General features: G+C 44.5%; 5 protein-coding genes across 8 annotated transcripts; 3 read left to right on the top strand and 2 right to left on the bottom strand.

Moving 5' to 3' along the window:
* Nucleotides 1-10681: 10681 nt before the first annotated feature.
* Nucleotides 10682-22268, top strand: LSM14B (LSM family member 14B). 4 transcript variants are annotated; one of them, XM_058814575.1, is made up of 10 exons: nucleotides 10682-10907; nucleotides 14945-15108; nucleotides 15451-15586; nucleotides 16042-16158; nucleotides 17923-18093; nucleotides 18216-18293; nucleotides 19281-19442; nucleotides 19614-19767; nucleotides 20450-20629; nucleotides 20975-22268. In XM_058814575.1, exons 1-9 carry the CDS (start codon nucleotides 10787-10789, stop codon nucleotides 20619-20621), a joined length of 1275 nt encoding a protein of 424 aa, XP_058670558.1. In that variant the 5' UTR covers nucleotides 10682-10786; the 3' UTR covers nucleotides 20622-20629; nucleotides 20975-22268. The 4 variants fall into 4 exon arrangements, with proteins under 4 accessions (XP_058670558.1, XP_058670557.1, XP_058670560.1 ...); XM_058814574.1 differs by having other exon boundaries at nucleotides 18213-18293; XM_058814577.1 differs by lacking the exon at nucleotides 16042-16158.
* A 1780-nt stretch (nucleotides 22269-24048) lies between these two features.
* On the bottom strand, nucleotides 24049-29549 carry PSMA7 (proteasome 20S subunit alpha 7). The gene is made up of 7 exons (XM_058814608.1): nucleotides 29319-29549; nucleotides 27995-28121; nucleotides 27068-27192; nucleotides 25723-25845; nucleotides 25265-25384; nucleotides 24652-24714; nucleotides 24049-24395 (listed from the first exon to the last, which is right to left on the bottom strand). Exons 1-7 carry the CDS (start codon nucleotides 29412-29414, stop codon nucleotides 24303-24305), a joined length of 747 nt encoding a protein of 248 aa, XP_058670591.1. The 5' UTR covers nucleotides 29415-29549; the 3' UTR covers nucleotides 24049-24302.
* Nucleotides 29550-30259: 710 nt separating this feature from the next.
* On the top strand, nucleotides 30260-44160 carry SS18L1 (SS18L1 subunit of BAF chromatin remodeling complex). Its single transcript, XM_058814680.1, has 11 exons — nucleotides 30260-30474; nucleotides 32999-33075; nucleotides 33732-33816; nucleotides 34660-34804; nucleotides 37383-37580; nucleotides 38553-38717; nucleotides 39596-39697; nucleotides 40107-40199; nucleotides 40821-40940; nucleotides 41678-41805; nucleotides 42020-44160. The coding sequence occupies exons 1-11, from the start codon at nucleotides 30406-30408 to the stop codon at nucleotides 42044-42046; spliced, it is 1209 nt and encodes a 402-aa protein (XP_058670663.1). The 5' UTR covers nucleotides 30260-30405; the 3' UTR covers nucleotides 42047-44160.
* Nucleotides 44161-44995: 835 nt separating this feature from the next.
* MTG2 (mitochondrial ribosome associated GTPase 2) lies at nucleotides 44996-50009 on the top strand. Its single transcript, XM_058814558.1, has 6 exons — nucleotides 44996-45181; nucleotides 46285-46432; nucleotides 47032-47147; nucleotides 47413-47631; nucleotides 48273-48411; nucleotides 48796-50009. The coding sequence occupies exons 1-6, from the start codon at nucleotides 44996-44998 to the stop codon at nucleotides 49188-49190; spliced, it is 1203 nt and encodes a 400-aa protein (XP_058670541.1). The 3' UTR covers nucleotides 49191-50009.
* A 12114-nt stretch (nucleotides 50010-62123) lies between these two features.
* On the bottom strand, nucleotides 62124-64912 carry HRH3 (histamine receptor H3). The gene is made up of 3 exons (XM_058814850.1): nucleotides 64699-64912; nucleotides 63855-64021; nucleotides 62124-63002 (listed from the first exon to the last, which is right to left on the bottom strand). Exons 1-3 carry the CDS (start codon nucleotides 64910-64912, stop codon nucleotides 62124-62126), a joined length of 1260 nt encoding a protein of 419 aa, XP_058670833.1.
* Between the last annotated feature and the right edge of the window lie 2629 nt (nucleotides 64913-67541).

The raw sequence follows: 67541 nt of genomic DNA, 5'->3' as shown, positions 1-67541 counted from the left end.
AGACACCACTGTAGGTCATGTTACCCTTTTCTTACAAGGCAGAAATGCTGCTTTGAGCAGGGCAGTCCCAACCTCTCTGCTGCTGCCTCAGTCAAGCACATTGCTAGTTTTAGCTATGGTGAAATTCTATAAGCAACATACCAAAGAACTCTCTGGAATAGAAGCCTGGGCACATTCCCTACCCAGCAGAAGAGTTAATCAGCTGCTCAAATGATTTATTAAGGGTGAAAAAGCTTGACTTAAACTAAGCCAGCCTAAAGGTGCAGAGTGGCTGAAAGACTTTCTTTGGTGGCATCTAGCCAGGGCACAGCCCCACGCTGGGCCACAGTGCCCGAGGAACAGGGCAGGAAGAGATGGAGGATGTTATCAGGTGGCAGCAGCAGTCAGCATGGAGGGGCAGAGCAGCCTGCATTCCTGCTCTGCTCTCATTCTAGGACAGCTTGAATGTAGTTTACAGATGCCTACAAAACTAGAAATAAAAACCTCGAAATCTTCACGTCCTCATTCTAACACTCTCTTTCGTGTACCATATGGCACATCTACCATATTAGGTAAACAACTTTACAAAATTACAAGAGCAACTGAGATTCATTACAACTTGTGCATTATAAGTGTGTAGGATTCATTACTGAATAATTTATCTTTTCATACACTCTGTCTCTTGTTTGACGTTGGAAGTAAGTTTCTAGACTGAATTCTTCAGCCCAGGGATTCCAGCTCCTCTCTGCTGTACTACTCCATTTTAAATGAGACAAAAAGAGTAACTTGCACAGGAATTCTAGGAATGGAGTGCAGGTAATTATTAGTGCTGGTGTAGAAATAGTCAAACTCAATATACACTGAATGCTGTGGATTTCACCCATCAGTTACATCAAAAGATCTAGAACATTACAGGCACATATGGGTTCTCTCCTCAAAGAGCAGAAGCTAGCAGGAGCTATCCAGAAGAAATGGAGAATTGTCAGTTCCTTTAACCCCTTCCTTTATATTATTATATGTTATTATTCCTTTTATATTATTATATATTATTATTTAAAATACTTATTTCGACTCCTAGATCTACAATGTAGATCATGACACAGAGACTGTCTCAGGTTAAGGTAATGCCATTCTCCTTCTGTTTGTTTTTCTAAAAATTAAGGTAGTTTAGAACTCATTACAGAAACATCTGACAGAGGTATGGATTGGGGTGACAAGGGACAGAACAGAGAAGCCTATGGATGGTTTTAGTCTTAACTGACCCATCAGAAGACTAAAGGCCCATAAATAAATAGATTAAAGACATTGTTTTGATGGGTGATTTCTTACTCTTCTTTCCTGCCCCTCACCCAGGATCATTTGAAACACTGAAAGTTGGCATTTAACCAGTAACACCTTGATTTCAAAAGTTCAAACAAGATGGCAAAATTCACACTTGTGTCAGTTTCCACTAGAAATTGTTCAGCAAAACCAAAATTTTGGGTTCATTCATAAAGCTGCACTAACCTTGTAGCCAGTATCCATCCCTACCTTTCTGCCTTGTACACAATTTTCTTCCTTTTTTTTTTTTTTCTTTTGTAAGAGCAGAGGAGTTCAATGGATAATTTGGTAAGTAGAGTGTGTTAGGAGCAAAGGAATGAAGTCTTGGCTGGAGATGATGCAGTTCTGTGCAGAAGTTCCCTGTTGGTAACCTTGAAAGTCTGTGTGCTGATTCTTCTGCAAACGGGTGTCAGTCTCCACTAGCAAGTGATCAGCAAAAGCAGCAAGACTTCATTTGGATCCAGAATACAAATCTATAGGAAAAATATTCCTGGTTTAAGTATTTTTCTTTAAGAGCAAATGCAGTTTTACTCCAGACATGCACAAGTAAGTAAATAAAGCAACTTCAGTGCCCCTTGAAGTCTATGCTCTTGATTGTCTTCTCCCTGAAATCTCAAAATATTGTTAAAGTCTTGGCCTTCAACTCATCCCATGTACTTCAGTTGTCCTTAGGTGAATCCCTGAAGAAGTCTAATGCTCCTAATAGGGATTAATATTCATAATTAGGGTATCTCCTAATAAGGATTAATATTAATAATTAAGTATGGTATGCTGCAGGAAAATGTCTTAACCCTTGCACTGTAAAATAAAAAGAGGTGAACAATAGATTTGGACAGCAACAGTACAGTCCCCTTTTCTCTTATGATAATTATACCTACCCATATTTCCACTGAAGGACAGTGTCTGTCCTCATGGTACTGGACTGTTTCTGCCAGCCACAGAAGCTCCAGCCCTGTGCTGCAATTCAGTGTTCTGGACAGAAGCCTCACATGATGCTGCAAGGGAAGAGAAATGGCAAAAGCACCCCCCTAAATAAGTGTTTGTATCTGCATAACAACTACTGGAACTCCAGAAGTAGAGCAGAAAATTATTAAATAAACACACTATGTGACAATTTAAGGGATATCCTCTCTTTAAAACCAAGGTATTTAACAATACCTAGTTATTAATTAGGAAAGACAAAAAAATGTCAGTTACAGGGGCACTACTTGTGAGCTTGGTTTTCAAACCAAAATGTTAGCTGAGCACACAACTGCCTTGGCAATCTCCTAAGCATTTCTGGGACAGAAGACTGCCTCTAGAACATGCTCCATGCAATTCCCACAGGACTTATTTATGTGTGCCTCTCCTGAGGCATTCCAAAGTCCACGCAGCTCCACATCCGGCGCCCCGAGGAAAACGCCCGGAGAATACACTGTGGGATAAAGGATTATTGTTTCAAACCCTGCAAGGCTTTGCAGCATCAAAGAGCTGGGGAAAACTTTTTCCTTCCCAGCTGCTCTTCATCTGGCTTGTCATGCTTGTTACTGCCAAGATAGGAATTATCAATACCCAGACTCATCTGTAAGGGAATTCTTAAGGAACTTTACTAACAGGAGAAAATGAAAGTTTCTAAGCACACACCCCAGCAGCTAACAGAGATTTCTAAAGCAAATCTTCTGAAGGGGATTACTAGCAAATGTCCAGAATTCTGTGTGTGGAAGAGACAAGCAGCAGAGATGTCAACTAAGATTTGTGTTTTATCTGTTCTGAAAAATTTCTTGTGTGAGCCTACACAATTCATGGGAAAAAGAAAAATACTATTAGAAGATTAGAGGTCCTTCTGGTCACTACAACCAGCTTCAGTTATTTCACATATTTTGAATTTAGCAAATTATTAGAACTGACTGGGCAAAATGAAAATGCTTTCCTCTCTAAGTAAATTAAAGGACTTTTGGAAAATTGAATCACTATTTCCAAGACAGAATATGTCAAGAAAATGTGCCTACTGATGGGCCTCATTACTGGAAATCCAATTTGCACATTCTACAGTCAGGATTTGTTAGAATATGTTTGAAATATTTCTTTTCAGAGAAAGGTGACTTTGGCAGGTTTGCTTCAATTTTTCTGTGAGTCTTTGTGAGCTAAGTATGATCCTTCTAGGGATGTTTTATCAACAGTTTATCCTCAGACAACATAATGGCTCCTGATACCATGGATATTCCAGTAATGGATTCCTGCCCTCTCTGGATTCAGAGCTGGACACATTTAACAATTGACCAGTTATGGTAATCAGTATTCTGATTACCATACTGATTACTGGCCTTCAAAAATACATAAATAAAAATAAGTGAAAGAACCAAAGATGAATCTTCATCCTGTTTGTTCTTGGTCAGTGCCAAGAGCAGGTACAGCCAATGCCACATCAGCTGTGAAACAGCAGTTGCTGCAGATGAAAACATTTGTCCTATGGAATTTCATATCACAGTGTCTAGGGAATGTAACTTACTTCATCTAAATCATTCAGTAGCCCCATGGTTCTTCTGTTTTAAGATAGAGGAGTATTTCAAAAAAAGATTTTGTGTGTGCCTCAATGCACACTTTTTAGGTCAACAATAATATCAAATGAAATTAACAGGCTGTAAAGTTGGTAAAACTTTCAGCACATGTTCAATATATAGGGCAAAATCCAGATTCTTTACATTTGAACTGGAAGAATAATCACATGTGCAAGCAGTTCTGAAAGTCATCTTAAGATGACAAAAATGGCTAAATTATTTGCCTTACTCCATTTCTAGTTCACAGTCTGTCAAATGCTCTTACCAAGCCTTAGGAGACAACAGAATTCCTGAGCAACCTTAGTGAGATTATAAAGAAAACAGATACAAGAGACACTGGACTGGAAAACCAGTGTAGACAGAAAAGGTATAAAAACATCATCATTTACAGAAAGAAAAAAAAATTAAACCAGTCCAGTACAGGAAGTTTGTTTTGGTTGTAATAAAATGAGATTTTATCTAAACTTTTTGTGGATTTGGAATGCATAAAGTATGTAAGGAAGATTTTGCCGAGTTTTTGTTTTGTTTTTTTCTTTAATGACTCCTCTGTAATAACTGATTAAAATAAATCATGCCATAGCTTCCTTATTGAGCTGTCTCAGACTTAATGAAAACACAGCTAAAAAGGTTATTAAATGAGTTTATTTTTTTCTGGATTCTCCAGCAGTCTAAATAGTTAAGGATATAATTCCAGACTCTAGGTTACTTTTTTACACTACCTAAAATATATTCTCATTATTAGAGTGAGTTCTGGAATTGCCCCTATTCCTTTAACAAGCCCATTTTGGAAACTGCAAACAAATCAAAGAAGTCAGTTAAATATGGGATGTGTTCCCATAGTTGCCTGAAGAAACCAGTGCATGTTTTGAAGCAAGGCAGACAAAGATTTTATCTCTTAAAAGACAAGATGGGCAAAACTTCCAGCCCAAAGGAAATGACACACCTGGATGTAGGGCCAAGGGAACCATGTTAAATTGTTCTTTACTGTTACCTACCTTTGTTTGTTTGGGCTACCTTGCAGTATTCCTCCAATACCACACAAGTACAACAAAGCTGCTGTCACTTTCTTCAGACCAGTTCATGCTCCAAGTTAAACTTGCACAAACCTTTTGTCTCCAAAATGTCCTACTAGCAACTGTATGTCCCAAACAGCCTTTGGAAGTGTGGCACAGGTAATGTCATAGGCAGAGTAAATGCTGAGTAAAATCTAGAGTCCAATATAAAGATGTGAGGTCTTCTGAAAAAAAAATTAAACATATTAATCAGAATGAAATGAAAAAATTGAAAAGCCAAATCTCTTTTTTAGTTACTTTACAGGGAAAAAACCGGTGGTTTAAAAGTGCACTAAATATCAAACAAACACCTTGTCATGCATGAAGTGATGGAGAAATGAGGTATGAGGCACAAATGATGCAAAGGCTTTGGAACAGTAAATGTCAGAATTGTCACGTGTTTGTGAAAAGTGTGTACACAAATACTACAATGATAAGGAGAAGTGTGAGTTAGAAGGAGATTAAATCCCAGTTTATTGTTGTACAAAAATTAATGACTTCCTGAAACTGCACTAAAATCCTATTGCTATGAATTACTGTACCATTCTTGGTAGCTTTAGCCTCAACCTGAATTAAAACCTATAAACTTTCAACTCCAAAGCCTCTTCAGTCTTATTTTGAAAAGGAAAATAACCAAGAAAAATGAAGAACACCCTAGAAGATAAAACAATGACTAATAATTCATATCCTCAAAGGCATTTCTGAAACATGACTTTTAAAACAAGTCCAGGAACAATTCAAGCCATGAAAGCTGCAGCAGATGTTGTGCAGGGAAAGAGCAGCACACTGCCAAGGCTGGTAAAATGATCCCTTACCTCACTGAACAGAAAGAAGCTGAATCTACAACCCATTTGTAAACCAGGTAAGGAGGGGGAGATTCTTTGGCTGAGAAGAATGAATGCAAATGAGGTCTCTGAACTGAAACAACTCTCTCCTCTGTGTTCTCAGCCCAGTGATGTACATTATTGCCCTATGGTTTGATTTGCACAGCAAGAGCTGTGCAGCTGGGTCTTGCTTCAGCCCCACTGAAGCCTCAGTGCCAAGGAAATAGAGCTCAGTACTGATGGCTGGAATGTGTTCAAGAGTTTGGAGAGAGAAAAGTCCAGAGAGGGAAGGAGGAGCCCTTAAAGAAACATTGCTGTCAACCTTTCTGGAATTTTAGCCAAACCCAGATTTCTGTCCAGGGAATAGTGACATTTTCTGGTGTGCAACATCCAGGGGTCTGCAGTGTGTTTTGTACTCTCAAAACCATTTTATTTTGTTCAGAAAAGACTGGTCCTAGAGTGATGTATCAGGCTGTACTCCCATCTGCTCCCTGGTTTCTCCTCTGAGACACTGTCAGGTGTCTCTGCTGTACTAAGTAGGTCAGTTGTGACAGTCTGGTTGTAGCTTGGGCTCTCTTCAGCCCAGAAGTGAATTTAATCATTGGTTATCACTGCAGATCTTGAGCCTCTCAGAAAGTTGGGCATGAAGATCAATACACAGATTCTTATTCTCCCAATTAATGCATAAATGTGAACCTTTACAAAATCTTCTCCTCCTCTGCAGCATTTCATCCCTATAAGCCAATTTTTGCTTCCTTTCTCCATGTATTACTTCCTTTTTTGTTTTTTCTTTCTTTCAGTGTGTTTTCAGTCCACATTTTGCTCACTTCATGCCTGGAAGAACTTCACGAAATCCCACTTTTATCCCATGCCCTCATCAGTGCATCTGTGAGGATACACAGAGGTTTGCCATTCACTTCAGTGCAACGCATTCCAAAGAAAAGCAGCCTATGCAGCAAAAAACCCAGTCAGAAACTTCTCCTAATGGAGCTCAGTATCTTAGGCACTGTTCAGTTCTCCTCCCTCTCCCAGACAGACAACTCTATCTCTTTATGCCCTAATTATTCTAAACTTAGGTCTGAATCCTCTTACTCTTTTCAATGGGAGATAGATGCATAAATGCCTTCTTTAGAATGTGTCTGACTTAAAAGTCTTCATCCTTCAACTTTTGTCACCCAACTGCAAACTTCAGCTTTGTCAACCTTTCTTGTATCACATACACTATCCATTTAACTGTCTTCATGAAAGGATCTCTTATAATTATACCCAGCTTCCACATCTGTGAATAAATCACTACTTACTTAGCCAGGATAACTTCATCTTGCCATTCAAGATCCAGAAAGCCTTGGTGTAAAAGGTACTTGCACTTCCTTAACTGCTTCATTCTCCAAAATTTCAATGACAAAGTGAACTGCAAGAGCAAGCAGGATTTTGGGCTGAGTTCTCAGTCTTGTGTCTAGTACTGAGTGTGAGTTTTAGTCTCATTTATATAAAGCAGACACCTTTTCCTGAGATGTAAAGCAAACTAATATCATGAAACACTATTTTCTCCATACATCATTGTATCTCTTTTTCTTAGATTGTGGGAAATTGAGAAGCTAATTTGACAAAGCCCACATTATCTAAATACAGGTTACCAATTATTCTATTTTTTCTACTTATTAATATTTCCAATGTTTGTTCTCCTTATTCCATTCTCCACCCCTCACTCTTCCCATCATTTTAGTTTCCTTCAGTTCAATTTACATGCTTGTTTTTTTATTCTACTTCATCAGCTTTTCTTTGTGTAATATAGATCCACTCACAAAAGTGGATCCTTTTTTCCTTCTCATCGTCTCTGTTTCTCCATCCTGTTCCAGTCCCTCCTTCATTCCTGGTCTCTTTTCTGCTGCCCATTCCCCACACCTCTACAGAACAGTGTCCTGTCCTTGGTGACCTTCCCCTCCTTCCCTGCAGCTACCAAAATCTTATTTTGAAATTACTGCTCTAACATCTCTTCCTCTAGGGCTCAAGCATTTCTCTCTTTCTTTGTACCATTTGTTTTGTTTGCCACACCCAAATTCAGATCTCTGTTCCATTTTCCATGCTTATTTAATTTCTTTCCTCCATTTTTTTTTAATTTTTGCCACCAACTGTAAAGGCATCCCATTGTCCCCAGGTGCAGGAGGTGATGCTTCAGCAGGCAGTGCCTGGCTCCCTTCCTCCAGCAGCTGGAGCTTGTTACAGGGTTTCTGCCAACTGCTGCTCTGTGCTAAACTCTGCCACAACTCACCTGAGTCAGTTCAGCTCACATTTCCAGGGATGTGGCCATCATCCACCACAAAAGCTCTCTCTCACCATCACAGACCCTTACAAATTCTCATCACTGCAGGAAGTCAGAGGTTTCTGGTTTACCTGCTATGAAATGTGCTTAGATACAAGGCTGCTTGCCCTCTCAAATGCCTCCAGCTGCCATGGGAGTCTCCTGAGTTCTGCCAACACAGGTATTCCTGTAAATAAATCAGCTTTGCAGTTCCATGGTGAGACTGTGCCCTACCTGCACTCTCCAAGGACCACAGGTACCTGCAGTCTAAGTGGCTGTTGTGTGAATCCTGTGTCTGCTGTGATCATGAGGTGCCTCTCTGCCAGATTTCTTCCTACAGCCACAATGAACTGCAGTCAGCATCTTCACACAGAGCCAAATGTTCCCTCTTTATATGAGGGATGCCTGGGATAGAACACTTGTCATGAATTTACACAGTGAGAGATGCTCTTTGCTTCCTCCTTTCAACACTTAGTGGATGAGGAACTGTATTTTTTAGCAGAATAAATAATACTAACAGGCCACTTAAAATGTCAGGTGTCATATTTCTTCTTGCTGATGGCTTGTTATCTCTGACTGTTGTCAAACACAAGATATTGAGGAAATTCATTACAATAAGAGTATCTTCCAGAAGCAGGCTGATTTATGGCCATGGTGATTATAACTAAAATTCTGTATGTTTGCATATCTCTCCTTACCAGTGTACAGGTCATGCCAACTTGGTGTAGTTTTCTTTTTCCACACTGCTTTAATTAGCCTTCCTGGAGGATCCACATCACTCTGTTGGTACATGTGACTGTCTCTTTCTTCCCTGGTATTAAAAAGGGAAAAAAAAGTGAAGGAATAAAACAATCATAATAATACCTTGTGTTGAATAAGGAACAAAGTACTGGAAGTTACAGGTCTTTATGAACCAGTGACATTTTGGTTTGCATAAAGAAAACAATAAACTGAGCTGCAAAACCTGGAGCCCCATTTATTATTACAAAAGAAAATTTTAAGAATGGAAATAAGAATTGTCAATTTAAACATACTGTGGAGTTGGAAGATGATGACCAAAAAAGGGAGTTCTGTTTCTCTACCTTTGGCTGCACTATTGACATAAGTTTTTCATTATAAATATTTTTTGTGGCTGTCCCAAACAGTAACAGTTTTTCTATTTTTTTTCTATTATTTCTTTCCCTATTATTTCTCCATTTAATCTTTTCTACATTCAAAACTAGACAGTCCTCATACAGAGGAACTAGAGGTGTTTTTTCATTAGGGAAGTTTCTAACCATCAATTTGCCCACTAAAGGGCACTGTTTACTGCAGCAAAAAAGGAATCTCTGCTTTCCCTCTCTAAGTTATACTTAAGGCTGAGCTCAAAATCTAAAAAGGTTGACTTTAAGGGCTGAGTTTCTTATTCAAAATAACTGCTTTTCCAATTCATATATATTATTTTTTTACTTTATATTTTTTAGGAACTCTATGCTAGAACAATTTAACAAGAAGACTGCACGAGTTGAAAGGAAGCATCTGCCCTGTTCAGGCAGGGGAGATCTGCTCTTCAGGCTGTATAGACAGCATGAAGAGTAGCACATATATAAAATACATAAGGTCACAGGGCAGACAGTTTGGGAGAACAGCCCTGCGAGCCGTGGTGGGCAAGGACGCGGGGATGAACCTGTGGGCTGCGTTCTCGCGTGTCGCTGTTGTATCGCTGATGGAAGGATGTAACCAAGGCACGGGCGCCCGCGGCTCCAGCAAACCTCCCTGCTCTCAGACAATGGCTCCCGCTGCATTGTCCCCGGCTGCTGCCTTTGAATCTTATCGAGTCACACAAATTAGCGAGATCCGCGCACTCTGACCCGCTGCCCGAAACGCAACTGCCCTGCCTGATCCCCTCAGCCTCCGGCCGCCGAGTGATCTCCCCTCCGTGGCCATGGCTGCCAGATGCTGCCGCTTGTCTCTCATTGACCCGCAGATGGCCGGGGAGCCGGAGAGTTCCCGGGGGACACCGCACGGAGCGGCCCCATCCTCCAGCTGCAGCCTGGCACGGGGTGACCGCCCCGGGGCGAGCCGAGCCGGGCCGGGTCACAGAACAAAGGCGCGGGGCGACCCGCACGGGGCAGGGCCCGCCGGGCACCCGCGGCTCTGCTGGAGGGAGAAGGGGCTTGGGCAGAGGCGGCCATGGTTGATCCGTGAGGGGAAGGCGATGGTCTCCTTCTCCCCGCGTTGCGCTGTGTGACAGCAGCTCTAGGACAGCGGAAAGGGGCAATGACACTCGGTAGAGAGGCAGTACCACACACGGGGTGAGGAGCCACACGAGGGGCAGTGGCACGGCCTCAGTGTCACAGAGCCGCCCTCAGTGCCACAAGGGGGGACACTGAGGGCCCTCAGCCGCCCCCCGCCCCTCCCCGCGCGCTCCCCTCAGCCGCGGCAGCGCGGGAAGCCAAGTGCGCGCGCGCTCCCGCCCCGCCCCGCCTGGCCCCGCCCCGCCCCGCGGCGCACGTGGCACCCTCGCCCGCGTTGGTCACGTGACGCGGGCCCCGGGTGTTCCCCCTCCGCCCCTCCCCGTCTGACCCCGTCTCTCCCGTCTGGTCAATAGCGCGCGGCGCATGCGCGGTACCGCATCACGCCCCCCGCCGCCTCCCCCCGGCCCGTCTCCCTCCGCCCTATATAAGGCGCGCGCGGCGGGGTCCCGGCTCCGCAGTGCGCGTGGGCGGCGCGGCGGCTCCGCGCGGCTCTGGGACCCCCCTCCCCTTCCCCTCCCCCGGCTCCGCCGCCGCCATGAGCTCGGGGACCCCCTACATCGGCAGCAAGATCAGCCTGATCTCCAAGGCGCAGATCCGCTATGAGGGCATCCTCTACACCATCGACACCGAGAACTCCACCGTGGCGCTGGCCAAGGGTGAGGCGGGGCCCTGTGGGGGGCGCGGGCGGGCCTAGGCCGGCGCTGGCTGAGGGGACGCGGCGGGGGCCGCCGTGCCGCGAACAATGAGCGCGCCCGGGGCCCGCCCGCCCCGCGGGGCTGCGGCGGGGCTGAAGCCCCGGGTCCGGAGCGCTGCTGCTCTCCGTGAGTCAGCACTGACAGGGGCCGCGGCGGAGGGGCGGGCAGGGCCCGGGATGCTGAGCAGCCCTCGGCTCGCCCCGGGAGCTCCCGGGCAGAAGCGCTGCCGGCAGCGCTGGCTCCCTTTGCTATTGTCAGACGCGGGGAGGTGACGCTCGGTATCGCTGTGCGTGGTTCGGTTCCCCTCGCCCGGCTGTGCCCGGCTGTGTGTCGGTGCTCGGCTCGGGCCCCAGGCCGGCGCTGAGGAAAACAGTTGCTGTTGTTGTGTCTTTGTTCCTTGCGTGCTCGATAACTGGACTCTGCTCAGGTGAGCAGGGTGGGAGCTGCTGCCCAGAGCGCTGGGGGCCTCTTGCACGTGGGTCTGGCTCGCCGACCTTGCTGCTCCTCAGCGAGGCTTTGCATTGTTTCCCTGTAGAAATACTGATCATTATCTTGGAAACAGTGTCATTTGGGTTCAGTTGTCACCTGTGCTAGGAACTCCTGTATTTCACCTCAGTACAACCTGTCCTGTCTTGTTTAGTCCCTCAAACATGAACTTACTCCTGTGCTGCTTTTCAAGTCCAGCTTGGCTACTTCAGCTAATGTGCATCGGCGTTTTCTTGCCCTGAGTTTTGTCCTTCCTTGTTTTGAGAAGTTCACACGTTCTTCATTGCCTGCAGCCAGCCATCGGGGTTGTCCACAAAACAAACACTTTTTGTTTTGAAAGGCTGCCTTGCTGGCAGGAGGCACTGACTTGCCAGATTCACAACTACCCGCAAGGCAACGTGTGCCCCAGTGTTTACCCAGCATAATGATGTTTATATGATGCTGGACATTATTTAACACCCATTAGAGTGCTTTCTGAAGTTAAAAATGCGAGTTTTCTCAAATTCACTTTTTCTCTAGGAATGTAGCCATTTATTTAAATGCACAAATGGAGCTATTTGTGTTAGTGCTTGGCTCAAAGTACTGGAGAGGTTGCTGTAAGGATGCAGTTCCTTTCCTGAAGGTGCAGGAAGGTCTTCACCTTGACCCAGCAGCGAGTAGAAATGGTTCCTTACATAGTCCTGCCTTACACATTGCACTTGCTTCTTCAGAGCTGGTGTGTTTCAAAGGCATGTGTGATTAAAGTGCTTTATGATGTGAGTCATTATATGCTCTGGATAAGATTTCTGGCAGTTCCTGTATTTATTGGTTTCTCAGTGTTCAGTTTTGATGAAGTGGTTGTTGTAGTAGGTGGGGAATACATTTTTTCCTACCTAAAGAGCTGTTCCATAACTTTATATCACAAACCCTGCTTTTTGTAGTAGCTCAGAGGGGTTTTTCAAATTTAGAGACTTTGTAATTCTGACCTAATTTTGCTTTGCTATAAATGTAGCAACAATGTTGAAGTTAGTTAAGGCAGTATCAACTGCCTCTGTGGTGTCAGTGGTTTAATACACTTGATCTCTGAGGCCCTAGAAGGGCTATGAATGACTGACGTGCTGTTGAAGTTGTCCAGACTGCAGGTAAATTGTTGTTAAACCCTGGATGCCACTGTTTAAACACTTCCATGCGCAGTACAAGTGCCATTCTCTTTAGTTCTATCATAAAGAAAAATTTAAGTTGAAAGAAACCTCAGGAAGAAATCTAGTTCAGCCTCTAACTTGAAGCTAGGCTGACTTCAGTTGATTTATATTTGTTAAACCTCAATACATGCAGAGAATCTTAAATGCTGGAGATTCCATGGGCTTAATTAATCACTACAAGAAAGTTGTCTGTTTTGTTAGAGGCTAAACTTAAATTGTAAACAAAGGAAGTTTAAACCCACTGCTGTCCTGTCAGGAACCTGCTCCCCCTTAAGTAGAAGTCTGAAGAAATTGGAGTTTTTGAACAAAAAATATCCATGTAAGCTCTGCTTTCCAGTAGGTCTTGCTGTGCTTCCTGCCCCTTCAGAGCTTAAGCTCGACAGCCCTACACGAGTAGGAACTGTGTTGTAATCCAGGAGCTGCAGTGCTGTGGGATTGATTTTCTGTTCATCTGCAACAATTGTCAGTAACCTCATGGTAGACAGCCCTTCCCACCTCCACAGGAACTTTAGCTGCACTCTGTGCTGTGCCACAAACAGTTAAACACCTGAGGTGCAGGGACAGGCAAGCTCAACCCCTCCAGCCCTGTTTTGTCTACAGCAAGGACTTGGCTTTCCACCTTCCCTGTTAAAAACCTTGGGACCAACTGCAAGGGCAGCTTTGGGCTTTGCAGATCCTGTGTTTGTCCATATGGAGGTTGATGGGCTGATCATGGTGCTTTCCAAGCTAGCTGTGGAATCCTGCAGGAGCCCTGGATACCTTTAGTACATCTTGCCATGAGCTGTAATAATCTAATTTTGAACAGAGAGATCAGTGGTACAGTTGATGTCCAGAAGGCTACAAGCATTGCTTTCAGTTTATAATCTGCTTCTGGTTGACTGGGTTACAGCTGTAATATGATCAAACAGCAGCTGGAGATCTAAAATAACTTGGAGAGGTTATTTACCCCAGGAACTCATGGAAGATGGCCATTGAAAGGCAGTGACTGACAGCTTGTCCTTGTGCCAGTGAAGATGCCCCTCCTGTTAGGTGCAAGCTGAGGTGCTGAGCAGTGTGACAGGGACATTCTGGCATTCACCTGCTCCTTGGAGCTCACTGTGTGTTAACAGGGTGAAGGCCATTTGTGGCACTAGTGCTGCCTGGTGTGAGGTGAGCTCCCTGCATACACCTGGGACAGGACTCTGGAGTATCCCTGCTACACCTGCCAACACTCCTTGTAAGTTAGGAGCAGCATGGTGTGCTGGGGATGCTCCAGTTTTGCTGCATCCACTTTTGGTGCTCATTTTCCTGGGAGGATGTGGTGCCCCCATCTGTGTGACAGGAAGAGTGGCTTGTCCTGGTGGAGGTGTTTTAGTGTTTCTGTGATAACCTCTTAGAAGCAATTGAGGGAGTCCAATACAGAATTCTTCCACTGGCAGAAATGTGCATCAAGCCAGTATGTGCTGGTGCTCATCTGAGCTGGGAGTGCCTCTCAAAGGCAGAAAGCAGCCACCCAGTGAACTTGGGAGTTTCTGTAACTTGTGGCTGAAATTTCAAGCTTTTACCTGTCAGTGCCACAGTGATGTAACTGTGCTATCTGTTTTCCTGTGCCAATAATCCAGTCTGACCTCTTCTTTCCTAATGGCTCAAATTAATTTATGCTTCTACCTAGCGGTTGCCACTGTCAGCTGAAGTCTTTTTTTTTTTTTTTTCCCACTCTGATGTGTGACATTACTGGTTAGTGTCTGTTCAAGTATTCTGGTAGCTGGCATTCAGTAAAGCCTCCCTAAGCACTTAGATTTATCACTGATGGCTTGCTTTGTAGTCACATTAATCATAAAAACAGTGACACTGGAGTAGAGAGGGAGTTTTAATAGGAAGTTTTTTATCATTTATAAAAATGTATTTATAATAATAAATGTATGAAACCAAAGGTGCAGATTTGAGCTCTAAAGCCTTCTATGATTTCCCCTTGCTGCTTCAGGGGCCTCCCCTGTGTCTGCTGCAGTTGTCTGGAGCTGAATGCCTGCATGAGACAGCTGCTGGGGGGGGAAGGAGGGTGCAGCACTGTGGGGAAGTCCTTGGGTTTGGAGTAGGATTCTTCACTCCAGCTGGTCTATGGTCTTTACCTTCACAGCTTGATGTAAACAAAACTGTTTACACAGGCTGCTGAAAAAGTTGGCATTTGAGGGAGCAGATGTGCGTGAGAAAGAGATGGAGGGTTCTGGAAGTAGCTGTTGTTGTTGTTACAAATGGCAAGTGTTGAAGGAATAGTGTTTGATTGCATGGGTGTGAGTTAGCAGAGTGCTGCAGTGGCCGTTCTGCACTAATGTCACCGTTTCCACGCTCCAGTGCGATCCTTCGGGACCGAGGACCGGCCCACAGACAGACCGGCTCCTCCCAGAGAAGAAATCTATGAGTACATTATATTCCGAGGAAGTGACATCAAAGACATCACTGTCTGTGAACCTCCAAAAGCTCAGCATACTCTGCCACAAGATCCTGCCATTGTCCAAGTAAGTTAGCCTCAAGTGTTGGTAAAAAGCTGAGATTGCTGTTGAAGGACTGCATTTTGGTAAAAACTTAGAGAAATGAAGGCAAGTCAGTGTCTCCAGGAATCTTTGTATTATTTAAAGCATCCTGAATTTTGTTGTAATGTTTAAAGTAGCAGCAGCATTAAGACCTCAGTCAACAAAAGCCAGAGCTAGCTGAGAATGCAGAAAATCATAAAGAGGTAAACTAACCCTTCTCAGAATTTACTTAAGCTTTAGTAATGTTGTACATGAAGTAAAGAATCACTGCCAAAGCAAGCTGACTACTGGACGCTGTAAATGGAAATGTACTTTGTCTTGTTACAGTCTTCACTGGGCTCTGCCTCTACATCATCCTTTCAGCCACATGTGCCTTACAGCCCGTTTAGAGGTATGCCACCTTACAGCCAGCTTGCTGCCAGCTCTTTGCTTAGCCAGCAGTATGCAGCTTCCTTAGGTTTAGGTAAGTACAAATTTTACTTGCTAGAATAGAGGGATGGTCTTGTGTGCAGCTGCTGTGAAAGCAAATAACAGTAACTAACACCAAACTCCTTGCCAAGTGCCAGGCTGCAAGGAGCAGTGAATAAGCAGCTCACAGCTTTGTGCAATGGTTTTACTTCAAGGAGGCCTATGTTTCATTTGCATGTGCACACACTCACGTGAAAGAAACAAACTAAATAGCTGAAGTTTCTTTCTCAAATTAATGGGATTACCTGACAGTTGAGGCCAGTTAATTTCTAACCTAACCCACCTCACACCACATGTTAAAAAGCACTTGTATTTCCAGAGAGGACTGTAAATAAGCTGCTCTAATGCTGTTCTAGAGAATCTTGTATCTCTTTCCAAGTCCTTCAGATGTTTCACTACCTTGTCTTATCCATGTATCTTTGCTCTCTCTTCTTCCCTCTATCTCTTTAGAGAAATTGGTAAGCCCTCCAGCATCAGCAGCTGCTTCCAGCCCTAGTTCTTCTCCGTCTCCACAACCTGTTTCAGAGCCTGACATGTCTTCAGAGCCCCATCAGCTCTCTTCCAAGGGTAACAGCAGTTTGAGGACTCCAAATATTTGGAAGAACTGCATGGCACTTGCAAACACTGTTCTTGTTAACCCCTCCTAGAATGATAGTGCTTATATGGGTAATGCCAGTAGAACTAGTTTGTTTTCAGCTTTTTTTTTGCCTTTCATTATGTGAAGTGTGATTGCTCCTGTCCTAGCAGTATCAGTTATAGAGACAGGAGAAAGGAAAAGTCCAGGAGAGTGGATCCTCTTGTGTAAGTATCAGGAGAAGGATGAAGTTTAGAGATGCTAATGTGCTGCATCCTGTCCAGGAACATGTGTCACTATAGGGTTTGGGTGAGGAATTGGTCAGCCTTTTCTGGAAAAAGAAGCACACTGCTTCAGTTGTGGCTGGCCTTCTGGTTGGAGACTTAGGCTGATCAGAAATTTGGTTGTATTTTCTATAATTGAGGAAACATCAGGGTAGATTTCATGCATGCTGGGGCATTGTACCTTGTCCAGACTCCCAGTTAGTAAAGCATGATTCCTGAATAGCAGAGGTAACATGGTTCTGGGTGCTTGCTTCTGTGTGTAAAACCTTTAGAGAAGGTTGAGATACCAGACTGACCTTCCTCAGAGCAGGATGACCAGGTGCAGCCTGCATTTAAACATGATAATTGGTTTCATCTGGTTTTAGCTTAAGCATGTATGCTTGTGTTGGCATGAAGCTTTTTACTTACTCTCTGCTTTTGGCCATCTATCTGTACATAGTTTCTCAATACTCTGGCTAAACTTTGAAACTTTCTCATGTTAAACTTGCACATCAGCTTTGTCCTACTCAATAATCCTTAGGATATGTCTGTCTTCCTTGCAAGTTTTCCAGGTATACATTAACTGGGAACCTGCATGATGTAACCTACTGGGTATATCTCATGTTGCACTTGGGTGACCCAGAAGTGTCAGTGGCTTGGTTTGTGTGAACTCTTCAGCTTTTCACTTTTCTTGCTCTTTTAATATATTCAGTTAAAGTTTGCTTCCAAGCAGTTCTTATGCATAACTACATGAACCTGTAGTACTCCAAACCTTCTAATGAAACCTAGAATGCAGTGTTTCTTCTGAGTACTGAAGACTGTCACTTTTTAATATAATTGGTGTAAGGTATACCAAACCATGAAAAGTATTTACGTGTTTTGTAGTGTGAATAAATAAGCCTGGATGGAAGAGCATCAGAAGTCTTGGTAACACTTTGGCCTTGACCAAGAAGGAATTTAAAAGGGTAACTTTGAGATCCTGGTCTGGTTTCAGGTTTTCTTTGTCTGACAGCTCTAACAATAAGCAATGAAGTTGAAGGACTTGTAAAAGCAGCTTACAAAAGGGGATATAGCTGAGGTGCCTAAGCTTTTGCTGCAAAAACTTTTTGACAAAGTGGGGTAACTTTGTTGAACAGTTTCAAAATGGTGAATTTTTGCTTCAGATTTAAAGTTACCATGTAAAGTAAAATCCTGCATAATGTAGAAATTAGATTTTGGTATAAACTGTCTGAGAGACTGACTTGGCTTGGTTGTTTAATATTTGGTTTAAGAAATATTTGGGTATATTTCCTGAAACGGAGGCTCTGGATGTGAGAGCCATGACTTGTATGGCAGTGGTGCCTTACCTGGTGCCACTTAAACTTAGCCTGTAAAGATGCACACTCAAGGCTTTGAGTCATTCCTGACCAAATGGTTTCTCCCTAGAAGTGGGCAGGGTTTGAATGGTGTTGGCTCATTTTCTGAGAGGCACTCAGTCATTGGGATTTTTTCCAGGTGCTGGCTTTCCTTCTGTCCACCCAGTCCGCAAAAGCCCCATGGTAGAGCAGGCTGTCCAGACTGGCCCCGTTGACAGCATGAACTCCCAAAAGCTGCCCCCAGGGAAGGTGACTGCGGGGATCCCGCGCAGCGCCCGGCAGGTCCCGCCGGCCAACGGCAAAGGCAGCGGTACGTACACCCTGCTGCAGCCCTGAGCTGGGCTGGAGCAGCCTCCCAAGGGGCACTGCCACCCTGAGCTGCCTGGGGATTGCTCCTGTGCTCCTTTAAAGTTTATCCTTCTTGTTCAGTAGATACAGTTCAGGCAGCACCTGTGCAAACCCAAGGACAGGTGAATGATGAAAACAGAAGACCTCAAAGGAGAAGATCGGGTAGGTTAAGCTGATGCTAAACAGTCTCAACAGCCTGTGAAGGCAAGTGGTGTTAACTTCAGTGAAGGATTAACTGACAGAAGACTGGGAGAAAGCTTTGGGCATCCAGAGATGTTTCCCTAACAAAACAGCTTCTGGAATCGCAGAAGTTCAGAACATTCCAGGGACAGAATTCTAGCGCCTTTTCTAGAAAGTTGCAGGTATGTCATAAAAATCAATGCTGTGACTTGGCAGCAGCAACTGGATTTCTCTGAAACCTCAAGTGTATTTACTGGGAGAGGCAGCCTGTTTGAGACTTTCAGAGCTTTTGTAACAGACAGCAGCTATGGAACACTCACCTCCATAGAGCAGAATTCTTATTTCTCAGTGGCAGTATAAACATGGGCCAGAAGAAAGTGGCATTTAAAAGAGGTTTCTGCCCAAATAAAATGTGAAAGGATAGGAAACAACACTTCAGACTCCTGGGTCTTCAAATTAATTAGTGTGTAAAATGGGTTGTAGCTTATCCAGAAAGGAGTGGATAGCATCTCAGTTGGAAACCAGAAACTAGACAGAGTATGAGCTCCCTTTGTGGGTAGATGAGTCTTTTGGTGGATTTTCTGAGACTTCCTCTTTGCCATCAAGATGGGTTTTAGGCTAATTACAGTGCTGTGTTTGCAGGTGAAGAGCAGACAGATAATTTCCCCCACCTCCCTCAGCTTTTCTTGCTGTAGTGCTTGTTCTGACTTCCTCTCTGCACACTGGAAGGAAAGTTGGGTGCACTCTTAGTGGTAAGACTGACATCCCGGAATGCTGCTCAGAAAGTTAAAGTGTTGCTGTAATGTGTCTTCTACAGCCAAAATCAGAAGTTGCTTTCAAAGAGGTGTGGCCTAACCACAGGACTGGAAGCCAGAAACTCCTGAGTTCTATCCCTGGTTTCCTCTGGTCTTGAGCAAGCCATGTAACCTCCCTGTGCATTACCAAGTGTTTAAACTCTCCTGCTTTCAGGAAACAGGAGAACCAGAAACCGTTCTAGAGGACAAAACAGACCAACTACTGTGAAGGAAAATACAATAAAGTTTGAAGGTGACTTTGACTTTGAAAGTGCAAATGCACAATTCAACAGAGAGGAGCTTGATAAAGAATTCAAGAAGAAACTAAACTTTAAAGGTTTGTGCCTTCATTAAATATGAATTGCTGAGCTAGTAGTAAACACTGCATAGACAAACTGGTTTTGAGAAACTGCATGATTACCTCTCAAATTTTGTTTGAGGGAGCAAGAGAACAGATGGCTCTGCAGTGTGTGCCTCAAGGAGGTGTAATACATTTCATTATCCTCAGATGACAAAGCAGAGACGGGGGAAGAAAAAGGGGACCCTGGAGTGGCAACCCAAAACAATGATGGTAACGCAGAGGAGGACCTGCTGGGGCCCAACTGCTACTATGATAAATCCAAGTCTTTCTTTGACAACATTTCTTCAGAACTGAAATCTAGGTGAGTGTTTTTTAAAAGCTTGGTTTTTAAATGGAATTTTAGGCATAAAATTTCAGACATAATCTATATGATGTGGTTTAATTACTTAAAAATTTTAGAATAGACTTTAGACAGGAAATGTTGCCATGCATTTGGTAGCTCACAAGTGATGTGAACCAAGCTTCATGCAGTGGGATCAAACAAAAAAGCATTTCAGCTGATATGATACACTTGCCTAAACTATGATAGAGGAGTTTCTATTTCTGTTTCCCAGTACTGACTTTGAACCCATTGATTTTAAACAAATTCCTTATCTGGCTTGTGGGAGCAGAGGCGTCAGGGTCATGCTGTACTGAAGGTGCAGCTGGCACACAGGAGTGAGCTAAGCCTGGAGATGGGGCAGAGAGGTAGCTCTGGCTGTGGAAATGCATTAGGTTAAATGTTGGGAATATGAAGGGAAAGCTTCAGCTGTCACTGCCACCACTGATGCCATCAAGTGCCTGGAGAAATGAGACATCCCTTTGGTGTCAGCATGAGGGGTTCCTTGGCTCTGTGACTGCAGAGGGGATGGGTTAGAGCAGGCACACTGCAACTGGTGCCTGTTGCAGTGCAGCTCAACTAAATCAGGGGTTTGAGGCTTCCTCTCTGAGTGGGCTGGTGGTTCTTTCATGTTTGTGCTGAAGCTGAGCTCGGCCTTGCTCAGTTCCAGGCGCACCACGTGGGCTGAGGAGAGGAAGCTCAATACAGAGACCTTCGGAGTGTCCGGGCGGTTCCTTCGCGGCCGCAGCTTCCGAGGTGGATTCCGAGGTGGAAGGGGGAGTGGAGCAGCAAGGAGAAACCAAACCACTCACAGAGCTGGTACTGGCAGAGTGTAACTTCAGAGGCAAGTGCTCTAGCAAGAGTAAATACTCTCTCTGAGCCAGGTTTGTCTCTTACTCCTTGACTGAACTGTCTGTGCAGTCTGTTTTGCCCTCCAGTCTCATGGATTTATCAAGAATTTTTCTTTGTTGGATCTGATTAATATTTCTAAGGGGTAGAAGGAGATAGGGGTGGTTTAACATGTTGATTTCTTGGTCTCACCTCTCTGTGAAAAAGCTCAGCTCAAGCAAGCAGCTTTTGGTTTCTAACTAAGCATTTCAGCTGATACAGGGGTATGAGCTTTGCTATTTCTCTTCTTGGGAGAAGAGCCCCATAATATCAAATCTAATTCTACCTTTTTTTTGAATAGGTTCAAACATCTCTCCTGAGAAAATGAAACTGTATATAAAAAGAAAACAACCAACTGCTGCACTAACGTGGGAAAATGGTTCATATTGTGTACTGTCTCTGCTCAAGCGACAGAATTTCATGTACTACTGCTTATATTTTGGACTTACTTTGGACCAGCCACTGTCTGCTGGAATATTTTTTGGAAGAGGGAATGTGTTCAGGGGTACCTTCTTCAGGGTGTCTTTTCTTTTTGTTTGTGTTTTTCAAGTGCAGACTAACTTACACGGTTCTTCTTTCTGGGTCTCTCAAGGCTGCTATAGTCTAAGCTCAAAGTCAGACTCCTTTTCTGAACCCTGGAGAAGAGAAATCATGCTGTTTTAACACGGAACCAAAGCTCACTTGAAATAAACCAGCTATAATTTGTTTGTTCTGAGTAACCAAATGGATCCTTTGGTGCTGCTGGTCTCACGGATCTTGGCAGCAGGTGTGAAGTAGCACTTGGTATCTGGAGAAATGGATTCCTGGTGCAGAGGAGTTGTGTATATTGTCACTTGGGAATACTGGAGTGTTGATCATGTAGTAGTGTTTGACTGTACAGCTGTTTGTGGGCTGCTGCTGGGCTGGAGGTACCACAGGACCGTGGCTCTGCCTTGAGCTGCAGGGTGCTGGGAATGCCTGGAGCTTGGAGCTCCTGGCTGGAGCGTGGGGACACCATGTGGGATGGGAGCAGTGACTGTCCCCACTCATGTGCAGAGTTTTTGGCAGTAGTGACTGTCTGGGAAGGAGACCTGAAGCTCTGACTTGTTTGCCTCGGTTTGTACCTCGCTGGAGGCAGCACCAAATGCAAACAGTTCTCTGTACTCTGTAGACTGTGGTGGAACTCTTTGGAATGTTTTCATTCAACTAGGGATGGGAGACCATATAATGAAGCTTAACAGATGGGCATGTTTAATTTCTTTCCTCTATACCCCCATACTGTAAATAGTTTAGTTGTTTTTCTTTTGTTTTTAAAAATCTGTATGTGGGGAGAGGGCTGGGAGGGAGGGGTTACCTTTGTTTGCATGAAATAAGTGGGTTAAATTGCTATAGGCATGTGTCCCGTTTTTGGTTGGTAGGGAATTTTGTTGAAAAAGCACCTTGATGACTGAACCCCTTACATAGCTCAAGTTTTTTTAGTTATGCATTGACCTAGGTTACTGTAAAAGCTTGGATTTATTTTTGTAGGACTTTATTGCTGAGAATTAGAACATAGCAGTGGGGCTGCTCTTTGGAGTAATGTAAATTGTAATTATAATAAACATGTAAATGTTTAATGTTTCCCTCCACCTCTGTTCTGTACATAGCTCCATTACATCACTCCCTACACCTCCTCTGGCACCTGTCCTTGCAGGGCTCCCATCCAAGCTGCAGAAAGCCTGGCTGCAGAGCTCTGGCAAACCTGGCAGTGTTACAGTGCTGGAAAAAGGCTGAAACACCCAAATCCAGGCACTGCACATTGTACTGTTGCCCTGGTTCCCTGCTGGGACTCAGCCTAATGAGGGTGGTGTTACAGCAGCCTTGCAGAGGGAGGCCCTGGGGTTCCCCAGGAGCCAGTGCTGCTGCTGCAGGCCCTGGCCCACACCTCTGAGCTGGCCTGTGCTGAAATGCCTCACTCAGAGCTGCTCTGCCTCTGATTCTGCTGCTGGCAAAGCAGCCACTGTGGCTCTTAAGTGTGGAGATGGAATTGCACTGCCCTGGCAGAGGATGGGAGAAATCCTCACTGCTCCTGTGTAATCACCATTATTCACATGTCGCTGTGCCTTTTCAGTTGAGTGGGATCGATTCCCTTGTTTCCACAGCAAAGCTTCAGATCCCAGGCATAAGCTCATCCTGGATACTGCTGAAGTTGGTGTGAAGCCAGGTGCTGTCCAGGAGCAGAGGGGGCTGGAGGGTGTGACTGAGCCCCAGGGCTTGTTACCTGTGAGCCCTTCTTCCTCAGCAGCACTGGGGGCTCAGCTGCAGCCCTGCCCCACGGAAAATTCCCAGTGTGGGAATTTGAGCAGGGAGCCAAGTGCAGCTTTTTTCACTTCAATGTTTCAGCCCAAGGGCTGATAAATTAACCTGGTGTTGCAGGATGCTTCCTCTGGCTCTTGTGGTCTGATGTGTCCCTGAGCAGCAGCAGCACTGCTGCTTCCTTGGCCTTGACTCCTGTGGGATCCTCTGCCCACACTTTGCTGGGCAGCATTTCCCTGTAAACAGCTCTGGGCTGTGTGAGAGCCCAGCACTGAGATCTGCTGCCTGGAGCACCCCTGGAGTCCCTCAGTGCCCTGAGCAGGGGCTTGAGTACAGAGCTGCCCCTTGCAGGCTCCTGGGCCACATTCAGCCCTTGCTGCCAGCCCAGCCCTGCTCTGCCCCTGTCACACCCTCTGGGTGTGCAAGACTGAAGAGTCTTGAACCAAACTTCCCAGGGCAGTTTGGTTCTACCCACTTGGTGGGTACAAATGGGGAAACTTTTACAATAAAAGAGCACCTGTTCCTATTGCTTCAAGTACTGAGACTTGGGAGTGTGAGCTCAGGTGGAGAGGGGCCTGAGGCTCCTCTGAAATGAGGAAACATCTCAAACCATGGGGTGGAGAGGAGAGGAAGCATGTGAGGGCAAATTACCAGAGGAGAAAGTGAAGGGAGCTACAACTCTGTTGTATGTAACACTTGCTATAGTTATGGTTTAGCTCCTGGTGCGTAAATCCCCCCTGGGAACCACACCAGCAATGTTTTACTCTGAACCAGACTTGGAAGCACCAGGCCATGCACCTCTGCCCTGAGCATGTGCCTGCAGCAGCACATTCTCATGCTGACCCCCAAAACACAACCCCCTCTGTCCTGTCCTTCAGCAGTAAAACACTCACAGGCTGCTGCAAGGCAGACCCAGCCTTTTCACCTTGAAAGGTGCCCATTAGGGAATAAAAACTCCAACTCCATATTAGTTATGTTGAGACCATAATACAACACCCAAGACAGCTGCTTAAAGTAAAAAAAAAAAAAAAAGGGACATTCTGAGAGCTGAGAGTGTGCAGAAAGAAGCATTAAACAAAGTGAAGTGTCCAGGGAAAAAAATGCAAGCAAAGTCTCTGTCCTTTAATGGGTCACTGCTGCTGTTCTGTAGCCAACCAGATCATCCTGGGTAATTAAAATCCAAGGAACAGACAGGTTTTTTTTTTTTTTAAATAACAGCTTTAAAAAAAAAATCAATAGGTTTATTGTATATCTCAAGAGAGCACAGTATGAGTAACTGGAATGCCTACATGTCTATACAGAATAACCCATCACTCGAATTAAAAAGAAGTAGCTAAGCAGGTGCATTTCATTCATCATGATGTTTTCTTCTGTTTTTTCTTTTCATTTTCTTCCTTTTCCTTTTCAATTTCAGCCACATACTTCTCAATTTCTTCAGGGTTTAGGATCTAAAACAGAAACATCGGTGACCCTCAGGATACCAATAAACTTAAGAGACACTCATGAAGTGATCCTAGTTCTGCCATGGGAAGAACTGCTGTTTATCTGAAAGCAGGTACCTGCTGCAGACACAACAACATTCCTTGGCCACTAAGAATAAACTGAAGTATTTGTCAGTGCAAAATGTGAGATTAAGTGCAGGCAGATCAACAAGGACAGTATCAGAGACAGGCTCAAGGGGAGAGAAGCAAACAACAGCCTCACCTTCAGTGGCTGCTCCCGTCTCATGACTGCCAGCTCGATGTTCTTCCCACCAGACTGCACCACCTGTGTGAGGCACAGGGAAGCTTTAGGAGCCTGGCCAGGAATTCACTCCAACAAACCCCCCTCAGGTCTCTTTAGAAGGAGAATAGATATGGATGGGGGTGTATTTCACTCCTTAGCTCTTAAGCTGTCAGCACCAGCAGCACTAACTCTCAGAAGGGTCTTCACAGCAGTGCCAGTGCCCTGGGCAGATGGAGAACACCCCAACCCCACCACCTGACCTGTGCTATTTTCTGTATCTTAAACTTCAATTAAAAAATAAAACATTCAGCACGTGCTTTAGCACATCTCTGGTGCATCTGTGTTAACACCCAGAACTGAAGTCTGTATTCCTCCCCAGAGCTGCTGGTAAGTTCTGTGTAAACTATGGAAACTGTTACCCCAAATATTCTGAACCTTGAATTCAATCCAACAGCCACAGCCTACAGTAAACAGCTCTCACAGATCCTTTGCAGTATTTCCTTGGGACATCCACAAATATTTTCCCATATTCACATCTAAGAAGTGAATCTGGACAGTGAAAAGTCACAGAAGAGATGTGAGGCAGCCTCACCTCAAGAAGAGCCTTGATGACAAGTTTAATAGTCAGATCATCCGTTTCAATGGCCTCATCAGTGTAGTTCTTCTCCAGGAACTCACGCACAGATTTGGCTCCTCTGCCAATGGCATTAGCCTAGAAACATTAAGGGGAAAAAGAAAATGAATGAGAGTTTAAAAAAGATTTCATTCAGAGTAAGAAAGGAACACAAAATTGTACAATTGCATAATCTGTCACACACAAGGACGGTGGCACAGGTGGGTTGGTTTTGGGTTTTCTTTGAAAGCAGGACAAGGCTTCCCAAGGAAAGCTGAACTGCAGATGGCCACTCTCGGCATTTGATCATTAAGGATTTCTGCAGCTGTGAGACAGCACCATCTGGCCAGAGAGCTCCTCTACCCCAATCCCACTGTAAAGGAGCCATGAACTCACAAATGTTCCATTTGCAGCAGGGACTGCCCCCATTCACTCACCTTCCAGGCATGGTAGGTGCCCGAGGGGTCGGTCTGGTACAGCCGGGGGGTCCCATCGAAGTCGAAGCCCACGATGAGGGCGGAGATCCCGAAGGGCCTGCGGCCGTTGCTCTGTGTGTACCTCTGAGCACAAAGGACACATCTCAGGCACTTCTGAACACGCTTCCAGGCTGCAAAGCACACTCTGGAGCAATTGCAGCCACCAGAATTGCTTTTAGCTGGCTCTCTCCATTAGTCAGGACTCTGTATCCCACGGAGCCCCTGAGGCAGGCAGGTGAGAGGTGGTTCCTGTCCAAGCCTGTTCCTACACCTGGTTACAGCTTCCAGAAGCACCTCCCCACCTACTGAGGCAGCCAGAGCCAACTCTGCAAGCCCCAGTGTGCCAAAAAATCCCAGGAGGACACCTGAAGAGTTTTCACCAATGACTGGCACTGATTCCACAGGAAAGAAATCATGGCAGCTCCTGCTGTGAGCACGTTCCACTGGAGCCATGTCACAGCCCTCCTGGGACACTGCCAGCAAAGTCACTGCCATGTCACACACCAGGGCCAGGAGGGCTGACACCCACAGCAGCACAGCAGGAGCTGGGCCGGGTGTGTTTGCAACAGGGTGAGTGAGATTGGATACAGGAACAAAGTGAAACTCTGGAAGTGGTGCCTTGCTCTGACAGACCAGTGATTATTACAACAATCACATTATTACCATCACCACTGCTCCAACACATCTGTGCATAAGTAAATTAAATTTTCTCTAATTCTCGCTGGTGGCTAAAAATCACTGAATAATACACTGGCAAATGAGTAATTTTCTCACAGAACACAGCTGGGCATATTTTGATGCTGCAATTCATTCTAAATTCATGACTATCAAACACAAAACATATTAAATACTGCACCACTTTGCTCCCCTCTTACCCATCCCTGCAATGGCTTTGCAGGAGCCATAAGAACAGACAGTGAGCAAGGCCCAGTGTTGTGGGAGTGAGATGAGCAGGGTGCTCCTCATGACATGGCACATGGAAATGTGCAGGCCTTACAAGAACTAATTGCTTTATCTTGGGGGGGTGAAAACTCAAACAGCACTCAGTTGTTCTTTTCCATTCCCAATAAAAACCTACAGTGTGTTTTTTAGCAGGTAAGTGGAGTGAGGCCAGAGCACAGACATTTGCACAGTTTGAAGAAGTGTCAGATATTCCAGGTGGTTCATGTTACACATGTGACACTCTAGTCCCACCTGTCACACACCTAATTGTACACAATGCATAGCACAGGCTAACACAGGAGCACAGAAAACACCTCTGCCAGGTGAGGACACATCCCCAGCAGCTGTGGGCAGCCCCAGGTACCTGTTTGAGGCTGGCAATGTAGCGTGTGATGTACTCCACGGTGACAGGGTCCTCCACAGTGAGCCTGTGGCTCTGGCACTCCACCCGAGCTCTGTTTATGACTATCCTGGCATCAGCTGTCAGCCCTGAAATGACAGAGTGGCCTCAGAGTCATGAAAACACCTCAGAACACCAATCTGGCCCTAAAAGGCCACAGGGTCAGTGTCAACAGCAAGGGAAAATCAAAGCAGAGCTCAAACTCTGAGGTTTGCTGGGCAAGAGCGTTTGTAAGGCAGCAGAAGGTGGTTAATGCACAAAAATAACCGAAGGATTCAGTTTACAGCTTCCATGTTTGTGAGTTAGGTGACACATAATTCTGAACCAGGTAATGGGACTATTACTGACAGCATTCCATATCCCAGCTAATCTGCTGTGCTTATTCTCACACACATTATTCCTCATGCAGTCCAGTTTCATCTGCCCAGCAAACCTCATCTAGTTAATGAGGCTACAGCAGCATGATGTTAGCTGACAAAAGTGTGACCCTTTAAAAAAAAGATTGAAAGAAATTTAATTTTTATTTTACTTTTAGCTCATGCTGCCATTTTTCACTTGCAGCCTCATTTTTATTAGAGAAATTTCCTCAAGTTTGTGAGCACCCCTGCACATATCCCAGACCCTGGCTAAGGGAGCAAGGCAGGAGAAAGAACTGAGCCTCTCATTCCTGCACACTGAACCTAAACCCTGTTGTTTTAGTCAGTTAAATCAGATCTCCCCTTAAAAATATTATTGACACTGACACTCTAATTCTCCATATTAAAATAATAATAAGCTACTGTAGAAATACTGTGCCTCCCACAGTTCTCAGCCAGTCACACCCTGTATTTTGTGTTCTCAGATTCCACAAACACACCAAAAGCTGCCAAAACCCCTGAAGGGACCATGTACCTGCAAAAGCCATGCAGACATTGTCATCCAGGGCACAGATCTTCCTGACAGTTCTCTCATCCTGCAGCTTGGCCACTGACTTCTTCTCCACACCAAGGACAACAATGTCCTTCCCTCTTACTCCAACCTTCCAGGCATGAAAAGAAGAAGTAAAAAAGTTAACCCAGGTCCAAAAATCCTGACAGCTGCAGACTTTGCTCAAGTGAGCAGTAACCAAGCACAAACCCCCACTCTGTAACCATTACCTCAGCTTGAAGTCAGGATTTTATTTCCCACTCAACCCGGAGGCAGGACTGATGTAACAAAAATTGCAATGCATTTCAGGGTGCAGTTTCATCATCAGTTTACAACAACCTAAATCCCTGTGGTTCCCAAGAGACAGACTCAGCTCCTCTTACAGCTGTCCTTACTCCAACAGCACCATCAGTGTTTCCACAGCCACAAACACCCCACTAGTCCAGTGGCACTGCTCAACCCAGAGCCCAAGGCACTGAAGATCAGGCCAAGTAACACCCACAGCTGCCAAAATGTTCTGTCTGTAACTGCTTTAATTCCTAATTCATACCTTGAATACAGCTTTTCCAACATCAGGGAGGAAAAAAAACCTTTGACCCTTCCCCTTCATTCCCACTGTTTCTTACAGAGGCACGGGAATCAGCATGTTCCAAATGTTTCCAAAAACATTAAACTCAACAAGAGACAAGATGGGTGCTTATATTGCAAGCTGTCTCCACTTTCACAGTATTTTTAATTTCTGAAAAAAACGAGGAATCTATTTGGCACTAAATCTTGTTATATTCATGCCCATCCCAAAGATGGTATATTGTCTTTTTGGTAATGCCAATTAAAACATACTACAACTATTAATACAGTTATGACTTTTTAAAATTAAAACTTACTATTGCTAGAACTTACTACAATCACTAATACAACGGTATTTGCAATTTAACACTTTTCTTCTCCTCCCCTAAATGAATTAAAACTTTCATTGAGCTTGGGACAGCTGGAAGCCGGGAGAAGCAATGCACTCCTAAGGGCTTCCACCGACGCGTTCCCAATGCCCGGGACTCTGCCTCGTGCCCAAACACAGAATATCACAATCTGTGTTTGAGAGAGGATCCCTCCGGGCCTGCCACCCCGCCGGAGAACCGCAGGCAGCTCGGGGCTCTGGGCAGCCCCACGGACCGTGGCTCCCCCCGGGAATGTCCCGCAGCGGCTCCCGCGGCCTCCGGGCCCGCCAGGCCGGGCGCGCAGCGCGGCCCAGCCCCGCCACGGGCCCGGCCCCGCCGCCACAGCCCCGCCGGCCCCGCGGCCGCCGACTCACCGCGGTGGAGCCCTTCTTGACCGCCTCCTGCGCGTACTCCACCTGGAAGAGGTGCCCGTCCGGGGAGAAGACGGTGATGGCGCGGTCGTAGCTCATGGCTCCGGCAGAACCCGCACCGTCATCCGGGCGGGCCGGGGGCGGGGCCGCTGCGCTCTGCGCTGCGCACTCGGCGTACGCACTCTGCGCTGCGCACGCTGCGCAGCGCCCGGCACGCCCCGCAACTGGCGCACGCACTGCGCAGGGAATCCAGGGGGTTTGGGTGGAAGTGACCCCAAAAATCACCCCGCCCCATGGGCAGGGACCCCTTCCATTATCCCGGGTTGCTCCCAGCCCCGTCCATTGGACATTTCTAGGCATAAGGCAAACGCAGCTTCTCTGGGCGCTCAGTGCCAGAGCCTCACCGCCCTCGCAAGGAAGATTCTCCTAATATCTAACCTAAACCTTCTCTTTTCCAGTGTGAACCCATTCCCCTTGTCCTGACACTCCACTCTCTTGTAAACAGCTTTGCTCCATCCTTGCTGCGAGTCCCTTTGAGGTACTGGACAGCCACCATGGGGTCACCCCGACGGCAGGCGGAACAGCCGCGATTCCCCAGCTTCCCTCGCAGCAGAGTTGCTCCATCCCTGTCCCCGTGTCGCCGCTCCCTGTCCCCCGCTGTCCGCCCGCAGCGCACTTGGCGTAGCGGCCCCGCGCCGCTCCCCGCGCTGGCGCACTTGGCGTACGCAGTTGGCGTACGCAGTTGGCGCAGCGGGCGGCGCGGCCGAGGCGGCGGGAGCCGGGCGGCCGGGACCGCACCATGTGCGGGCGGCGGGGAGGCGGCGGCGCCTCTGATCCCGTTCCCTCCCCGAACCGGCGCCGCCGCCCCCGTCCCGCCGCCGCGGGGGCTCGGGGGGGCGCGGCGGGGGCGGTGCCCGGCGGAGCGGGGCGCGGCGCCCGCGGGTGTTCGCGGGGCGCAGATCGTACCATCTGCGGGCGCCCCCCTGGCCGTGCACTGCGGAGAATCCTCGCACGGCAATAGCAGCCAGATAATAACAATATTATTAGAGCCTGGAACCGATATATTATAGACACATAAAAATCCCCCACCATGTCGGTTGCCTTTGCTTCTGCTCGCCCAAGAGGCAAAGGGGAGGTCACCCAGCAAACTATCCAGAAGGTAAAAGAGCATGCTTTTATACAGACAATTTTAGACATTTATTCTGCCCATGCTCCTGCAGCTGGAGGCTGATTTCTAGGGCGATCAGGAAAACTCGTGAATTTGCGAGGGCTGCAGAGATGGACAGCTGGAGAGAGAGAGGTGGGGGAAGGAGGAGGAGGAGGAGGTGGAACAAAGCAAAGGTGTTCAGATCGCTGCAAAGAGAGCGAGAGAAGGACGTAGGGAATAAAATCGGGATGGCACGTTATCCCTGCTGCTCGCCAAGGGGAAACGCTGCCAAGCATACATTGGGAAACGGCAATAAAATCTGCAAATATGCGATTAATTTATGATGTATGTCAGCTTCTGGCCCCCAAAGAATCCAACCTAAAAAAATGAATTGAAATAAAATACTGAATTTGCAAGGGTTTTCTTTTGTATCTGGATGCAGAATTTTAATCTCTCAGAAGATAGAGGGAGCACCAGCCACTGGTCTTTTTCATAAACTATTATTATTATTATTATTATTGTGATGTGTTTATTGATGTTTAATGACAAACAAAGGTTTTGAAAGATTTCCTCTGGAGAGGAGATGCCCACATGGGTCTCATGTGGAGGCCAGCTCAGAGAAGTTATTGTTTGCCATTTCCCAGGACTGGCAGCACAAGCAGACCCTGGTACCCTTCTCCTGAGGAAGGTGACGGTCAGGAGCCGCAAGGCTGGAAACATCAATACAGAATGTGATGTTTTTGCTGTCACTGCTGTTTGTCAGGTGCATTTTGCTGTCATTTTGGCCGCTCAGGTGTGAGCTCTGTGAGGTCCCTTCACAGTGACCAGGGCAGGAGTGCCACTGCCAGCACAGCAATTACCCTGTCACCAGCGCTGGGCAGCCAAGCCGTGCTCTGCTGCCACTTTGGGACTTCCCGGGCACAAAAACCCCCTCGGTGGCAGCAGAGCAGAGCTGAGGGCAGGACACACTGCCACCAGAGAGCCCAGAGAGATGACTTGCATCTCAGGAGGCTGTTTGGAAACATCCCATCTTGTGGAGCTCTTGCAGCACGTGGTGTTGTGAACCAATTGTTGGAAATACTGAAATATTTCGGACTCGGTGAATAAGTTTTCCTCTAACCTCCAAATCAGTTGGAATGATTTCATAATTGAGTTGTTTGTAATTAAACCCACACCCACAGACAAAGGGCAAATAAAGTGTCTTCTGTTCGATTTTCAAGCCCTTTCCTTTTTGCATATTCATAAACTTCATGGAAGCTTCAAAATGTTCTTTCTTTAAAAAATAGTGAGTGGAACCATTTCCCATCTCAGGTGCATCTGCTGGCAGGTGTCTTTGGGACTGTCCATCAGTGTTGGGCTGTTGGCAGTGATCTCTCTGACAAACAGCAATGCTGAGGAAGAGACTTGCAGGCACAGGAACTGGATGGGATTTATAGTCAAGAATGGAAATGGAGCAGAGAGAGCAGGAGAAAAGCTAAACTCCAAAAGTCCTCATTAAAGTGAGCTTTTGAGAACATATACAAATTTCAATGAAAAATATTGTTCTTATTTGCATTCATATTACGTAAGCAGCTTATTTTTATTTATTAACTCAATTTTAATAGCCTTTCAAAGCTGTTCCTATCCCAGCATCAAATACTCCTAAAATAGATTTCACACAGAGGAAGTCAGAGCAATAGAGTAGTGCTGGTAGCTCCTCTAAAATAGTTCATCAAAGAGCATTTCCAGGGCAGTGAAATTCAGTTCTGAGCCAGAAATGGTTCTTTCCTCAAGAGCTCTCCTGCCCTGATGGCACAGTGGTTCAAAAGCTCAATCTTGCAAGCACTTGGTAGCAGTGGTACCTACAAGCTCCGTTATGCCAGAGGCAAATCTAAATTTCTACATGCTGGTATTATTTTTTATTCATTCACCTGGAGAAAGTGTGCTGCATTCACAAGAAATCTGGAGGAAAGGGACAAACTAATGTATCTGAAATTTCAGAACAAATCAAAGGGTATTTTAAGCTTTTAATCATATTATGAGCTCATTAAATAAAAGTCAGGACATATTGGGATATAATTCTCTTAAACATGGTTTCAGTAGCTGCAGTGATGCAAATTTTATACTTCTTCAGGTTCAGCTGTCAGCATGCTCAAGGAAAAGGAGTAGGTTTAATTGTTTGAAAGTTTGTTTCCTGCTTAAAATTAGGCATGTTAGTGATACCTGACTTTTGGAAAGGGTTGGGTGATGCTTTGGGATGAGGCAGAGATAACTCACAGTGAAAGTGTTTTCCTTCTTCAATATCAGAATTTATCTGCCATTTAAGGAATGAGCTAAGTGCATGAATTCTTGTCTGAGGATTTCAAGTAACCACTTTAAAGATAACTGTTTATAAGTGAATCAACCGTGTGGCTCAGTAAAGTCATGTGGAGGTAATTTACAACAGCCAAAGCAACAAAACTGCACAAAACATCCAAGGAGGGTGGAGAATCACAAATTACAGGACTTTTATACCATTCTCATAGTAACATGTTCTGGTCCTCTTTCTTTTATGCAGATGCTAGATGAAAATCACCACCTAATACAATGTATTATGGATTATCAGAGCAAGGGGAAAACTGCAGAATGTACTCAGTGAGTATTACAGAGTGGGGAGTTTGTTGGAAATGTTTCCTGAAGGCTGACTCTTGCCTTTGCTCAGTGGCACAGCTGCTGGTTTGCTCTTGGAAACACTCCTGTTCCTTTCTAGGAGCTTTTCCAGTTCATGGAGAACTGTGAAGAAGCAGAAATGGTTCTGCTGGTGCTTGCTTGAGTAAACACTCCAGTTAGAGCACTCTTGAGAAAAATCATGTTCTTCTCAGCTTGCTGGCAGGGAAAACAGGTTTTAGGCTTTGGAGTTGTGGAATTTCATTTCTATCAGAACCCTTGTTAGACAGAGAAGGGAGAAGTGTCTGATTGTTGGAGCAGCTGACTGGGTATCAGTGCTCAAAGATGGAGTCCCAGCTGCACAGTTCAAAGTGCTTTCAAAGGAGGGTGCATTTTGTGTCTCTCTTCCCCCAAGTTTATCCTTTTGAAGTTTATCCTTTTATAAAAGAGGTGTTGAGCACAGTGATCCTTGATGGGAAACATGACAGCACAGACACAGGTCATTGCTACTGCTGTTTATTAGGACAGATTAAAAATGGGTTAAGGTAATTTAACCATTTGTAAATAGAGAAAAAAAAGATAAATACCTGGAATTTTGTGTATTGTTAACCCTTTCCAAATGAGCTTTACTCCTTGTTCTGTAGATACCAACAAATCTTGCACAGAAACCTGGTTTACTTGGCAACAATAGCAGACTCTAACCAGAATATGCAGTCCTTGCTTCCTGCTGTAAGTACCAGTACAATTACTGTAACTAATAATTAGTTATTCGTATAACTAATATCATAGTTATTTCCCTCAGATACATCAGTTATGCCAGAGGGAAATGTTCTTTGATTCTGTCACTGATCACTGTAAATGAACTGTTTTTTTAGTATTTTTCCAGCTGAAAGTTTTGAAGTGGCCAAGTAGACCACCAATCAAAAGTTACTTCTACTGCATTTAAATTATGTTTTATGAGACATTTGTGTTAATCTCTGTCCCATAACTCAAGGGTTATGATGCAGTTGTGCAGATCTGAACAGCTCCATTTGTTCCAGATTCAATATTCTTACCTGTTCCTATTCTATTCTTTACTTGAGGGAAAAAATGCTGCTGATTTGCATCAAAAATCTAATTCAACACTCGGGCATCGGTTTGTCTTTACACATGTTGTTATTCTTGCTCAGTGGATTGGTTTGGGAAGTACCACACACAACACAAGCTGCAGCATAGCTTGGCAAAGGTCAATCTGTCACCACGCTCCTGTGTTGTCTTTGCTAATGCATTGGTTGTGTTTGGAAACCCATGTGAGTGCAGGGGAACGAGCACGGGAGCCACACTGTGACAAACACAGTAATTTCAGGCCCTTCACTGTGCTGCTGCCTGTCAGCTGCTCTGCCGCGCTCAATGCCATTCACACAGAGGAGTCAAACCGAGGAAGATTTACCCAAAAAATCGAAGCAAACACGCGTTTAACCCAGGCAGTTTTCAGTCATAGCCAGGCTAATTTAGGGGGGCTGCTATTTTTCTAATTCAAAACCTAACCAAAAAAAATAAAAATTTGCTTTTTCCTCCCCGTTTGTTTCGCAGCCACCAACGCAGAACATCAACTTGGGCCCGGGAGGGATGAGTCAGAGCGCGTCCAGCCAATCCCTCCACTCGCAGAGCAACCTCGGCGACGCCATCGGCAGCGGCCTCCCTCCCTCCTCCCTCATGCAGAGTCAGATCAGCAATGGTGAGCCCCGCTCCCCTTTGTGCTGCTTCGCTGTTGCCTGGCAACAAAATCATTAATGCGGAATATACTTAGAGAGCTGGGAAAGACCTCTCCTAACTCACCTCTCGGGCGTGTGGGGGTTTTCAGGCTCGTGCTGGAATCACCACAAAATGGCTACAGGCAGGGGTGAGGTTGGTTTCTGCAGGGTGCTTTGTGTTTCTGAAGAGGAAATTAAAGACTCTTTATTTTTTTTAAATGCATGATGAAAATCACCGAGTGAAGATGCATCCAAGTTTTTAGTGAGAAAAAATGATGTGTTGCAGTATTTTTGTCATGGAAGTGGCAGGGTTGGCCAGGGTAAAATGGAATTGCTTGCATGACTAACCACACAACCAAGCCTCCAGACTGCAAAGACCTTCCAGGATCCATTTCTCCTTACAAATCATTTGGTGTTGCACCAGTCTTTGTCCTCTACAGAAGGTTGTACTACACAGGCAAAGAATTTGCACAGACATTTCATATGAATATGATAATATAATCTGTTTGGTTTTGTTCATGCGACTAAGCTAATTAAAAAACCAATTTTTAATATGTGCATTTTATATTATGAATAATCTGTTTGTGTTGTAGATCACAGTTATTCAGTCAGTTGTTTCTGTGGGTGTCTCCCAGAGCAACAGAGAGCAAAACCAGTTTCTATAAATAGAAATATCTGATTGTAAAATCACAGACCTTGGCAGGGGGACTCAAGAGCAGACACAAGCCATGAAATTACTTCTGAATTTTTGAAAATCCCTTTGTGGTCAAGCCTATTGTACCTTTTACACAATTGGATAAGGGACCTGTAAAGTGAACTTACTACATTTTTCAGGGCCTTTGTTTTGAAAGATTTAATACTGAGTATGAGTAATATATTAACTCAGTCAAAACATTGTTTTGCGTTGTTAAGAATAGAAATTTTCAGTGCTACTGTTGTTGGTTTTCTGATTTCCTCCCCAGCCTCCTCCAGATCTCTGGAGTAATTGCTGCTGATTGAAGGAACCAGACTGGAAGCCATGAGAACTGGACTCATCCACATATTTTCCCTTACAATCACAAATTAGCCAACCCTTTTTTTTTCTTATTTTAAAGAGGGCCAAGAATCTCTAATTTTTCCCATGCAAATAAGGGAAGGTTTACCAACACTTGCTTCACTCCACCTCTCACTCAAGGCAACTCTATCTCCATTCACACACTGTGGCCTTGTGTTGCACCAGGATCAGCTTTACAACTTAAACAAACCAGAGAAAAACACAGAGAGAATTTTCTCTAGCAGCATTTTGACCCAGCTCCACTGATTTCAGAAATGTCTCTCTTTATCTCTTGTTGAAACTGCTGCTTGCATCTCTTCATCAGAGGAAAATATCATAATTTACAGCAAATGTTCTAATTTTGATGTCTATGAAAACCATTAAGGTTAATTAATGAGGTTTGTACTAAATGAGTTAGATGATTTTCAGAGACTGCAGATACACTCAATAACCCTGAATTAAAATATCATTATTTAAACATTGCAACACAATTCTGCCTCTTCTAAGGATTCTGCATTCTACCTAAATTAATTGAGACTGACAACAATAGGGCTGAATTTAGACAGACAGCAATATGCACCATCACAGCTTGGATAGTAACAATCTACAGTGAAAACAACTTTGTAAAACTCATTCATAAAACTATTTCCACCAATAAACAACAAATAAGAACCCCATTTTCCCCAATATTAGCTACCCAACTGCAACAGAATTCTGAAAAATAAGCACATTGCCAGAAAAGCAGGATGATACAAATCCAGGATGTATCTGGAGCAGTCTGATGATTACATCCTGATGTTGGAAAGGGAGGAACAACTGGGATTGTAATGGTGAATTGGAAAATTTCTCTTCCTCTTCCTGAGGTACTTCCTGAGGTACTTTTAGTCAAACTTCAGGAAAGGGAGAGATAGGCTTGTTCTCTGAGCAGAGGCTGCATTGGTACTTCAGAAGCCCCAGCTAAGAAGGTGAGCTGGTTATAGAGGAACTATATAGTTATAGATAGTTATATATGCTAGTTATATAGTACTAGTTATATATAGTTATATCCACTATATAGGAAAAGTGGATGCAGCAATGTGCAAAGTGTCTCTCAGCCACTGCTGTGCCTTCCCATTGTCACTGCCTGTGTGAAGGGGGAAAAGGAATCAGCTGGAGGACAAGAGGAAGGAAAGGGCAAATTTCCAAAGGCTGGGATGTTCACAGAGTCCGTGTATTTTCTGAAGAACCTGAAATTACTGGCATTTTTTAATTCTGCTGCCTGCAGGGAAGTGGTTGTAGGGCACTGCTGCTGGTTTTGTTCTTCTCATCTGCAACCTTGTACAGCCTGGATTTGGCTGCCAGGAAGAAGAGGTTTGCTTTAACTGTGCAGCAGGCACTTTTAATTTGAATGTTATAACAGGGAGTGCTAATAATGAAGATTTTGGTTTTTTGTTTTGCCTTATCATAAGGTATTTCAGAAGGGCCTCGTGCTCACTGTGCTTTGCCAATAACAGCTGAGATTTTCCTGTTGCTCTCTCTAATGTTTGTAGGTCCTAACCACGTGTCTATGCAGCAGTCAGGCCAGAACACCATGCCCACGACCTCTCTGAGCATGACAGTGAGCAGCCACGGGACTGGCCCTGGCTACAGCCACACAGTGCCTGCCTCTCAGAACGTGCCCATGCAGGGCCAGGGCTCCATCGGCAATTACGTCTCCCGGACAAACATCAACATGCAGTCCAACCCAGGTAACCCCTCTGCCTGCTCCTGGGCCACCCTGGCTTCCCTCTGACCTCAGAGGGTTTGCCACACGTCACTTTGTTCTGTAAATATTTCCTGTAGACAGCTGCAAACGTACCTGAGGGACAGAGAGCTTTCAGACATCTCTGAATTTCCAGGTGTCAGGTGCCAGTGTAATTCAGAGCAGTTTAACACTTGCTTTAACTTTGGCTGACTCCCCACGGTTAGGGCTGAGCTGGGGAAAAGAGGGTGCAGCAGCATTGTCTGATAGCCCTGGCAGCAAATCCCACAGCCATGGGAGGGATCTGAGCAGCACCTTTGCCCAAGCACAAAGAACCTGCCAGGGTGTAACACATTCACTGTTTGTACATTACTAGTTCATTTTGTTATTTTATTGGTACTTCACATTGTTTGCAGGGCATTAAGAAACTAGCAGACAACTCAAAAAAAAGTTTTCTAGTTGAATCATATTGAATGGGATGTCTGATGCTTTAGAATTCTTTACAGCAGCATGACATTTAGGAATCAAATAAATCCTAGTATATCAGTTTACCTAAACTCTATAATCATCAGGTGTATGAGAAGAAGGAAGCAGAAGAAATAATACATTAGAAAAGAAATGCAGCAATTAAATAGTCAGGAGGTAGACAGGAACAAACATCATTTCTTGTTTCTTCCTTTAACCCTACTGCAATAAGGTTTACATTCTTTTAAGTAAGCTAATAATAATCAAGGGCTGGGTGTATTTTTAAACATCTGCTGAAGCAAATGGCAAGAACTGACCATGTAATAAGAGCCCTTCTGGATTCCAGTGCAGAAGAGTAGAATAAATCCAGTAGGAAAACATCTCCCCCTGTGGAAAATTCACAGAATTATCAGGATGCATGTTAGCTGAAGGTTTTAGCTTGCTTCTAAAGAGACTAGGAGAGAACTGCCCCATGTTCATCTTTGGAAAACAATCTTTTCCATGTCCATTGTAGTCTCCATGATGCACCAGCAAGCAGCAACGTCACATTACAACTCAGCACAAGGAGGGAGCCAGCACTACCAGGGACAATCCTCCATTGCCATGATGAGCCAGAGCAACCAAGGCAACAGCATGATGGGGCAGCGACCCATGGGCCCTTACAGAGCTTCACAGCAAGGTAAAACTGCAATCAGATTATTGATAGAACTCTCATTACTCTGATGACACTCAGTCTGTCACATTTACAAGCAGAGAATCCCAGCCAGGAGCACAGGAAATCCTGAATGGTGCAAGTATCATGACAATGAGATGAACTTGAATCTATTTTCAAGATTCATCTATTTAATTATTTTGGGTGTTTAGAAAAATAATTCTGTCCAAAAGGGATCATAAATCTCTAAAGAAAAGATAAACAATTTGATATACAGCTCATTCAAGGCACTGGGAACCTATTCAATTCTTTCTTATGGTGCTGGATCAGCCCTAACATGGCACAGTTAGCAAGGAACACATTTCTGGAAAGAGGATACATTTTGCCAGCAATTAGAATGAAAAATTAGGCCAAGGAAAGGAAAACACCAGAGGATAACTACCATGCTCTAAGACGTCTCTGTATAAAGTTCTAAGAGGTAATAAAGCTGCTACACTGATTCTAAAATAAACTGAATTTTGCTAAGAAACAATGTATTTTCATTAATGTATTAATGAAAATATATTTAATTCTGACTGTGCTCTTGAGCATGGAATCCATTCCTGTGCTTTCTTTCTAATAACTCAGATTAGTAGATGAAATGCAGCCCTTACTTTCGGTGTTGCTGCAGAAGTGAGGCATTGTAGGATGTGTTACTGACTGTTGTGAGATTTCATTTTCAGCCATCTTTGTCTGAAAATACAAATTTATTTCCTTTTTCTAGTGAGATAAACATCTTTATAACTGCTCTCAATTGTTTGCTTTTCCAGACATAAACTTTGTTTTCTTAAAAAAAAAAATTAGATAAGAGAAACTCATCCCTTAGGAGTGCACAGGCTCAGTCCGCCTTGTCTTGTGCCTTGCAGGTTCCTCGCAGCAGTACATGGGTCAGGAGGAATATTACAGTGAGCAGTACAGCCATGGCCAAGGCTCATCAGAACCTATGAATCAGCAATACTATCCAGATGGTAATTCCTCTGTGCTGGGCTCACTGTGATACTGCTCAAGTGCAGAGCACCACGACTGCCACGTCCAAGGGCATGGCAAAGCTATTGTGCTTCATTTCCAGTTTCAGTGCTGGAAAATGAGAATCCCAGGGGATGGGAGCCTGGTACAAAACATGCACATCAGTGCACCCTGCTATATAAACTGCTCCAGTTTATAAAAGCCCAGTTTGGATTAGTAAACACAAGAGTTCTATCTGTTGGTGTGACTTTCCTTGCCTCGTATTCGATATTCTCCCTAAGGAGTCTGTATTTGCTTTTAGCCTCATCTTGGTGCATAAGCAGCTTCATAAAATATATTAAATATACATTCAACACTGTGTCTATGGTCCCATTAAGAAGGTATCTGACAAATCCTTGTGACTCCTTGCAGGACATGGTGATTATGCCTATCAGCAGTCATCCTACACTGAACAGAGCTATGACCGGTCCTTTGACGACTCTACACAACACTACTATGAAGGAGGTAGGAAAACACAGCAAAATCTTAACAGTAAATTCAATATATTATTGAGATATCTGAACTCTAAATTAACTGGTACTATTAACTGAATTATGATGAAGCAAGGTGCATTTAGGAGAAGCGATGTCTCCTATAGAGCCTCTGTTCATTTTGTTGTTTCAGGATACAGCAAATGGAATTTCCTTCATAGGTATTTGAAAAAAAATACCAGTAACAACTAGATAAGTGGTCTTTCTGGGATAAATGAATAAACATCATTATCTAGAAGAAAATAAAATGAGAGGGCTTCTTGAGAAAGCAGCTATTTACCCTGGCAGACTTATCCTTGTGACGTTTTCTTCTGAAGCCCTTCTGGGATAAAAAAATTCCTTTGGGGAGCAGGTTGTTTGTTTCTTTGTTTAGTGATGTGTATAAATAAGTAACTGACCTATTCAAAAGAATTAAAAATCACTGGAGAAAAAAACATCTTGCTTGGCAACATCCAGCCATCTGTTTCTAAGAAAAGTATTTGTGTATGAGTTCTAGACCGAGGCTCCTTACACCTTTGTTTTCCTCATCATCCACATGTACAGTGAAATATCTGCCTCATCTCTGACCAAACAATTCCAATATTTCCCTTTCCAGGAAATTCTCAGTACAGCCAGCAGCAGGCAGGATACCAACAGGGAGCTGCACAACAGCAAACATATTCCCAGCAACAATACCCAAATCAACAGAGCTACCCAGGACAACAGCAAGGATATGGTAAGAAAACTTTCAGTCAAGTGTTTGCAGTGTTTCACTCTGATGCCTCCATTCCTAAGCTAAAATAGGCTGCAAACTATTTCCTTGATTAACCTTGGATTAACAAGGTACCAAAATTAGCCAAAGTTCTAGTAAAGGGATTCTGGGCAGTAACATACATAAGTGTAGCACTGCACTCCATCCTGAATCTCTCTCTCTTTTGCCAGAAGTTAGAAAATACACATTTTCTTCATGTTGACTTTGTGTTAAACATCATCAGGAGGTCACTGCCTGGGTTCCCAGGCCTCCTACACACCTAGTTCTTCTGAACTGACATGACAAAGAACATCAGCAGTCCAGAGGATCACTCCTCTGCTACTTATGGTGGCACAGCCAGATTAGAGAGGAATTTAAACATGCAGTTGTTACTAAAATAAAGGCCAGGTAATTTGCACAGAGATCATAACTGAGCTGTGCCAATACAGATTTCAAAGAGGCTTCACTTAGAAGTATTATGACATTTCTTGAGCAAAGTTTAAAATCTGAAGTTTACACTGCTGCAACTACATCATTATTAGTATTAACACCTCCTAGTGTAAACCTAGAGGGGAGGTCTGGGCAGAATTTACTCACAGTTCTTACTCACATAGATTACTTTGTTAGCATCATGTTTTAGATTGTGTTAGCTCTTAAAAACTCCAGCAAATCAAGGCTGTAATAGATTTTACTGCCTGTAATGGATTTTACTGTCTTCTCAGGTCCTGCACAAGGAGCCTCTTCACAGTATTCCAGCTACCAACAGGGACAGGGGCAGCAATATGGAAGTTACAGAGCTTCCCAAACAGGCCCATCCGCTCAGCAACAGAGGCCTTATGGCTATGAGCAGGTAAATTCTCTAAATCTCTGCTCTGAAAGAGCAGATCTGGCTGTTAGCTCTGTCTATAAATCTGTCTGGTAATTTGGTGCAGGTATATGGGTGATACTTCAGTAGGTCTTGTAAAATTCACAGACCAAAAGAAATTGCCTAATTTACAGTAAGCCTCCAATATATTATCCTTCAAAATTTCTATTTCTTCTTTTTTTTTTTTTTTTTTTTACAGGGACAATATGGAAATTACCAGCAATAAAAGAACACAGTGCTGTGTCAGATTCCTTTCAATAGTATCTCAATCTTTTGAACTGGATGTACAGGCAGTTTTGACTAATTGTAATATGTTGGTTACCCCTTAGCACAAAGCAGCGTCTGTATGTGAACAGTGTTCATTTCATGCTGGATATGAAGCAGTGCACTACTGGTAACAAGACAATGCTTTAATGGTTTGATATTTGGTGCTGTGTATAGTACTGTATGTTGATACAACACAGAAGTTTTCCATTTTACCCTCTCTTGTCCCATTCTTGATGTTTCTGAATAGCTTTAGGATCATTAGATCACAGTTGTGCCCCGTTCTGGAAAACAGCCAGGTTGTTCTGCAGTCTGGCCCAATGCAAAGCCCATCAGTCACATCTCAGTCCAGGGAAGTTCCCTGTGGTAAGTTATTGATCTCTTTTAAACTGGATGCATTGAAGATTACCTGCCAGCCTCCAAAATCCATGGCTCTTCAGTTTACTTCTGCAGAACAAGGGGATGGATACATTCCTTATGAAATGTCAGTTCTATGCTGTATGACAAAAAATAACTGCAACTTCTATAATACCTACCCAAATCCTATAATTCAGTAATCTGCAAAAGTCCACATTTCTGTTGTGTTGGTACAGAAAGAGGATCCAAACCTATGATCATAGAAATGTTAATAAATAGAGGCACCTTTTGTATGTCCATGAAAACAAAGGTATTTCTGTCATGGAAAGAAAACCAGAAGGGAGCTCTGAGACCTGCACTGTCAGCCTGCTCGACATCAATATTGCTTCATATCGTGCTTAGCTGAGAAAAACACCTGGCAGAAGTCCCACCTTGAATATCCTACTCCAAATTTTATAACTTGCATATACATTTTTGTGCCAAATTTTGCAAGCAGGTGGCTGGCATCCTTCTTTATTCTGATTCTTGTGCTGCCCTTGCTCAGATTCCCCAGCAAGCATTATAACCATAAATATTGTCAAATTTGGTGGTCTGTTGTTCTCACAGCTCATCATCACTTTTATTTTCCTATTGTAGCTTGACAGAAAAATAGTTCAGAGGTAAAAGAAAAAAAAAAGCATTATTATTGCAGACAAGCAATTAAATTCAGCTTTAATTGCGAGACACTTGTGCATATAGAGAGAGGAGCTATTAATGGGGTCAACCAGTGAGAGAATACCTATAGAGGGAGAATTTAGAGAGAAAAACTAGTGGTATGTAAAAATCAGTATGAACAATGTAAGTCTCTTCTATTCAATTTTATATGTTCTTATAAAGTCTTGGGGGGTGGAAAAAAGGGCACTTTTAAAGTGCTTATATAAGTGTTAAACAAAATACTGTGTCCAAATTTCTCTGAAGCAAAAAGTTGGGGTGGCTGTGTAGCCCACAAACATTTTTTGATATGAGATTAACTGCAAATTTACAAAAGTAAATACACTGTGTAGGATTTTCTCCTTTTCTTTGTCTGACTGGTGTTATTTATGAGATTTCAAGTACTTTATATTTTGAAAAACAAAGACCACGAGGAAAACACATCTCTCAATTCATTACTTTTTTTTCCTTTAGAAGAAAATCTTTAACTGGACAACTAGGAAGTTTACTGTTAAATGTTGTCCAAGCACTGTCCTTCTTATGTTAATAATTTCAACTACTGGAAAAATAGAAGACTTTTTTTTTTCAGTCAGTCCTCATTTCTCTCATCTTTCCTGCTGGTGTTTTCATACAAATAAGTACTCTCAAATAGCAAGGAACAGAAAGGAAGTAAGATTGTTTTCTTTATAATAATTACTATTACAGGTAGCCAGAAGAATGCAATATTGCTCTTTGCCTATTTGGGAATATGCCTTTTATGTGGTTTTTGAAAGTGCTGAAATGCTTTTGAGAGAATATGAACAACACTTAAACTGAAACAGCAACATTACATCAATCTGAAATGTCTTACATTAAGAACTTCGTGAATGTTGTGTATATAATGTATTTGAAAGAGCACTTTGAAAATAGTTTGTACATTTATTTCCTAATTTATACATGATTTTTGGTGTTAATATTTCTAATTGTTAATAACAAAACGTTTATTTAATGTGTCATCCATTTTTATGTATCAATGTGGAAACAAAGTGATGCCAGCATTTTGACTTCTTCCATGAATTGTATCATTTTCTGTTTTGTAATACAGAATGCTTGAAAATGGTTTAGTTTAAATATTATCTGAAAGTGGATTTGGTGGTACTTTCCTTGTGGCAGATGGAATGGGTAGCACAGGTTACCCTTTCCTTGGAGATGCTGATGGGGAGAGCTGGCCATGCCCCAGCACAGAAATCCCCGGGTGCTGGGCTGATCCCGGCGTGGGCAGCAAGGAGGGAGAATTCTGCTCCTCCATAAGGGCATGGACCTGCTGGAGAGGACCCAGACTGATCAGAGAGATGGAGCAGCTCTGCCACGAGGAAAGGCTGAGAGAATCGCGATTGCTTAGGGGAACTTCGGGGTGCCTTCATTGCAGCCTTCCCGTGCCTGAAGGGAGCTGTGAGAAAGACGGAAAGAGACTATTTATAACGGGCTGGAGTGACAAGACAAGGGGAAATGGCTTCAAGCTGGCAGAGGGCAGGGTTAGATGGGGTTTGAGGGCAGGGTTAGATGGGGTATGAGGAGGATGCTCGGTACTGCGAGGGGCGGGAGGCCCTGACACAGGGCGCCCAGAGAAGCTGTGGCTGCTCCAGCCCTGGAAGCGCTCAAGGCCAGGCTGGAGGGGTTTGGTACAAGCTGGGATAGTGGAAGGGGGAACGAGATGATCTTTAAAGTCCCTTCCAACCCAATCCATTCTGGATTCTGTGCCTCGCGGCTTCCCTCAGCGCTCACGGGCTGGGGCGGGGCTGAGGCGGGTCGGGGCTGCCGGGGGCGCGGCTTCGCCGCAGCGGCTGCGCCCGGGAGGCCGAGGCGGGGCTGTGCCTGTCCCTCCATGGCGGTGCTGTGTGGGGCCGGGCTGGGCACCTCCCTCAGGCGCTGCGGGGCCGGGGGGAGCGGCCGCAGCCCCTGGAAGCCGCTGCTGGTGCTGCTCAGCCCGCCCGCTTTCTCCACGGGCTGCCCCCGGTGCGCCAAGGACAGGCGGCTGAGGCAGAAGAGAGCCATTTCCGAGCGGCAGCTGGTGAGTGCTGGGCTCTCCGCGGGTTCGGGGTGCCTCCCGCCGCTGGCCCTGCTGGAGTGAGGAAATACTGGCTAAAATATAATTGACTTACAGAATAGTGAGGAAATGAGTCGGCCCCGCGATATTCTCGGTGCTCACAGTGATCGTAGTAGCGGTTCTCTTCCCCTTTGGCCTCCTTGGGCGGGAAGTATCCATAAGTCTAGAAGGTAAAAAGGTTTTTAAAGCTAAAGGTCTAAAAGGGTGTTTTAGCTTTAAATCTAAAATATTATTTTGTTTCTCACTGGTTTTTTAGTCTTGCGGTGTAGTCAGCTGCCAAACAAGCATCACTTTATGTCAGAGAAACTTCAGGGTCCTAGAACTTATTCTTCATCTTATTTTTATATTTACACATCTCTGAAAAATCTTATTTTTTAATGAACCATAAATCACTCCCCATTAAAAGCTATAGTTTAATCTTTCGCCATGTGGTGGTGCCAAATACTTTCTAAAAGAGGCTTTTTAGTAGTGGTATAAATTTGCTTATCAAAAGTTCAGGTGAGAGGAGGTTTTTTTCAGTTGTTTATCTTTGGTATCATAACATTAATAAAACTTTTTCTCCCTCACGTACTATTTGTCCGTTTATTTAGAGTGACCCTTAAAGCCCATTCTCATTATTGAGTCCCTTAGTAACTGAGAGAATTAGAAAGTTCCCATGATCACAGTCATGCTTTCTATTTTTTTCATCCCTCTGTGTAAACAATTCCACCTGTCAATGAATGTACTTCCCTAATATTTTCCCTTGGGAATTTCAGCCTCTTTTCTGGAGATAGATGAAGTTATATTAACATAGCATAGCCTAAGGCATTTGCTTTTTGAAAAGTTCTTAAAAACACTTGAAAGATGAGGTCTGATTTTCTTTATTATTACACTCAGTAGACTGAATTTAGTTGATCTGTGAATGCCAAGAGTTCTGGTTCAGAGTTCTGCTTTCTTTTTTTTTTTTTTTACTGTTGAATGAAATTCATCATGGCTAAAAATAGCAGGTCTGGCTAATAACTAAAACTTCTTGGAAGCTGAGTCTGATAAATTGTATTTAAAGGTAGCAACCCCCACCCTTGTTGCAGACACGTTATTTCGTGGATCAGCGGAAAGTGCGCGTGGTTGGAGGACAAGGAGGAGACGGGGGCCAGTCCTTCCACAGTGAGCCCAGAAAAGTGTTTGGAGGTCCTGATGGTGGGAATGGAGGTGATGGGGGTCATGTCATTTTTAAAGGTAAACCTCACTGAATTTGTTCAGTTCTGTGCTGTTGTCTTCTTGCTTAACACCCCACCCCAGCAAAAACAGCCCTGCATGGATGGTAAATGGCAAAAGGTTAAAATGGTTATTTCTGTATAAAATGTCTTTGCTTTTGAAGTTTTGTCCTGAGCTGTGATAAGGGGGACATAAATGACACTGACAGCCTTAGAAAGAATTTTGAAAATTGAGGTATTTTGCAGATACTTTAGTGAGTGGTGCCTGACTGTGTTATGTTAAGATCTGGTTAAATTTTCCTCTTAAGATGAATAAAGCTGCTTCTGCCACCACTGTGCTGTAAAATCTAATCTAGCAAATTAATTTTGGTTTGGAATGACCACATTAATAAACCTAAGCAGGTAAGTACAGACAGTTAAACTTCGTCACAACTTAGATTGATGTTAGTCTTCCCTGATATCTTATTGTTGAGACAGTAAATAAAACATAGGGACAATAAATAGTAAATAGGATGTGCACTCATGCAATATTCAAAAAGGGGAAGAACAGTCGTGAATTGTCTTTTCCGTGCCTGTTTTACTAAAGCAGTGTGTTCAAAATGTATGTATTTTGCTTTTCAGCTGACCAGCAGATGAAATCACTTGCTTCAGTGTTCCGCTTCTATCAGGGCTTTCACGGAGAGAGAGGAGGAAGCAAAAACTGTTATGGAGCTAACGGTGCACACAAGTATGTTAAAGTAAGTGTTGTGTGGTAGCTTGGTACATGGCTGATTTTCAGTCTGGAGAACCTTATTGTGTGCAAATCTCATGTGTGATGGAGGGTGAATGTCTGACAGTGCTGTTTGAGTTCAGAAAGTGAGTTTCATGAAAGACAATTCTCTTTCTGGGCTCCTCACCTTGAGAATATATAGGAGTGATTTTCAGCAAATCTGAAATCAGCTGGTGGAGGATCTGCTGCAGGCTTTGAGCTTCGGTGTGATGCTTGCACCTCTTCCCTTTGAGGTCCCTGTTGGTACTTTGGTGAAGGAGGATGGTGAAGTTGTGGCTGACCTCACCCAGCATGGAGAGGAGTACATTGCAGCTCATGGAGGAGCTGGAGGGAGAGGGAATCGCTTCTTTCTGTCCAACGAAAACCGCGCTCCGAAATTATTCACTCCAGGAGAGCCCGGTCAGGAGAGGGTCCTTCATCTGGAGCTCAAGACAACAGCTCATGCAGGACTGGTGAGTTTCTGTTGGTTCAGCTTCCACTTGACTGACTGAAGAAATAATGTGAGAGAACATTTTCTTGGCCCCTGGCTTGCTTGTGTGGAGACACAGCTCGATGCTTTCTTGCTTTTACTTGGTAGAAGGGTGTCCAAAGTGATTCACAGAGCTGTCACTCTCATGCTACTTGGTGTTGTCCCACTTCTGCTAAAATCCCTACTATACATAGAGAAACAAGATTCATCAGTGGTTACTGATGATGTACAGCAGCTTTGTCTGCTGGTTCTGCACATGAACACTACAGTATAGAGAATTCTTTTAAATTGGTTTATTTTCTTGGTTTGGTTTTTTTCCCCCTATATTATAAAGTTCAAATCATCTGTTTCATCCCTGTATTTATCTTTTTGCAGATCTTAAACATTTGACTTTGTTAGTGACAGGTTTGTCATCCTCTGAAATGAAAAATCTTCGATTTTGAGCTTAAGCTATTTTTGTATTTGAGTATGGAAATATTCTAACACCAGCTGGCAAACCTGTGAAAGTTATGCTTTGCTGCAAAATGTTCTTGATGTAGTCCAACAACTGCAGAATAACTGTCTGGTCTAGTAGAATTTTGCAGATTTGCTAAAGATTGAGACATTTGTGTGTTTGTATTCCAGGTGGGCTTTCCCAATGCTGGCAAATCCTCACTTTTGAGAGCCATCTCCCGGGCAAAGCCAGCTGTGGCTGCCTACCCATTCACAACCCTAAACCCCCACGTTGGCATTGTCCACTATCAAGACTATGAACAAGTGGCAGGTAAGAGTTTGAAGTTTGTTGTGTGTACCTTGAGAGCAATTCATGTCACCTTTGTAAATGCTTTAAAATGCTGCAGAAAGAGATTCAGGAGTTCTGTAGTGTTCTTGCTAGTTCTAAAGAACTTCAAAGAAAACTGTACTGAAAGCCCATTTCACGTTCACTTGTAGTGCCAAACTGTCAATCTGTATTTTGTGTGCACTGGAGTAATCTAAATTTAGGTGTTTTAAAAGATAACAGCAGCAAACTTAGCATGAGTTGTGCTTTAATACTGAGGCACTGAAACATAATTCTAAAAGTACTGTCACTGGCTAGTAAAAGACTGGGGGGGATTTTTGAGGGTTTTTTATTGCATCTGCTGGATTCACTGTGAAATTTCCCTTGCAGTTGCTGACATTCCTGGCCTAATCAGAGGTGCTCACCAGAACCGTGGGCTGGGCATGGCCTTCCTGAAGCACATCGAGCGCTGCCGCTTCCTCCTGTACGTGCTGGACCTCTCTGTGCCCCAGCCCTGGAGCCAGCTGCAGGACTTGAAATATGAACTGGAAGCATATGAAAAAGGCTTGTCTGACAGGCCTTGTGTTGTGGTTGGGAATAAGGTTGACCTTGCTCAGTCCAGGATCAATCTGGCACTCCTCAGGGAGCAGGTAGCTGAGAGGGTCATTGCAGTGTCTGCTCTGACAGGGGAGAACTTGGAGGAGCTGCTGTTGCATCTGAGAGAACTCTATGACACTTGTGTGAAAACAGAACAGTCACAAGGACAAAGCCCAGTCAAGTGGTAGAAGCCACAAGTGCTGTGAGCTGTGCTGGAAGGAGAACAAAGTTAAAATAGCAGTTTGATTTGAGTGCCTCTCTGTGACTGGGGCTTGCTGTGGGTTGTTTTTGTTGTTTATATGGAAGGGCACAGCATGGGGATTTGTTCTGGACTGCTGCTTTGGAAACATTGGTTTGTTTGTTTGTTCACCTTTGAGGTGTCTCTGAAGTTTTACAGCACAGATTGAAAATTGTAATCATGGTAGGAGTTGAACTGGAAGCCTGGCTCTTGTTTGGCATACTATGGAATGAAGAGATTGCTGTCTAGTAAAAATGACTGAAATTCAGGATCTGTAGATGTTGGCTTATTTTATGAAGTGTACTGAAGTCACTTTCTCAATTTTCACAAATCAAAAGTTCTAAAATAAAATCAGGTGGTCCCATGTTATATGTTTTTATATGATGGCAAGTTTCAGTCATGTCTTAAAACTTTTCTCCTGTTGTGGTGTGGATTTTTCTCCTCAGAGGGAGGCACAGCTCAGTAATGAGCATGAAAAAACTGCAATTAGTGACTGAGATTATTTTCTCATTAATATAAATAATTTACTATATTTAAATGCTGGCAGCAGCTAAGTAGCTGAATAAACTGGCCAGGAACCAACCATTTGAGACTCACATCTGAGTTTTCCCATTTAGGAATCTCAGGCAGTGTTCTGAGAAATCCTAGGCTTAGATACATAAAATAAAATAAACATTTAGTTCTTTGTGTGTACGTGTCCCCTTTTTTTTTCAACTGTATCATTTTATGGACTGTGTTCTTAAACTTTAGGAATTCAGGAATCTTAATTTAGAACAGTGATCTTTGCCCTCTCCTCGTACTGAAAGAAGAGCTGCTTCTATATACTCTGGTCATATTTTCTGTAAAAGATTGTTATCTTAATAATGGAAAGTCAAAATTCATCAAAACATATAATTAAACTTTTTCATAAGGGACCTGAACAGGCTTGTGGGGTGCTGAGACACAACACTGTCAGAAATAGAGGAAATTAATGAGTGGATATGAAAAACACTAAGCTGTAGCCTCTAACCACTTTTTGTAATACACCACAGTGAAGGTGATAATTCTCTCTGCTTATTTCTCTGCACATTTTTGATTTCATCCCTGGCAGTCTGATGCTTCTGCATGGAACATCCTTAAAAGCAGGTTTTTAATTCTGAAAAAGGACAGGTCAGCTTGGAAGCCTGAATTGATTAATAAATTATGGCCAACCCAGTAGTTACCTCTCCTAAATTCACATTCTGAGTATTTCTACTTGTGGTCACGTGTGGGGAGTAATCTCTGCATTATAAGCATTGATGTTGGTATAAATAGGATCAGGAAAAATTCAAAACTAATATTAAATCCTAAAGTCTCTCCTGTGTTTTGCTTCATCCCTGGGATTTACTGAGTTGAATTAAATAGAAGTTAATATTCAGTTCTGTTCTTCTGTTTGGCTTTGTGCAGCATTTTTAGGCTTCACTGCTATTCTTCCTGCTATTACTACATGCTTTTCAACCACTTTTAATAAAACCAGGGGAAGGTTGCCTGAACATCAAAGCTGGTGCAGCTTCTTAGCAGATTATTTAGTACCCACAGAGGCTTTTCACTCTTTCTGGCTGTGTTTGAGAATGCCAAGGGCTGCTCCAAAAGCCTCAGGACTTGAGTGTGACAGTGGTCACAAGGGTTGCAGGATGAAGAGAGAGGCGAGAATGTTGACCTCATGTTCAGAAGGCTTGATTTATTATTTTCTCATATATATTACATTATGACTATACTAAAAAGAATAGAAGGAAAAGCTCTCAGAAGGCTAGCTAAGCTAAGATTAGAAAAGAAAGAATGACAAAGGTCTGTGTCTCAGCAGAGAGAGACCCAGTGGTCAGTAAATCCAAACATCCACCCGAGACCAATCACCCATACACCTGTTGCACCCCACAGCAGCAGATAACCATTGTTTGCACTTTGTTGCTGAAACTTCTCAGCTTCAGCAGGAAAAATCCTGACGAAAGGATTTTAATGGAAAGATGTCTGTGACGCTTGAGGAGCTCCCAGCCTTCCTTCAGTGCTCAGGTGTCCCAGTCCCTGCAGGGAGAGCAGTGTTGTTGCTGCTGTGTGAGAAGCACTGCAAGTTTCCTGACACCTCCGGGAATGTGCCATTGATCCTGCTCTGGGCTCTTTGTTCTGCTGAGGTGACAGCACCAAGCTCCCAAGCCGTGTTCCTAACAGGCTTCAAAGAGGCTTTGCAGCCTCAGGTACTCCCTGAAAAGTGCCAAAAACCTCCAGCTTTGTTGTCGGAACAGCTCTTTGGAGAGGCTTGGGCTTCCTGTAGTCTTTAACCACTTAAATCACATTTCTCCAGGGTGCTCCTTCGCAGTTAGCATGAAGATCTCTTGGGTCTCGTTGTAGTGGAGCACAGGACTGAGGAGGAACCTCTGGTTCTGCTGGAAATAAAGTATTTGCAAAGGAAATGCATTTTGCCTATTAAAACAGAGAGGGAAAAAAATCATTAGTTTAATGGTGAATTGTTTTGGGGAGCTGCTGTGTGCTATAGGATGTCTTTCCACTTTTTTTTGGCACGGGCTGGGGTGGGTGGGCTTGTTTTGATTTAGGTTTTGGTGGTTTTCTTCCGCACGATTCCCTTTTGCTTTCCTTTGCTGAACCCTTTGATGGTGACTTTGCTCCTTAAGCTGGCCAGAGGAGAGAGATATGGTAGATTTTATTTCTCATTCTGACAATAAGCCATGGGAATTCAATGTGAATTGAAGTGCAGTCAATTCTATTTCCTGGAGAAGCCTGAACCATAATTTTGTTGAGCACTTTACAATTCTAGTACTCTTTTGTATTTTTTCAGTACACAATTACAACATTATTTCAGTGCTAATTGTAGGGGGGTTATATTTATTTTATTTTATTTATTTTCCGCTTTGTAAGTCCTTGGAAAATAGAAGTGGTATCAATTGCCTGGAAAAAGAAAATCAAATGCTAATGTAAAAGCAAGCATTAGAAAGGACTGCACTTTTAAACATGGGGATACTGAGGACTCATTGCATTACATTAACTAAAGCCTTGAATCTGTGTGTTTAAGCATGAGATGTTTTGCAATCTACTTTACTTACTGTTTCCTAAAGCACTTACCTAATTTTTTTTTTTTTTTTTTTTTTTTTACATTAGGGAAGGATCTTCCATTATTGTCTGAGTCCTTATTAAGAGTCTTCATAGTAGATTTGTGGAAAGTGAATAAGTGCTCTTGACTTGAACATGCTGAACAACCTGTTACCTGTTCATTAATTCAAATTAGAGACTGACAGTAGTGACTGTGAACCAGAGATGCTCTTGCACATGGGGTGGGATCTGGTCATAGTTTGTACAAGCTGCTGGACACGGATCCACCATCCAACTGCTTTTCTGTCCTGTCCTCCATGGGTTTCCAACAAAACTCTCCAACACCTGCACTGGTAGTGCACTGTTGTGGAAAGGGCTTTGGTGAGAATTGAAACAACCCCCTGACACTGCTAAACTTCATCCCAAGGTCAATGTGCGCCTGGCCTTTGAAGAACAATTCTGTTTTCTGCTAGTCTTCCATGCTGCAGGTCCTAGTGCCATTCTCCAGCAACAAATTTTTGTTTTTTCAAATAAGGATTAAATGTGCCTGCACTGCAGAAGTCTGGAAAGACTGCAGTTATTGCTTGGACGGGAGTATTATTATTTGGAGGGGAGGTTAAATTTGTATGCCAATAACGATAAAAGATGATTTTGCAACTCTTGATAACAGAACAAAGCTCCCTTCAGGCTGCACTCTTGATTTTTCTCTGAGCAGTTCTGAAATTAATCATGTGGTGTGTGCCCATTTTTCTGAGTCATAAAACCTAGCTGGTGGAAGGACAAAGGCAGGGAGATTTTCATCAACCTTGTTTTAATGTTGAGATTATGTTTGTCCTTCGTTTCCCCACTGAGAGTAATTTTTCATCTCCTCTTTTCTGATTGAAATAGAATTGTCCAAGGAGGCTTTAACAGCATCTGATTTGTCATCCATAGGGTTTGGGGTTTTTTTCTCTGCCCTTGTATGTATAAAATATAGCCCTGACTCCTTGAACTGTGCATTCCTTACTCAGCTCTCTTCTTTGCATGTTGCTATATTCTGCCATCAAGGTGAGGACGTGTATTTGTGTATTTTATAGACGTTTCCTGACTGATGAGTGAGAAGACCAATCATACTACAAATCCGTATGATTATGGTTTAATAACTCACTCGTGTCTGCACGTTCCATTTCATTAAGGCTGTGGTTGGTTACTTTGTTACAATCCATTTTATTCTGGTAACATTCAATTAATGTAATTGGAGTGAGTGGCATAATGCAGAGGTGTCCTGGGCTCAGTTTGGTGGGCTTTTAACCTGGCTGTAGCACTGCAGCAAACTCAGATGCTGTTATTTTATGTCATGATGAGTACAAGACACAAAACATCCTTGTGCTATTCGCATATGCTGAAAATGTTTTATACAGTCACAACCACCTTTTAAAGTGCAGGTTTAGAAATACACTTTAGATCCAGACATATTAAGACTGATTGAAAAGCTGAAAATGAACTGCTGAACAAATTAACTTTTGTTATTCAAATCCTACGTGGGGCCTTTTTGTCTTTGTAACTTGAGAAATCGATAGGCAATTAATGTGCTGGTAACAGTCAATATTTTAGAAAGCATCTGATGGTTTGGGATCAATTTTTGCATATGGAAAAGCTTCATCATGGTTTAAAGATTTCTCATTTGAATCTTGGCATTTGGGTTCTGATGCTTAATTACCTTTGAGACTGGAACATCATTATTTCCCAAAGACTTGTGAATCCCCACCCAGTGCTTCCTTTGTGCACACACTAATCAGCCACTGTCAGAAGTTACTATTCCCTCTCTAAATCCAGATAAATTAATCTCCCCCTAAAAGTGGAAAATGCTTATGACAAAAAATATTTGCATGAGGCAATGTAATTGCTAAAACACTGGTTGTCAAGAAGACATCTGTGATATTACAGATGAAGTATCCCTATTTTGATTATCTTATTCATGAAATCATACTGGTTTGTGGCTCTTCATTTCCTGTTGTTTTCCTCTCTTATAAATCAGGACGATGACTTTGGGCAGCCAGAGTGCTTTGTCCAGACAGGACTCACATTTATCACAATGTCCTGGTTTGACAAGGAAGTGAGTTTTGGGAAGTTGTAGTCAAACCAATGAGTGGTCAGATTTGAATATTGGCACCTGGTGTGGGCACTGAAGACAGGGATGCACCTCAGAACACAGGGGGTTAAAAGCAGAGCACTCCCAGGGGAATTCTCTTTGGTTCTGGTTGGGTGAAGAGGTCTGAGGAGGAGAGGGAAGCCATGTGGTCTGGGCTGGAGCTTTAGGTTTGCTGATAGATGAAATTAGACGTTGAAAGATGAAAGAAACAATGGGGAAGAAAAGTGCCTAAATTCAGTAAGAATTAGCAATTAAAAGGGAGAATTAGAAGTTAGAATTAAGAAGGAAATATTTCACAGAAAGAGTGATCAGATACTGGAATCATTTACCCAGTGAGGTGGTGGAGTCATCATCCCTTGAAGAATTCAAAAAAAGACTGGATGTGGCGCTTGCTGCCATGATCTAGTGAACAGTTAGAACATCGGCTGGACTTGATGATCTTATAGGTCTCTTCCAGTCTTGAACTTCTGTGATTCTGTGATTCTGTGAATTGTACATTAGAGGGAAATCTTTGGTATCAGGTGTATTGGGAAGTCTGAACCTATCAAGTACCTCAGCCAATGGGGAAAGAGAGAAGGGAAATTGGGATAAAAAGGGAGGCTGTGTCCTCCAAAAATCTGAGAGATCCCAGGGGAACACCCCATGGCCTCTGCCTTTATTCAAATAAAGCCAGAAAAGACTCCTCTGTCTCCTTTTTGGACAGAAACCTCTGGTGTTTGCAGATTAATTTTCCTAACAAATCGATATTTTCTTACTGCATGACTTTACAAAATGTTTCTTCTCCTCACTTACCCACCCCCACAGCAGACATGTAATGGAAGTTTAGAGCAGTGGTGCAAACGGGCAATTACTGGGATGCTGAGGTCTATCTAAAAAACCCCAAATCTGATGACATTAAAAACTCCAGAGCCAGGGGTTGTGGGTTTGAATCTTGCCCCACTGTGCTATGGGTTGGGTGCCATATTAGCTGTGCTTGTGCCCCTTCTATCTATAGGCTGAAAAAATTTATTTTATTTTGACAAGTTAACACAGCTCTGTTTCTAAATCAACCAAAAATTTCCAGCTTCATTAACTAATTTATGGCCATTAGGAAAATGGTTTTGATGGATGCAAATTTCATGGGTTTGAATTTTTTTTTCCAATTACTGTACCTTATGTTTCTGAGTGATTTTTAAATCTGATTTCAGTGGTAGAAACTGAATCACGAAAGGCTGAGGTCCAATCTTAGCCAGGCTTGGAAAAGCCTATATCCCACTGAATTATAAGCATTTTGAATTAAAATATCTGTCTGGATTTGGACCCTAGCAACTTGCAGAGTCACAGAGAAATTCTGTGGCAAAACAGATGACCTGGAATTTGGGAAATAATCCTCCAGTATCCACTTTACCCTCTTCATGGAACTGCAGTCCATGGCAGTGCTCAGGAGCTTTAGGAGAGCTCACTCACACAACTCTTATTTGTTTTATAAAGCATTCAGAAATTCTTTCACAGTAGATAAAACTTAATCTGTAGATGGATAACAATTGCCATGTGAAACATGTACAATTTACTAACTGGTGCTGCTAATTGATATAATTATCACTAATTAAATGTTCTAAAGATAGTGATTTTTGTAATTGTTATTCAATGGCTTGAAGAGGCTTCTGAAGCTGATCAACAGAACAGTTCTAGAATTGTATGTTAAGACTAAATTAAATTAGTGCTACAGAAGTTATTTTCCTGATGTATTTAGCCTGAAATAAAACTGATATCACATTTAGCTGACCAGGGCACTTGATGAATGAGTGCACAGTAGAAGATTTGCTTTTAGTTAATACCCAGGCTGAAAAATAGCTATATTCCCTCTTTCACGCCAGGAAAGCCTAAGTGCTCATACATTAATCGAGAAAATAATTGCAGAGAGCCACAAATGTGCTTGAATAAAGAAAGAACTTGTTCAGATTTTCTCAGAAAATGCTATGCCTATTCTGTTCTTTCAGTTAATAGACCTGCTTTTTCAAAGGGAATTTGGTAGATTCTGTCAGCACACAGATACCTCTTCAGAGTCTGTTGTAAAAGTGGCATTTAGGCTGACTAAAATTTATGTTCTGTGTTCTTTTGTTGTGAAGGAGGCAATTCTGATTTGATAACTTGTTATGCCACAGTTGGGAGTGATTAATATTGATTACAAATATTTCCTATTTACAAATGGTGACTGGAAGGCACTTTTCTGAAGTGGTGCACAGTGCTGGTTCTCAGTGAAGTAATTGTTGAGGTGAAAGCATGGTTATTAACATGAGTCAATGGTAATCACCTTAAATTCCTGATTTCCCCAGCTTTCAGTCATTCGTTCAGTACTGCTGGAGCATCTCTCAGGAGGTGAGTGAAGGAAAGGTGAATTTCTGGGTTTTTTCAAGGGAAATCAGTATAATCCCTGTGTTCCCAGGGATTATCTAATTTTTGAGATTGTCACTTCCTAGTAGAGGACAGGAGCATGTGGCACTTGTGAGGGGGAATTTCTAAGGTGTTTCAGCTCTTATCTCTCTGAAATACAGATGAACTGTTCTGCAGGCTTCTGTCTGCATGAGCTCTCCCCAGTGAGAGCTTCAGGAGGGATGTGTTGGGCATTTTGGTCCTCTGCTGAGGTTTTGTATTGCCCTGGTGCTGTATTCTTCCAATGACAGTCACATTTGACTTCAGTCTTTTCCTTACTTTGAATTAGCTGTGTGTCAGCATTCCTCTGCCTACACAGCTCCATAAAGTTTTTGCAACCTTCATTTTGGTTAAAAATTTTAATGACACCAACAAAAGACCTTTTTCCTTTCATGAAAGCTCTTGGATAACAGTTTAATTCCCAGAGCACTGACCATAGGCTTCGTAAAAGTATTACACATATTATTTTATCCCTGTATATTTTGAATACAAGCTGTATCAGAGGTATTAAATGGTGTTTTAACCAGAGTGGTCTATTAAATTTGTGCTTCTTAGAATCTAAGGTATAAATTATTTTCATAATGGAGGGTGATTGCTTTGTCAAACTGTTCTCAGTTCATGGACACTGCAGGGTGTACTTGCAGCCTTGTGTTCAAGGGTTTATATGCAACCCCCATTATTGTTTGTTCTTCAATAAACAGCTTCTAAAGGCTAAAGTCGTGTGTGAGCTGTGAGTTAACAGCTAAAATATTTGCCAGAACTCTTGTTGCCCTCCTGGTAGAGAGGTTGTTGTTTGTGAATGCTCAGAGAGATCTTGAATGAGATTATTAACTACTTTGCAATCAGTTTTCCTTCAGTGTTAATTGTGCTGCTAAATCCTAGGATATTGTGTTAAAAATAATTCCAAAGTCGGTGTCACACCACAGACACATTTTTGTGTTTAAAAGAACACATTTTTGTGTTTAAAAAAACACATGTTTAAGCTGTGGGTCCAGTTTTGCCATGAAGCCTTTACAACCCAACCAAAGTTCTTGCTTAGTGCCTCTAAATCATTAAAAAAATAAAAATCAGGTAATAGCATTTTAAAAATTGAACAATAGTCTTGTTCTTCCCCCACAGAAGTGCACACATAGCTCTACCTATGATGTTTGGTACTTGGATTAAGTGTTAGCTCCCTTTTGCACCCAGACTGTGCAAACACATTGTAAATGATGGAGTAAAAGTGTGGGGCCTGTAAATAAGTAATGCTCGTGCATCCTTAGCAATAAAAATGGTGCTGATTGAAGGAGCCATTGACATTCTGAGCTTGCAACAGGAGGTGCAGGGACAGAGCTGGGTTTTCTTGCCTTTGAGGAGCTCACAAGTGTTCCTCCCTCAGGTAGTGCGGGGTTTGTTGAAGTAAATACCAACAATAGTTTTAAATCTCAATAAATGGTGGTGCTGGATTATAGGTGAGACCTTTCACCCTGCAGAACTCCTAATTGCTGTTCTAAACCCCCATAATTCCTTAATCCTGCAAATGCAACTATATTGACAGAAAATTGTTCTAAGGAGGAAAGGAGGAGGCTTAAAGGTTAAGGGAACAGAAAAGTGCTGTGAGTTCCCTACTGTCCACAGGAACATCTGTGCAATCTTGCATGAAAGGCTGGCTTTGTGGTGTCAGAAATTGAGAGCTTTTCTCTTTTGTGGCACTCATCCAGGGCAGCTCTCAGAGTTTTTATTCTTGTCTGCAATTCTCACTTCAGAAGGAAAGATAACACTCCTTACTGTGCCTCATCTATTTGCAGAACAAGCTCTGCAGAGTGCAGGAGGTCTCTTTTAGGACCAGATCTGTACTGCAAAGTTGTGCTGGTGTCACTGCTCCACAGATGGGGTTGTGAAAAATCAATCCCCTCTCACAGAAATCACATTGTTCAAGTTCTTTCTGGCAAGGATATTAACCCCTGGTCTTTCCATCCTAGTTCTGCTGTGAAAATGAATGGTCATTTACAAACCATTAGCATTCTTTCAAATCAAAATATAATCACATCTTGCTACTTTCAAAGCCCTTCTCTGCCAGCAAATCTCATTAATTATCACAGACAGGTGTTTTTCAACAAAAGATCCTTGCATTCTCTCTTCTTCTCCAGCCTCCTACTTGAGCTAATGAAGCTTCAGTGATGTCTGTGGAACAATGGAGCAATTTCTGTAACTGCAGGTTGGAGAGAAAAAATAAGGGATGGTAATTGAGGAGGGGCTGGAGGAGAGGCTGAGGAGCAGAGTTCCTCTGTCTGTGCAAAGAGATCTCTCATTACTGGTGATTAGGGAGGAAGCATTTAGAGAGACAGAAAGAAAGTAGCTGTGCTAAAATTAAAAATGTTTTTTGGTAGTTTATTGATATGCAGATGCTGCTGTAGGAAAAGACCACAGACCTCTTTGGGGCAGCCTTTATGTCCTCGAGTTAATGGAGATTTGTACCAAGAGAGGGGAACTGGCATCACCTCCACTCTGCTCCTGTGGGAAGTCTCTTATCCAAAAAGCTCCCTGGCATGACTTGCAGCTGCCTGAATGCTGTTTACCAACACTCCCTGCATAAATTGGATGCTTCTCCCTGGAATTAGCCAGGTTTCTTTTCTCTGTGGAGATGAAGCCTCTGTGCTTCCCCAAATATTTGAATCATATTAATTATTACAGCAAGTCCTCCTTCATGGCTGTTGTAAACAGGTCCTGCCTGCTTAGCTTATGCCAAGACAATAGGAAAGAGGCAATTTTTTAGCCTGTAAAAATAAATGATACGCAGGTGTTTTGCTGGGCTGGATGACAAGCACCCCTGCCTCATCCAGTGGTTCTGCATTTTCATAATTCATATTGGCTCATGCCTAGAAGCTCCCCAGTCACTGCCTCTTCCAAATGCATATAGACATTTATATTCTGAACACTGACAATCAGCAGAATTCAAATACTCTTTTAAGCATATTTGAATTAGTCATCAGCTACTCTGAAACTTCAGAGCATCTCCCAACATTTTCAGTATGAAAACCAGGCTCAGGTGTGACCTCATGTCCAAGCATAAATAGTTATTTTTCCTTTTTATCTGGCAAAGCAAGAGCTCTTATTTCAGGAAGGAATATAAGTATCTTCCCTGCAAAATCCAACAATGAATAAAATTACCTTCAGCCAAGTATAGATAATTTTGCCCACATGGAGGTCAGAGACCATGAAAATACTGTGCAAAAGGAAATGCACTCTTTTCTTCCCTCTGGGAAAGGAAGGTGTCACACCAGGCACCTTTTTTAATCAGAATGAACGATCTAGTAGTTGCACCTCTCCTGTTGAGCACCTGAAGAGAACTTCAGCTGGAAACTGGTGCCTTGGGCACGTTATGGCTTTGTCATTTTTAAGTAAACCAGTGAGGTTTGTGAGTTATAGGAAGAGTTATTGCTGATGGAGCCTCTCCAGATCCCAGCTGCGTGTAACACGCTCTGGAAAAGACCAGAAGCTGGAGAGAACTGAGTGATGTGCACTCACCAGACCCTCAGGGGGCTGTCAGGAACCTGCTCACAGAGGTAAGAGACACTCAGCTGTTCCAGGAGCTGGTTTATCTGTGACATGTATATCTGCCTCCTCAGGTAAACCCGTGGATGTTCTGCTTCCAGTTGGATTTTATCAGTTCTGACAACAGCTTTTTCACCATAAAATATGCAGCAAGCTTCTTACAAAAATACTTTATTGAAGTTTTCAGAAGGGAGCAGACACAGGGAAAGGTACGAGCAGGCTCAACATTTATCCTGTCAATTCACAGCACACATACTTTGAGGGGTGAGTTTTAACCCATATATAACAAACTGACAGAACATGTCACAAGTCTGAAATATCACACACACAAGACAAGACATCATTTAAAACCTGACTTCAGGTGACAATACTGATCTACTTGACAAATATCACTGAGATACAGTCTGATGGCATTTTCTTTTTACTTTTAGCAGCAGCCAAAAGCAGTTTGCTTGCAGCAGCAAAATGTCATTGGTGATCACAACATCATAAGCTTTGGGGTTCTGCTTTACCACATTTGGGATTCTATTTGTAAATGGAGTTTTCAGACTTAGGATCTTGAGCTCCCCTGTGCAATACTGTTAAATACGAGCATTTGCCATGGCAACTAATTACTTATTTGTGTTACTACATCTCTGAGCAGTGCCAGCAGTGGAATTAATCTGCTTTTTGGTCATACTGCCTCTGTGCCCAAAGAGGCTGCAGAACAAATGGGCAGCTGTGATGAAGCATGAGATGGGAAGCAGAGTAAAATGACCAGGATTTTTTGGTAGGACCAAGGCTAGAGCCCTGGTCTCTTGAATCTTGTGCTCTGTTTAATTAGTTGACAGCTCTAAAGAAAAATTTCAAATTAAACAGTAAAAGAATTGATGCTTGTGTTGACTAAATCAGCTCAAGCCAGGTCTCCAATGAAATGAGGTATTTTAAAAGAAAGAATGCAAGATTTCTGAAACTTGAAAAATTTAAGAGGTCTGAAAGGAACATTTTAAAAAGGAACATAACAAAAACAACACAAGATTTGCATCTATCTGAGCTTGTCATTCCCTAACACAGTGCCAGAAGAGTATCTTTAAGATCCTGCAGGAGAGATTTGAGGATGTCTTTGGGTTGTCAGGATGGAGCCTGTGGAGAAGCTGGCACTGTAAACTCCTTAGGGCAGAGATCTGTCCCTTCTTGGGGTGTGGAAGGGACATCTATTGCACCCCATGAAACAGGGATCCAGATTATGGCTGTAACAAAAATAGAAATGAGATGTTTTCCTTCTGAGGTTTGTTCTTTTCTTTCTGTATCATCATCATCCATGTGTAATAGGTGTGAAGAAAAATCTCTCCCATTTATGAGGAAGATCAGGTCTGCCAACAGCTAAGCTGTAGTTTAGCACACTAGTTTAAGCCAGATATTTATTTTTATTAGCTCTTTCTTTTCAGTTTTCAGTTTATTGGAGCTAAATGCTGGTGCTGCTCAGGCTGACTAGGTGGCAGCAGAGCTCTTTTGTGGCACCTGCAAGTGGCGGACACAGATTTCCCTACCCGTGGTTAATGTCAATAAACCCCTTTATATTTCTCTGCGGTGGGATTTTGTTGTTGATGAACTAAAATAAGTTAATTGTGGGCTCTCTTCTGCCTTCCTCACCTGCCCCACACCGCTGCTCCTGGCTTCTTCCAAGGACACAAGCTCCAGTCGCACACCAGTACAGCAGAAGTAAACCAAGGCTTGTCTCATCCTCACACTGGGCTGGCTTCACCCTCAGTAGTTCTGAAGGGCATAGTGAGGCTGAACCTTCAGCTTCTTGGGGCAAAGGAGTTTAACAAAAGCCCTCCTGAAGCTGGAGTGGCAGAGAGGGTACAGGACGGGGTTGACAGCTGAGTTGATCCACAGCAGCCAGAAAGAAGTCTCATACCAGAACTCGGAGATGCACTGGCCGTGGCAGCCAGCGCGGATGATCATCAGGAGGGTGTACGGTGCCCAGCAAACCCCAAAGATGCCCACAATGATGGCCAGTGATTTGGCCACTTTCTTGTCTCTGGAGAGCCTGAAGTGTTGGGTTGTGCTCTGGGACACGATCTTCACCCGTTTCTCTGAGGACAGAGTGGAGGCTGAAGTTTTGCAGCTCTTTTTGTCGCAACACTTGGGTTTCCTGGAGCTCTCCGAGCTCATTTCCAGCAGGTCTTTGGCATCCAGGCTGGAAGTGGAGGCTGCTGCTTGAGCTTTGCTCTTAGAGAGGTCGAGGGTTTCAGCTGACTCCTTCTGCTCCCACTTACAGCATTTCAGAGAAAGCTTTGCCTCTGGGCTCCTTTCCATCTCCTCAGTGAAGGACTGGTTGTGCACTTCGTGGAGAACGTCCAGGCGCATTTTGGTGCGTTTCTGGATGTTCAGGTAAATGCTCAGGTTGAAAAACATCACGCTGATGAAAGGGGTGAAAAACTCCAGCGTGGAGGCTGTCATGAGGAAATACCAGTTGTAGAAGAACTCGGCATAGCATTCCCCACTGGGGATGATGCTCTGGCCTGATATGTACTCCCAGCTGATAATGGCAGGTCCGTACAGCAGGAATGCCAACACCCACACCATCACCATCTTCAGCACTGCTTGCCTGGTGTTGCCTTGCTGGGCTCTGTAGGCGACCTGCAAGAGGAAAGCCTTGTCTTACACACAGTCCCACACCCCAGCTGGCTGAGGCTCCTCACAAATGGACTATTAGCAATCCTGGTAAAGTTGCTAGGCAATCCCCCAGCAGTGCAACAAATTGATATGCCATAGGCAACAGGAGCAATTGCTAGATAAATCACACTCTTACAGGGAAGATTTAGAACACTCATTTTACAGCTCCAAAATATGGTGTCTGCTAAGTGGAAATTTACTGGTTTGGTTGGAGCTGGCAGCTGTCTGCACCCACCAATTACTGAGCTGTCCCAGCTCCTCCCTGTCAGTCCCAAGGAGAGGGACTTGACCAACTCCTGGGCTAAATCTGTGTTGTATTTGCAATCAGGGAACGAGCAAACAGCAGTGGGTCAGATCTGCCTGGGAACTGCTCATTACCTCCTGCAAAAGGCCAAACATTTTGATCTCCCACACTCTCAGAGACCTCTCCACATTCCCTGCCACAGCTGGCAGTGCTATTTACTGCCGTGAAGCTGCGAGTCTGACTGCAATCCACTTGTTTGTCCTGGGGATAATAAGCTCTTGCAAGTTAGTTTACAGTCTGCTTACCTGGCTGGCTTGCTTGTACACTACTACCCTGTCACCTGGGAAGGGAACACCTGCACAACGGGGACTGAGCCTTAAGTGATTTAATCATGCCAGGAATGCTAATCTGAAATCACAGCTGAATTTTGCATTTGTGGATGGTTATTGCCTCCCAAGCTGAAAAATTCATAATTTCTGGAGGATTCAAAGAACTTTTAAGTATTGCAGACAATCTGGAGAATAAAGCAGGCGGAGAGTTATGTCCCTCTCAGCTGTCATGACAGGACTCACCGCTCTTGTCACCGAGAGGAACCTGTCGTAGCTAATTAGGACGATGTTGAAGACCGAAGAGGTGCACAGCAAGTAATCAACCACCAGCCAGAGTTTGCAGAGGCTTCTCCCGAAGATCCATCTCCCCGTCAGCACATAGGGCACGTACAGGGGGATGCAGAAAGCGCCTGCAAGCGGAGGGGTCGGTCCCGATGAGAGCCGGGCTCTGCCCGGGGGGACCCGCGGGCGCCGGGGGCTCCTTCCCTGTGCGGGACCGGGACAGCGGGAGGGGAACGGGACAGCGGGAGGGGAACGGGACTGTGGGAGGGGAGAGGGACTGCGGGAGGGAACCGGGACTGTGGGACGGGACCGGGACAGCGGGACGGGACCGGGACAGCGGGAGGGGAATGGGATAGCGGGAGGGGACCGGGACAGCGGGAGGGAACCGGGACTGTGGGACGGGACCGGGACAGCGGGAGGGGAATGGGATAGCGGGAGGGGACCGGGACAGCGGGAGGGGACCGGGACAGCGGGAGGGAACCGGGACTGTGGGACGGGACCGGGACAGCGGGAGGGGACCGGGACTGCGGGAGGGGAACGGGATAGCGGGAGGGGAACGGGACAGCGGGAGGGGACCGGGACAGCGGGACGGGACCGGGATAGCGGGAGGGGAACGGGACAGCGGGAGGGGAACGGGACTGCGGGAGGGGAACGGGACTGCGGGAGGGGAACCGGGACTGTGGCACGGGACCGGGACTGCGGGAGGGGACCGGGACTGCGGGAGGGTGTCGGGGGCAGGAGCGGGGCCCGCGGGAGCAGCCGGGCAGCCCGAGTTGCTGCCGTGCCGGTGCCGGTGGCACTTTACCTACGAGGAAATCCGAGATGGCCAGGTTGAGGAGGAAGAAGTTGTTCTGGGTGCGCAGGCTGGAGTCCGCCACGAAGGCCAGCATGACGAGCGCGTTGCCCGCCACGGTGACGGCGATGAGCAGGGCCATGAGCGCGCCCAGCGCTGCCGTGCCCGCGGCCGCGAAGCGCCCGGCGGCGGCGGCGGAGCCGTTCAGCGCCCCGGCGCTCTCCATGCCCGCGCCGCTCCCGCCGCGCCGCCGCCGCGGGGCTGCTGCCCCTCCCCGCCCCGCCCGCTCCCGCCTCCCGCTCCGGCCCCCGGCACCCTCGGTGCCCCCCGAGCAGCCCCGAGACCCCCAGAGCATCCCTAAATCCGCCCAAGCGTCTCTCTGCGTGCCGCGAGAGCAGCCCTGAGCATCTGCACAATCCCACGGAGCTTCTCAGCCCGGGAGCACCTTTGTACTACCCAGAGCATCCCTTCATTCCTCCAGGGCATTCCTGAGAATCCACACATTCCCCTCTCAACCTGGTAGCATCCTTGCATTACCCCGGAGCATCCCTGATCCCCCCCCCAGAGCATCTTCTCCCATTTCCCTTCCCTTCTCAAACCTGGAGCATCACTGCATTACCTCGAAGAATCCTTGCCACCCCCTAGAACACCTCTACATCCCTCTTTCCCCTCTCAACTCGGAAGCATTCTTGTATTCTCCCAGAGCATCTTTGCATGCTGCACAGCAACATTCCTGCATCTCTCCAAAGCGTCCACCATGAATTTATTGCTCCTGCGGGATCTGTGCCTTAATGAACAGAAGTGAGGTCAGAACTTCATTTGCCTTTTAATCAGCCAGGAGGGCTCCCTGGGCAGGTGGAACACAGAGGGTGATGATCTTGCCTCTGCTCCTCGTGGGCAGCAGGAGGAAGAGGTAAAGCTGTGTAAGAAAAACTGAATTCTTGGTATGCAAACCAAGGAGTCCTTGGGGCCCCAGCTCCAGGAAGGTAATTCTTCCTTCTTCCACCACTTGTTCCACCACTTATTCTCTAAAGAGAATAACTTCTCTCTGAGGATTTGTTTCAGCTGGTGATTGTGCAGGATGAAGTCACCTACCACTGCACAAGCCCTATCCTTGGTGCCTGCTGCAGGTGGCAGGACAGAAAACATCCCCACAGGTATTGCCACAGGGGCAGGATCAGTTCTGCTGTCAGCACCTCTGGAGAACAGCACGGGGATGTGCAGAGCAGCAGCTGCAAACACAGAGAAGGGTTCGGGCTGCAGACCCTGAGCAGGCATCCTTCTGTCAGGGGAATTCGAGAAACATAGAGAACGTAAGCAACGCAAGAAAACTGTGCAAACCCAGAAACGAGCCTGTAGTTAAGGCCCAGGGGGTCTGCCACCTTCTGATTGCTCCAAAAGCTATTTTCACCTCAGGAGCTGCTACAGCCTCACCGAATTCCTCTCGAAACACGCAGCCACAGCCGCTGGCGGCGGATCCTGCTGGGAGAGCTCTGCAATCGCTGGGAATCGCTTGCAGCCGGCAGAGCCGAGCACTGAGGGCACTGAGGGCACTGAGGGCATTTCTCCCGCAGGGTGTGGCCCTTGTGGCACCCACCAAAGGGTGGCCTCGGCAGGAGCCAGCCTCACCCTGTCCTGTCCCAGCCCGGGGCCATCGCGCCGGCTCCGCGCTCCGAGCCGGGCTTGCCCTTCCAGCTGTGCGCGCAGTGAGCCCGCAGCTGCCCGCGCCTGTGTCCCCCTCCCTCCTCGGGGACACACGAGTGTCCCCAGGCCGGTGTTCCATGGGTGGCCGAGGCTCGGCTGCTGCCGCATCCCGACGGAGGATGTCACTGTGCGCTCGTGGAGCCGCGGGCGGCAGCGCTGGGGATGCGGCGGCCGCAACTGCCGGCTGGAGGGGCTTGGTACTGCCCGAGGGGGTCAGAGCTAGCCCTGGGGGTGCTTGGTGCTCCTTCAGCACTGCCCAAGGGGGATCAGACCTAACCACCCACCCAAGCACCCCGCCCGGGCCCACACTGCACCACAGCCCAGCAGACAGGACGTGAATTTTATGCTGATCATCACAGATGCGATGGAGAAGGAGTTGTTTTGGCTTTTTTTTTTATTTTTTGACACCTGTGATGTTTAATGAACCCACGAATCACTTTCACTATGTGGCAGTTTGTGATCTGGTGTTATTTGTAATCTCCAGCCACTCAGTCAAGCATTAGTGTTCATTGAAATGTTCATTGAAATGTTTACAAATTCCATACAATGGTGTGTGTGCTGTGCAGCTCCCATCCCCAGGAGCAGTTTGCTGTTTGTTAGCTGCCAGCCATTTATTCAGAATTTTCACCGCCAAACCCCCTACTTTGTACCTAAGATAATTTATGAAGTGATACAATACAATGTGGACAAATCACAGTTATTTTTTATCCAGAGTAAATTTCTAGGATTGCTGGATAAATGAGAGGTGATAGAGCTCAGATTACAGGTTTCCTGATCCTCATGTTTCTCTCACTTCAGCAGACAGGACAAGAGTATTTCTAACACATCTCAGGAAAGGAAATCACACAACTGTAGTTCAGACATGCCAGCAGATGGTCTGGCAGCTCACGTTTGGAGCTGGCTCACACAGCACACCTGCCATGTGTAGGTACCCCATGTGCTCATAAGTGCTTATATAATTTCACTCGGGGTGTTCTGAGCACCCTGCATCAGGCCATGGGCAGGGAGAGCTCCTGACTCAATCCCTGTGATCTGCAGTGGAACCTTCCTGGATGGTCAGAGCTGCAGCTCAGCCCTCGGCCCTCCTGAGCCTCATTTCTGTTTGTTCTGAGGCTGTGCCTGAGCAGCAGCAGCAGCTGGGGGTGGCACAT

This window comes from Ammospiza caudacuta, chromosome 15 (genome assembly GCF_027887145.1).
Source record: "Ammospiza caudacuta isolate bAmmCau1 chromosome 15, bAmmCau1.pri, whole genome shotgun sequence".
Lineage (NCBI taxonomy): Eukaryota > Metazoa > Chordata > Aves > Passeriformes > Passerellidae > Ammospiza > Ammospiza caudacuta.
The sequence above is the reverse complement of the archived record's forward strand: the minus strand, read 5'-3'. Positions and strand labels throughout refer to the sequence as shown.

What these genes read in the sequence shown, in the direction of transcription:
- LSM14B (XM_058814574.1), top strand. Translation starts at nt 10,787, where the DNA reads ATGAGCTCGGGGACCCCCTACATCGGCAGCAAGATCAGCCTGATCTCC. An exon ending in TGCAGCTTCCTTAGGTTTAG is followed by an intron (nt 15,587 to 16,041) that starts GTAAGTACAAAT and finishes CTATCTCTTTAG; the next exon opens with AGAAATTGGTAAGCCCTCCA. An exon ending in TCTTCAGAACTGAAATCTAG is followed by an intron (nt 19,768 to 20,449) that starts GTGAGTGTTTTT and finishes GGCCTTGCTCAG; the next exon opens with TTCCAGGCGCACCACGTGGG.
- PSMA7 (XM_058814608.1), bottom strand. Translation starts at nt 29,414, where the DNA reads ATGAGCTACGACCGCGCCATCACCGTCTTCTCCCCGGACGGGCACCTC. An exon ending in GCACCTACCATGCCTGGAAG is followed by an intron (nt 25,385 to 25,722) that starts GTGAGTGAATGG and finishes TAATGTTTCTAG; the next exon opens with GCTAATGCCATTGGCAGAGG. An exon ending in TCATCAAGGCTCTTCTTGAG is followed by an intron (nt 24,715 to 25,264) that starts GTGAGGCTGCCT and finishes TGCCTCACACAG; the next exon opens with GTGGTGCAGTCTGGTGGGAA.
- SS18L1 (XM_058814680.1), top strand. Translation starts at nt 30,406, where the DNA reads ATGTCGGTTGCCTTTGCTTCTGCTCGCCCAAGAGGCAAAGGGGAGGTC. An exon ending in AAAACTGCAGAATGTACTCA is followed by an intron (nt 33,076 to 33,731) that starts GTGAGTATTACA and finishes CTTGTTCTGTAG; the next exon opens with ATACCAACAAATCTTGCACA. An exon ending in CAACATGCAGTCCAACCCAG is followed by an intron (nt 37,581 to 38,552) that starts GTAACCCCTCTG and finishes TGTCCATTGTAG; the next exon opens with TCTCCATGATGCACCAGCAA.
- MTG2 (XM_058814558.1), top strand. Translation starts at nt 44,996, where the DNA reads ATGGCGGTGCTGTGTGGGGCCGGGCTGGGCACCTCCCTCAGGCGCTGC. An exon ending in GGGTCATGTCATTTTTAAAG is followed by an intron (nt 46,433 to 47,031) that starts GTAAACCTCACT and finishes TTTGCTTTTCAG; the next exon opens with CTGACCAGCAGATGAAATCA. An exon ending in GTGCACACAAGTATGTTAAA is followed by an intron (nt 47,148 to 47,412) that starts GTAAGTGTTGTG and finishes CTTCCCTTTGAG; the next exon opens with GTCCCTGTTGGTACTTTGGT.
- HRH3 (XM_058814850.1), bottom strand. Translation starts at nt 64,912, where the DNA reads ATGGAGAGCGCCGGGGCGCTGAACGGCTCCGCCGCCGCCGCCGGGCGC. An exon ending in CATCTCGGATTTCCTCGTAG is followed by an intron (nt 64,022 to 64,698) that starts GTAAAGTGCCAC and finishes CTCCGCTTGCAG; the next exon opens with GCGCTTTCTGCATCCCCCTG. An exon ending in TCCTCTCGGTGACAAGAGCG is followed by an intron (nt 63,003 to 63,854) that starts GTGAGTCCTGTC and finishes TTCCTCTTGCAG; the next exon opens with GTCGCCTACAGAGCCCAGCA.